We start from the raw sequence: 72,089 nt of genomic DNA on the forward strand, positions 1-72,089 counted from the left end.
TTCCTAAATCATCTACATGTTTAAAAGAGAGTTTAAAATTTGAAATCTTTCCTTATTTGTTGATTAAAGGAGGATTTTAAATTTTAAGAAAACTTTCCTTTTTAACCATGTTCATTATTTAAAAGAGAGTTTAAAAATTAAATATTCTCTTTTATAAGTTTCTACAAGAGATTAAGAAAAGATTTAATATCTTTCCTTATTTGTAGATTAAAAGAGATTTTAATTTTTAGAGATAACTTTCTTTTTATCCACATGTTTAAAAGAAAGATTTTAATTTATAAAATTTCTTTTTTATTAACCAATCATGAAGGGATGAAAATTATTGGAGAATTTTTTTATAAATTTCTAGAGACAAATTAGGAAGTTTTAATTAATTAAAACTCTCCTTGTTTGTAGCTTTAATATGGCCGGCCATATGGATTGATGAGAAGAAAATTATTTTTAATTAAATAAATTTTCTTTTTCAATGGCAAAAGAATTAAGGAAGTTTTTATTAAATTTTCCTTATTTGCTAAGACCAAGGATTATAAAAGAGGGGGTAGAGGAGGCTTCATGAAATAGAACGACTCTATTCTATTTTTCTTCCTCTTTTCCTTGGTGGTGTGGCCGACCCTTCCTTCTTCTCTTCTTCTTCTCTTTGTGGCCGAACCCCTTCATGCTTATGGAGTTTTAATTGGTGGCCTGATCTAGCTTGAGGAAGAAGGAGAGAAAGCCTACATCCCTTGGAGCTTGGTTGGTGGAAAAGATCTTCATCTTTTGGAAGCTTTGTGCTTGGCCGAAATTTGAAGAAAGGAGAAGGTGCTTTGGTGGTTTCTCATCTCGGAAGATCGTTGCCCACACAACGTCCGAGGTTAGAAGAGAAATACGGTAGAAGATTAAGAGGTTTTTCTAAAAGGTATAACTAGTATTTTTTCTTTCCGCATCATACTAGTTATTTTTGGAAATAATACTAAATACAAGAGGCATACGATTCTAGAGTTTCGAATTTGTTTTCAATATAGTGTTCTTTTGTTTTTATTTTCCTTGTGATTTGATTGTTCTTTTCGGTTAACCTAAAGTTATTTTAGGAAATTAAATATTAGCTTTCCATAAAAGGTTTTTGTCTAGTCGGTGGTGGTTGCTCCCATAAAAGGTTTTGTCATGTGCCTCGCCACGTCAGTACTGGGAACCAATTATGGAAATTAATATTTAATGGAATTAATAACTTAAGGTGACTTGGGTCGAACGTGTTATGTTCCGCAGGAGATCCAAGTCAAAACCTAAAAGAACAAATAGATTAAGTTTTGGATCAAACGTGTTAAGTTCCGCAGGCGATCCAAAATTTAATTTAAAAGAATACATGGTAGCTAGGAAAAGGTTCAGACCTTTGTACAAAATTTTTGTACAGTGGAACCTCTAGGTTTTCCGAGTAGCAACCAACATCACCCCCCTCCCCGTCCCACGTGCATCGGTCTTACAAGTGGTATTAGAGCTAGATTTCTTTAAATTGGTGCAACCACCAATCGAGTAGGGGTTTTTTTTAATAATATATATATATATATATATATATATATATATTGTTTTTGAGATTTGTTTGATTTTTTATTTTTTTTTGTTGACCATTAGTCAGAATTAATGCAATCACCTTTTCTAACAAATTTGTCAAAATTGGTGCAACATCATTCAAATTTTTGTTTCTTTTCTTCACCTCCCACACTACTTACCCTAAGATATAGTCTTGGAATTCTCGTAAGTTTTTCTATTTCAGAACCAAATGGCCCAAAGTGAAGTTTATAGCACCGTGTGCCCATCGCTATTCAACGGAGATAATTTTCCCTACTGGAAGAAGAGAATGAAGATTTATCTGAAAACTGACATCGAGCAGTGGTTATACATTTGACAAGGATACATGACTCTAAAGGACAACAACATGATCATCCTTCCTGAAAATTGAAACTCAGAAATGAAAGAGAAAGCACAAATTGATATCAAGGCTTTGAACACTATCTAATGTGGATTGACCAAGGAGGAGTTAAATCGGGTTTGACCGTTTGATATCGTAAAAGAGTTATGGGACAAGCTAATTGAACTACCCAAGGGCACGACTGATTCAAAGGTAACCAAAGAGACTTACTTTTGAATAATTTATTTCACATCAAAATACAAGATGATGAGACAACAAGTCAGCTCCACGTCAGAATAAAAAACATCCTCAGCGGTTTTCACATGATCGAGCATCAACTCGAGAACCAGGATGTGATAAGATACACTCTCAACTTCTTTTCTCGAAATGCACTATGGACATCTATAATAGATGCCTACAAAGTTTCGAAGAATCTTTCAAAATTAGGTACGATGAGTTATTCTGTAAACTAAAACTGCACAAATAAACTAATTGAAAACAAACCGAGAAAGGTATAGTTTTTCTTGTAGGTACTACTAAGGAAGTAAAGCCAAAGACCGGAACTAAACCTGATCCAGAATCCGAGTCTGATTTAGACTTAGATGAAGAAGAGCAAATTGTGAAGATGGTAAGAAAGATATTCACTAGGAAGAAGAAGGAATTCGGCAAGAAGGGCCTTCAGAACATGATCAAACCCAACCCCAATAAGTCAAGTGTTACCTACTTCAGATACAACAAAAATGGGCACTATAAGCACAAGTGCCCAAATCTCAAGGAAGATAAGCCAAAGAAATTCAAAAAGAAGAAAACCCTAAAGGAGACTTAGGACAAATCTTCCTTCGAAAAATCAGACGCCGAAGAACTAAAGCAATCGAACTACCTCGCACTCATGACACCCGGACCTGAGATGAAAAGAGACTCAAAATAAGAGTCTAAATACAAATCAAACCACGAGTTTGTACTCATTTTTGAAGGTTCTAATGAGCTACAAACTATTTTAACTGTTAAATTTTTTAAAATTATTGCATGTCTAAATAAAAGTTAACTAAATCTAAAGAATTAGTTAAATCTCTCCTTAAGGAAAACCAAGATCTTAAGGAACAAATTAACTTAACCTTCACAATTGAACAAATTCAAAATAGAAACCCAAATCAAGTTGCCAAACTTGAAGAAGAGAATTCTATTTTGAAATGTGAAGTTAAGAAATTCAAAAAACTTTTTGAAACATTTACAACGAGATCCAAGTATTTAGATATAATACTTGGATCCCAACAAACTGTGTAAAATAAATTCAGACTCGGATACAAGTCTAGCTTGACAAACAAAATGTTTATATCATTAATAGCTCAAAATAAAAAATCAGCTAAAGCAGGAGTTCCAAAAGCTTATCTAACCAAGCAAATAAGACAAAATCAATTGTATGTACCTAAAAACGAAATTCAGTATATAAAAACAAAACAAGATAATTCCTTAAATAAATCTAAACAATCAAAATAATCAATTAATTCAAACTCAAGCTACAAGTCCAAATCAAGTCAAAAACTTAAATCTCATGAATAAAGTTATAATCAAGTATATTTTAACTACAAAACATATTGATATAAACCTAACCAAAAAACTTAAACATAAGTTCAATAATTCATGGGGAGGCACCAAATTAGTTAACACCTCCAAAACATAGTCTACCAGTTGGGTAATTAGGACTACACTAAAAAGATAATTTGACTCTTGTCCAACCTAGTATCAGGGTGGGGCGAGATGATAATGTTGGATCGAGTTGTACATGAGGGGGGGGGGGGAGGGTGAATCATATGGCTTTGAAAATTTATCTTTTCGGTTTTGAAATCAAAAGTACGCACAACGAAAATTAAGTACAAAAGAGAAAATGAAAATTTGATTTACTTAGTTCAGAGCGTTCGACAACGCCTACTCCAAAACTCAGGTCATGCGGATCTATCGATGGGTAATCCACTAAAATACCTCTTCCGGTACCTCCGAACGAGGAAATTGAGTACAAGGAAAGTTAGAACAAGTGCAACACACTGCACTTGTTCTTTTGCAATAATTAAGTACAAGCAAATAATTATGTTACCAACATTTAGATGTGAGAGAGCTTGTGTGTCGATCTACCGGCCGTGATTGGAAATCCTTGGAGTGATAGTTAGGCCCAGCAACTTCGCAACAGAGTTGCAGTAGGAGCCTGGAGCAGTTGAAAAGTCATTTAGATGTGTAGAAGCTCGTATGAGCATTATATTTGAAGCTTTGGGTGAGCATCCTTAAAAAGAGCTTGGAAGGTGCCTTTCATAGTCATTGAAGGTGCCTCATGTTGGTTGCTATGCGGAATATCATACCGGTTCCCCTGTACAAAAATTTTGTACAAGTCCTGAACCTTTACTAACAACCTATTGTGTTCTTTAGAAATTAAATTAGGAATCGCAAACGGAACTTAACATTATTGATTCCAAATTTAACTTATCTGTTTTTAGTGGTTTAAACTTGGATCACAAACGATGCTTAACATTATTGATCCAAATCCACTCATGTTACAAATTTAATTAAATATTAATTTCTAAAATTAGCTTCCAGGACTGCATGGCGAGGTACTAGACCTTCTTGGGTATGAGATCATCTACCACCGCCTAGACAAAGCCTTTTAAAGAAATTTAATATTTAATTTCCTTATATAACCCTAGGTTTAACCAAAAGGAACAATCGAATCACAAATTAAAAAATTAAAAAAACACAAACTCGAATCACAAATTCGAAACCTAGAATCATATGTCTCTCGTGTTTGGTATTTCAAAATCCATACAAAGAAAATTAGTATGATGCGGAATAGAATTACTAGTTATACCTTTCTTTGTAAACAACAACCTCTTGATCTTCTACCGTATTCCTCTTCTTATCTCGGACGTTATGTGGGCAACAATCTACCGAGATGAGAATCCACCAAGACTCCTTCCTTCTTGCAAGTTTCGGCCACAAACTTCAAGTTCCAAGGGATGCAAGAGCAAAGCCTCCTTTCTCTCCTTCTTCTCCTAGCAAGAACCGGCCACCAACAAGAACTCCAAGAGAGGGATGCACCGGCCACTAAAAAAGAAGAGAAGAGGAGAAGAATAGGGTTGACCACACCAAGGAAAAGAGGAGGGGAATACTAGAAGATATGTTGTGAGATGAGGCACCTCTACCCCCTTTTTTATATTCCTTGGTCTTGGCATATAAGGAAATTTAATTATAATTAAAATTCCCTTATTCTCCTTGGCATTGGTTAATAAGGAAAATTTAATTTAAAATTCCTTTTAACCCTTTACATGGCCGACCACCTCATGTACTCCAAATAAGGCAAGTTTTAAACACAAAATTAAAACTTCCTTATTTGTTTCCGGAAATTTTTAAAATAAAAATTTCTCTAATAATTTTCCCTTCATGATTGGTTATAAAAGGAAATTTTATAAATTAAAATCTCTCTATTAAAACATATGGATGATTTCCAAAAAGGAAAGTTTTCTTTAAAATTAAAATCTTCCTCTCAATCTACAAATAAGGAAAAATATCAAATCTTTTCTTAATCCTTTGTAGAAACTATAATAGGAAAAATTTAATTTTAAAACTCTCTTTTAAATCTTGAAGATGGTTACAAAAAATGAAAGTTTTTTCAAAAATCAAAATCTTCCTTTTAACTACAAATAAGGAAAGATATCAAACCTTTCACTTAATCTTTTGTAGAAAGTTATAAAAGGAAAGATTTAAATTTTTAACTCTCTTTTAAAACCATGCCTTCCATATAAGAAAAGATTTTAAATAAAATCTCTTTTATTTTTATATGGCTGGCCACACCAAGCTTGGGCTCCAAGCTAGGGTCGACCATCTTTACTTGGCTCAACCTTTGGCTTGGCCAGCCCAAGCTTGGACTCTAAGCTTGCTTAGCCGGCCACCTAAGGTTGGGTAAGAAGGTGGGTATAACACTTTATAAATAAGAGACTATGATAGGGACCGAGAGGAGGAATTGGTTTTGGTCTCCTGATGAAATTAAGCTTCCCGTGTTCGCCCCGAACACCCAACTTAATTTCATCAATAATAATTCATACCACTTGATACGGTGCATGATCGTGGGGTCAAGGAGATGACGTGGTTGGAAGTCAAGCCCTTCGGAGGGTCAGAAGTCAAGCTCGTGTGGCGGTCAGAAGTCAAGCTCACGGGGCGGTCAAAAGTCAGGCCTACGTGGTGGTCAAGAGTCTGGCCTACATGGAGGTCAATAATCCGACCTACGTGGAAGATCGAAGGGTCGGGTTATAAGAGGGTCCTGGTCGAGCACAAGTGTTAATCCGAGGTTAGGCATGCGTGTCGAGTAAGAACTCGGAAGCAAGGATACATGTCAGGATTTATGGTCGTACGACTCAAAATACATGGATTAGCGCACACAGGTTGGGATGTACAAACCAAGGATACAGGTAAGGATTTATGGACTTACGACTCAGAACACACGGATCAGCTCACACAGGTCGGGATGTGTAAACCAAGCATACAGGTCAGGATTTATGGTCGTACGACTCAGAACACATGGATCAACTCACACAGGTTGGGATGTGCAAACCAAGAATACAGGTCAGGATTTATGGCCTTACGACTCAAAATACATGGATTAGCGAACACAAGTCGGGATGTGCAAACCAAGGATATAGATAAGGATTTATGGCCTTATGACTCAAAATACATGGATTAGCGCACACAGGTCGAGATGTGCAAACCAAGGATACAGGTCAGGATTTATGGCCTTACGGCTCAAAATACATGGATTAGCGCACACATGTCGGGATGCGCAAACCAAGGATACAGGTAAGGATTTATGGCCTTATGACTCAAAATACATGGATCAAGCGCACAGGTCGGAATGTGTAAACCAAGGATACAGGTCAGGACTTATAGCCTTATGACATAAGATACATGGACCGGGGCGTTCAGGTCGGGACTCAGGATAAGCGGAAGCAGGATGAGGCGTACAAGTCAGGACTCAGGATAAGCGGAAGCATACTGAGACGTACAGGTCGGGACTCAGGATAAGCAGAAGCAGGCTGAGGCGTACAGGTCGGGATTCAGGATAAGCGAAAGTAAGCTGAGATGTACAGATCAGAATTCAGAATAAGCAGAACTAGACGAAGGCTTAAACAGGTCACGACTTACAAGGTAAGGCAGGTCGGGAGTTCACAAAGCAAGACACGCAAGACAGAGAGGGACATACAGGTCTGGAGTTATGAAGCGACAAACGCAGCTCGGGAAAGGTAGGTCCACACCCACAAGTCGAGACTGGCAGATACAAGGATCCAATCCAGGGTTAACAGAGCGGCGTAGGCATACACTATACGACACGCAAGCCAAGGAATCGTAACAACCTGTCAGGGAATAATCTCTACATGTCAGAGAATATGCTAACGGTCTGATGCTCACCGGCCGTTGATTCCTTCCTAAACCTATAAGAGGATGTCATGTGTCATTCACCGCCAGACAAAGCCTGACATCCGACATTCCCTGACACCCGTTAGACTCCAGAAGTATTCATGGCAGTATAAAAAGGATGTTTTGTCCCTTACGCAGGTACGCTCACTCGTGATTTCATTCTCTTCTTTACTTTTAGTCCTTTCTCTGTGTTTCTGGGGAAAAAGTACCTGACTTGAGAGTCGGAGGGCCTGACTTGGGGATTTTTCCCTTGGTTTCTGGTCTCTAACGACTCGTGGGCTCGTCCGAGTGTGCGCAGGATCCTTTCTTCATCATCACCCTTCGTCATCCGCTCGTGTAAGCTTTTCCGGCAGGTGCCAGATCGACCAGGCTTATCAACGACTTCCCATCAACACCAGCAACAGCACGACCCGCCTTCATCCGACTCAGCTTCCGAACGGGATCAAATTTGGCGCCGTCTGTGGGAACACAACTACCTGTTCCGGAACATGACGATGGAGGACTCAGGTAAAATCAACGTGACCATGGCCGTTGGAGAATATGAGCTCTTCAAAGAGGCTAAGAAGCGGGCGACCTCTGAAAACAACAAACTACTGTCTCCCGACCAAAAAAGTTACTTGCGGTTTCTAAGGAACCAGCTCATGCCTCGGATCGAGGCTCTAAAAGAAAACAACCTATGGAGTTTCCCCTGCCTTCTATAGGGAGCTTGGCCAGGGGTATTATCAGCTAGAGCCGGGATATTACAGCCACAAGGAGCAACCTCAAGCTTCTATGGCTGAGAGTTCACTGCCCAAAGATTCGAAGAAGGGGAAGGCTACTGTCCTCCGCGAGGAGCGTCAGATGGAGCCAGAGGAAAAAATGTCTTTCTCTTCTAAAATATTAGAGGAGAGGCTACCCAAAAGGTACCAACCCCTGGCTATTGGGGAATATGATGGCAGGAAAGATCCTGAGAATCATCTCCGCAAGTTTCGAAATGCGGCTCTGCTGCATCAATACAGCGATGCCGTAAAGTGCCGAGTGTTCCTAAACACTCTATCAGGCTCTGCCCAAAAGTGGTTTGATGGGTTGTCACATGGGTCAATCACTTGCTTTTCCGATTTCAAGATTGCATTCCTGCGCCACTTCGCCAGCAGCAGGAAGTATTAAAAGATAGATCACTGCTTATTTGCTCTCAAGCAAGGGTCCGCTGAGCCACTAAGAAGTTATATCAAGCGCTTCAATCAAGTGGCTCAAGATGTTCCCTCTGCCACATCCGAAATACTTATGAGCGTCTTCTCTCATGGGCTGACTAAGGGAGAATTCTTTAGAGAACTCATCAAAAATCCTATAAGGAATTTCGATGAGATGTTGGAAAAAGTGGCCAGCTACATCAACGTAGAGGAGGCGCAGGCGGCTCGAAGGAAGGCAGACAAACCACCTCCCTTTACAAATAGACCGGAGAGAAGAGCACCTCAACTGCCTACTCAGCCTCTCCCTCCATGCGCTCGGGAAGCCAGACCTACCTTCCACCCTGGTCAGGATGTTCGGTCGGGTCCGTGCATAGCTGTAGTTCAGGTCCCCCGACCTGGACCTTGGGGACCGCATTATTGCACATACCATCGGTCCCACACGCACGCCACCAACAATTGCTACCAATTTGCCCATGATTCCCGGCGTGCTGCTGAGCTGTGCCTACCACCTCTAGAGTTGGCGTCTCAAGTCCAAAGAATGATGGAGGAAAGACGCAACACGGCGGGGCCCACCGACAGACCCCGAACAGATCAGGGAGGCCCTAGCATGCCGCAGCAGGGGCATACTGGGGAGCCGGGAGAAGCTCGGGAGGTCGAGAATAGAGGCAACGCGGCCATCCGAGACATTGGCATGATCTCCGGAGGTCCTACCAATAGAGATTCAGGCAGGGCGCGTAAGTCCCATGAGTGCCGTTTGGAGATCCATCTGGTCGGGTGTAGCCGAGAGCAAGCTGTCGGCCCAGTCATCAGCTTTGGTCCGTAAGATCTGGAAGGACTGGAGCTGCCCCATGACGATGCCCTCATCATCAAGGCTATCATAGCCAATAGCCGAGTGGCTCGAGTCTTCATTGATACCGGCAGCTTTGTCAACGTATTATTCATATTTGCTTTTGAAGAAATACAGATTGACGCTAGCGAGCTCCAGCCAGTGGCCACTTCTCTATATGGCTTTACTGGTAATGAAGTAAGGCCCATGGGTTAGATCAAGTTGGCCATATCCTTGGGAAGCGAACCACTAGTACGAACCAGGAGGAGCACTTTCATTGTGGTGGACTCGCCCTCCTCCTATAATGTCATTCTGGGTTGACCAGCCTTACATGAGTTCCGAGCTGCCGTCTCCACCTTCCACCAGAAAATTAAGTTCCCTGTGGGAGACCAGGTGGGAGAAGTTCGAGGGGAGCAAAAGGTCTCTCGACGATGTTACATTGACATGGTCAAGGTGGAAGCTCGCAAGGCTCAGAGGACGCGGGACGGGGCTGTTCACGCTATTTAGGAGGAGCCCATGCCAATAGCGGAGGAGCCGAGCCTATCCCCTGTGAGGAAGTCTAGCTATATTTTGAGCGCCCAGAGACCCTCACTCGCATAGCTGGAGACCTACCGCCCGAGCTGAAAGAAGAGCTGATTCAGTGCTTGATCCGCAACAGGGATGTCTTCGCCTGGTCCACTGAAGACCTGCCCTGGGGTCAATCCTGAAGTGGCGGAGCACAAGCTGCATCTCATGCCAGATGCCCGGCCTGTAAAGCAGAAGAAGAGAAATTTCTCGGCCGACCAGAATAAAATTATCAGAGCTAAAGTGGACTAGCTCAGGAAAGCAGGACATGTCCGAGAAGTACAGTTCCCATCCTGGCTCTCCAATGTAGTTCTCGTAGCGAAGCCCAATAATAAGTGGAGAGTTTGTATAGACTTCCGGGATCTCAATAAAGTCAACTCTAAAGATTGTTATCCCCTGCCCAGAATAGATCAGCTGGTGGACTCAACTGCCGGCTGCGAAAGAATCTGCATGCTTGATGCTTATCAGGGATACTATCAGATCCCCTTGGCTATGGAAGACCAAGAGAAGGTCAGTTTCATTACGGCTGATGGTATTTTCTGTTATACTGTCATACCCTTTGAGCTTAGGAATGCTGGCGCCACATATCAACGGATGATGGACAAAATTTTCCGGGCGCAATGTGGAGGTCTATGTAGACGATATACTCATCAAATCTGCCCTGACTACAAATTTGATAGCTGATGTAGAGGAGACTTACGACACCCTGCGACAATATGGGTTGAAATTAAATCCCTTGAAGTGTTTATTTGGAGCTAAAGGAGGGAAGTTCTTGGACTATCTCGTCACTGAGCAAGGAATTGAAGCTAACCCGGATAAGGTCCAAGCACTCCAGAACATGAAAGCTCCCCAGAACTTGAAGGAGGCTCAAAAGTTGGTCGGCAGGATAATAACCCTGTCTCGATTTATCTCCCGATCGGCAGACAAAGTAGCACCCTTCTTCAAAGTACTCCGAAAAGCTTCCAAATTCTAGTGGGATGAAGAATGCACGCGGGCCTTCGAAGAGTTGAAGAAGTATCTGGAGACTCTGCCTTCTTTGTTCAAGTCTGTCACCGGAGAACCAGTCTGGGTTTACCTATCTGCTACCCCTAAGGCCGTAGAGGCGGTATTAGTAAAAGAGCAAGATAATGTACAGCGGCCAATGTATTTTTTTAGTCATCTATTAAAGGGAGCTGAGTTTCGATACACAGCTCTGAAAAAGTTGGTTTATGGATTGGTGCTCATGGCTTAGTGTTTAAAACCCTATTTCCTGGCTCATCCTATCATAGTTTTGACAAACAACACCATGGGTAAAGCCCTTACCAATGTCGAAGTTGCAGGTCGGCTTATTAAATGGGTGACCGAATTGGGGGAGTACAATATCACTTATCAACCTCGCACAGCTATCCAAGCACAAGCCCTGGCTGATTTCTTGACCGAAGTCCATTAGACTGACTCAGAGGAAACCTAGAGAGTATATGTGGACGGGTTAGCCACACGTCAGGGGAGTGGTGTCAAAATTCTTCTGATATCTCCTCAAGAAGACATCTTGCAACTAGCCGTGCATCTGAACTTCAGGGTCACTAATAACGAAGCAGAATATAAAGCCCTCTTGGCAGGCCTGCAGGTAGCCCGACATGTAGGAGCTGGCCGGGTCATCATTTATTCAGACTCCCAATTAGTAACTCAGCAAGTAACCGGCTACTTTGAGATCAACTGCGACAAGCTGCAAGTATATCGGGAGGCTTATGAGAAGATGAAAGAAGAGTTCAAGGAGGTCACAGTTAGCAAGATTCCTAGAGCAGAGAATGGCCGAGCTGACGAGTTAGCCAAAATGACCAGTTCTCTGACCACCTGGGTACTAGATAGGTCAGTGGCACAGACCTTTCTCATAACCCAAATAGACATGCAGAATAACCAGGATGAGATTATTGATTGGAGGGCGCCGATGATTAGCTATCTTTAACCAGAGAATGGCCGAGCTGACGAGAATAACCAGAGAATGGCCGAGCTGACGAGTTAGCCAAAATGACCAGTTCTCTGACCACCTGGGTACTAGATAGGTCAGTGACACAAACATTTCTCATAACCCAAATAGACCTGTAGAATAACCAGGACGAGATTATTGATTGGAGGGCGCCAATGATTAGCTATCTTCAACAAGGCACCCTGCCAACAGACCTGGAACAGGCGCAACTGGTTAGGAAAAATGCCCATGCCTACACTATGATAGGTGATCAATTTTATAAGCGGGCGTATTCCAGACCTTTACTCAAATGCATAAGCTTAGAAGATGCAGATCAGGTCTTGAGAGAAATGCATTTGGGATGCTGCGGTAGTCATGCCGGAGGTCGAACACTAGCTCGTAAGGTACTGTTGGCCGAATATTTCTGGTCCACTCTACAGAGGGATGCCCAGCAGCTGGTGAATACTTGTCTGTCTTGCTAGAAACATCAAAACTTGACGCATATGCCTACCTCCGTATTAAAAATAACTATAGTTTCCTGCCCTTTTGATTAGTGGGGTATGGATATTGTCAGACCCTTCCCCATGGCGACCGGGCAAAAGTGATTCTTATTGGTGGTCGTGGACTACCTTTCCAAGTGGGTAGAAGCCGAAGCTCTGGCTAGGATCACAGAGAGTGTAGTTATTAAATTTTTATGGAGGAATATTCTATGTAGATTCAGCATACCCCATAAGTTGGTATCAGATAATGGAAGATAGTTTCAAGGTCGGAAGATCCAGGCCTAGCGTCGAGGGTTCGGCATTACTCAAGCATTCACATATGTGGCATACCCACAAAGTAATGGACAGACCGAGGTTATCAACCGAGAAATTGTACGAGAGTTGAAGATTAAGCTAGACCATGTGAGAGAAGACTGGGTAGAAGAGCTACAAAGTATTCTTTGGACGTACCGGACGACGCCCCGAGAAATCACGGGCCTTACTCCGTTTCACCTGGTCTACGTCAGTGAGGCAGTGGTACCCGTGGAGGTCGGAGGACCTTCAACTAGGAGGATGCTATACGACGAAGAGCGACGACTAGCAGAGCTGGATTTCATTGCCGAAACTCGTAAACAAATAGCAGCTCGGCTATTTGCTTATCGACAAAGGATGAGGCAGAATTATGACAAGAAGGTGGTTCCTCGCTTCTTCGGAGAAGGAGACCTGGTTTGGAAACGAGTAAAACCCATGGGAGATGTAGCCAAGCTAGCACCTCAATGGGATGAGCCCTACAAAGTTATTAAAAAGTTATCATCATACGCATACTACTTGCAGGACGACCGAGGTAGGAATTTAGAGTGGCCCTGGAGCGCTAACTACCTTCAGCCTTATCACACCTAGACAACTCTATGGTCGGCAAAACTCGGTTCCTATAAGGACAGGTCAAGAAGATATTAACCAGCCAGTCAAACTGTTTGCCCGGTCAGGACTGTCACATCCTTATCTTTTGTAAACCATTGAAAAAGCAGTGATCAGAGATGAAACATTCATCATAGAATAGTTCAATTCATACAACAATTTATACAAGGCAATGTACAAGTAAAAACTATTTGAAAGCGGAAAAAACTTCATCAGGCATCTCATCCAAAATACGGTGATGATCCAAAAAGTCTGTGGGAGGGGCGGACTTGAGGTATCCTTGTTCATATAGTTGTTGCAGAGCCCCTGCCGCGCCAGAAGATACAGATACCACGAAGCGGTCCCCGACCTAGACGCAACTAGTATATATCCAAAGAACGGAGGTAGGCTTCTCGGCTCTGCCTGCAGCGTTCGTCTTCCCCTGCCTTGTATATATCTAGAGCTGAAGTAACTCCAGAAAGGCCAGAGCGAGCCTGGGACAGTTCAACTTTCAGGGCAACTAGTTTAGCGGCCTGGGATTCCAAGGTTCGATTCTGTTTTTGCAGGAGGGTCTCTTTAGATTTTAGCTCCTGGGTCAGCTGATCTACATTTTTCTTATGGAGATCCTCAGCCTGACTTTTTTCTTCGCGAAGGGTCTGAAGCTCCTGGTTGGTCGTCCGTATAGCTTGGCAATGCTGAATGTTAGCCCTCTTCAAAGCACCTATTTCAGCTCTTTGAGCACGACCCGCCGCTGCAGGATCATTCAACTGTAACTCTAATTCAGCTACCCTATCCGATAACACCTTATTACGATGATAATTAAGGTGGAGCGTTTGATTTATCATCATTGATTCAGCGTGAGCCTGAGCCAAGAAAGAAAGAGTTTAAGAAGGGAAGAAGTTTTGTCGCATGAAGAGATGGAGCTCAGCTGGACATACAATTCAGAAAACCTATACATCCTGTCTGGTACAGATAGATTTTCCATCAGCTGAAAACTCTGCTCCCAGCAGGTGGCTAGTTCACCTCTAAAAGTAAGACGGCTGGTGGGGCATCTGGTTGTCGCCTCAACTCTGTTTCAGAAGGCTTGGTAGAATAATACCGGTGGTAAGAAAGGCTCTGCGGCTGTGAAGCTGAAGCTGTAGGAGGAGGAGAAGCTGGGTGAGAGGGTCCCGATCGTGATTCATCCGGCCGGGGGGGGGGGGGGGGGGGGGGTAGTTGAAGGACCATCCGTGTCACCCGACACTTGTGAATGAGCATCGAAAGGCAGAGAGGAAGAAGTGGGGTGCGAAGAAGATGGGACCTGCTCCCTTACGCGCACAGAAGGAAGGTCTACAATGGTCGCAGGACTGGTGACAGGTATAGAGGGAGCTGGAACGTGTTGGGTCGAAGGGATTGGTTCATCGGATGGACTATTAGCATCCAGGTCTGGCTCAATATACCTTCGACAACGGCGAGACCTGTGAGCCAATGGTTGGTCGTCTAAGTCAGAGCCTTTAGGAGATGATTGTGATCACTGAGCCAAAGGAGGAGGAGCCATTCTAGTGGGATCGGTAGCAATGCGTGCATGCCAAGATACTCGGGAAGCTGCTCGAAATGAAGGATTGGCGGGGGGAATATCAGCTAACCCTAAAGAAGGTCGAGGGGTCGGTCGGAGGGAAGATCCCGGAGCTGTACGAAAAGCAAATTGGGGAGTTGATTGGGAGACTGATTGAGGAGCTGACCAGGGAGTGGAGCTGCAGGTGCTCCCAGCCGAGCAGGAGCAGAATGGGGAAAAAGTCTCTTGTCCAAGATGACCCTGCTTCGTCTCATTATTTCCTGCTCACTAAAAGAGAGAGGCTGGACGTCTGAGGCGCGAAGCAGTGTGTCAGTTGCATGGGGAAATCAGAATTATGGTACTTAAGACGAAAGACAGGATGAGATAATTTTAAGGGCAAGCATAACTCACCCAAGGAGCGAGGCAGCTCGGAAGATGGGATACGACTTAGCCTGAAGAAAAATAATACCTCTTCAGATATTAGTCTCACTAAGTCTAACAACCAGCACCTCAACCGAGCCAAGGCGTCTGTTAAAAGGGGGTCATTACTGTAGTTCCCCAGGTCAGGTATCACGGGAAGGATCCACTACCAGCGAGTGGGCCACTCCACAACGGAAAGGAATTTAAGGAAAAAGTACTTATCCTTCCAAGCCGGATCAGAGGATGGAATGGGACAGAAGAAGGTGGTCCGAGTGCGGCCCTGGAAGCGGAACAAGGCTTCACTGTGCTGGCGGGGAGTGAAGAAGTAATGGAACAGACGGGCAGACTAGGAAAGTTCGTAAACTTCGCATAGAACCACGAAGCCGCACAAAATCCTTATGGAATTGGGGGTCAGTTGACCCAAAGAAATTCGAAAATAATGACTTACGTCAGAGAACAGCGGATGGATAGGGAAGCGAATGTTGGAGCAATCCCGATGGTCCACGGGACCATGTGTTTTGGTGTTTGGGCAAAGGGTTTAAGTTAGGTTCACCCTTGTATTTGATATGTGTATTTGAGTTGTGCAGGTTTGCAGGATACACATGTGACTCAGGTTGATGGCTTCGGGTCCGGTGAAGGATGGAGCATCCGAGGGACCGTGGACAAGACAGCGAGGACAAGAGCCAAGGGAAGCGACTTCGAGGCATACGCGAAGGATGGCATTGGGGACGAGCCGCGGGCTTGAATGCATCCGAGGGACGAGAGCCAAAGAAAGTAGGCTTGAAGGCAAAAGGTCAAAGCTGCAAAGGAAGAATCAAGTGAGTCATAAGGGTAAGGGTACGAGTGCACGAGAGATTGTACTCGGAGTAAAATCCTAGTTTTTAGGGTTTATCAGAAAGATCGCAGCATATCGTAGCGATCGTAGCGCCATCAGTAGCAAGATCGTAGCGCCGATTGCATGTTTTAGCAGTCGATCGTGCAGTCGACCGTGAGCAAATCGGTTAGTGTGGAATCGAGCCGCTGGGATGTAACGCCGAATTTAGAGGGCGCGATCGCATGTTTTAGCAATGATCGGTAGGCGGGTTTTCCAACCTGGCCTATAAAACCAAAGCTTGGGAGCTTGGTTTGAGTTGACGAAATAGAGGTGGTTAATCTCTATTAGTAGTCTACTTGTGCCCTAGCGTCAAAAGAGCTCTTGTGAGGGTTGTGGTGAGGTTTCTCCACCCACAAGGAGGTTTGAGCTAGCCGGAAGTTTTCCGGGGAGTAATCCACCGAAGGATCGAGATCGTCCACCTTACGGACACGCCGTGGAGTAGGAGCTTTATCTCCGAACCACGTAAATGATCGTGTAGCTTGGTTTGAATTCTTTCCTTTAGTATTTAGCTTTCTACTTGTTTTGTTTGCATTTCCGCTTGCGCACTAACGTTGTAGAAAGAAGCGAGTATTTGGGGGCGCCGTCTATCCAACCCCCCTTCAAGCCGGTCGTCCGATCCCCAACAGCAAAGCCCTGCCACGAACTGTTCCTAATAGAAGGTGGCATAGCCTGTCGGAGGAGCAGAAGCTTGGTGCAGTGTAGTGGGAATGATGATATGCATGCCCCGGGAAATCTCGTAGGTAAAGCGACGATCATCCAGATTCATGCCATCAAAAGTGGAAACTCCAGGAGGGTAAATGATGTTGGGGAAGGCCATGGGAAAAACTCAAGTGGAAGCCAGGAGGAAAAACTCAAGTGGAAGCTAGGAACAAGAAGGTGAAGCAAAGAGCAGAAGGCATGAGGAAGCAAGAAAGTGGAAAGAGCAGAGAGCGATAACAGAGGAATCGCAAAGGAAAAAGTTCCATGAAGTGGCGGCGGTGACCTATTTATAACTGAAACCCACAAGGACAAAACGGTCAAAATACCATCCAACAGCTCATAATAAAAGCGCTGTAGAATATCGAAATAAGATGAGCCATTAGATCTTCACAGAAAACGAGGCTGCTGTAGATGGCCCGATGTACGAGGGCCATCATGCATTACCTCGGAAAAAGAATGGTATTGCGTGGTAAAGTGGTAGGAGTTCCTTGCTCGGGAACCAATTTCGTTAAGGAGAAAGTCCAGCTCGGGAACCAATTTCGTTAAGGGAGAAGTCCAGCTCGGGAGCCAATTTCGTTATGGGATGAATCCAGCTCGGGAGCCAGTTCGGGATGCTGAGAGAGCAGAGTTCTAGGGAAGAAGCACTAGTCAAAACGTCATCAAGCTCAGAACAAGTCCCAGATCAGGGAAATAATCATATCACAGGTCGGGGAGTGAGTCGATCGGAGGTCGGGAAATAAACAAATCCCAAGTGGGAAAACAAACAGATCCCAGGACGAGGAACTAGTAGATCTGAGATCAAGGAATACGCAACCGAGAATTCTCAAAACCGAGGGGCTCGATAAAGAATTTCCTAAATTTATGCCAGTTTAGGCAATCATAGAGCGAGGGATTTCAAATTTCAAGCATAAGTTTATGCCAGCTCTAACACCTTCAAGCACACGAGCGGTTCTATCAAATTTCAAATTTATACAGAGGATTACATTAAGGCTGAGGGCCTGGAGGAAGGTCTGAAGGAAGCACATCACTCGGGAGAGGAGTCGGAAGAGTCAAAAAGTCGTTATCTGTGGCGAAGGACGGGAAAGCTTCATTAGGAACTTCTTCCAGTAGATGCTCCCTGTCCAGGAAGTTAATTTGGGGGGAGCGAAGAAGTCCTTGCTCAAATAGTTAGCACAATGCACCCGCGCCCCCGTAGCAGACCATCCGGTCGGCGAAATCTCCTATCTTCTTCTAGAACAAGGGAGACTTAATATAAGAGAGCCTGTAAGCTTCAAGACGCTCGCCTTCGCCTAATCTGTACTTCACCAGCTCCACCCGCACTTCCTCTGTAGAGGCCAGGGTCAGTGCCTTCTCTTTATTCAAGGTGGAAATCTCCGTTTGTGCTTTGTGGAGATCTGCCTGAAGGGATTTAATGGTGGCCTGAGCCTGATCCTGCTGAGCCTTAAAAATCTTTTCCCGGTCAGCGCTAGCGGCCAGGTCTGCTTGGACAACCTTCAGGTCTTTTTGTAGGGCTGTATGGGACTCCTAGAGTGCCTTCAGGTCTACAACAAGAGAAGCCAGCTTGGAATTCTTCTCCTTCAACTCATCCGCCAGCTGACGGCGGCGTTGCCCCTCTGAATTCAGCCTAGAATCGCTGGTCTGCAGGGCCGCTTGTAGTTCTTTTATCTTGTCGGTGGACTCCTAGGCCAGGTTGCAAACAGACTGAGCAGACTCCCCGGCCGCATGCAGATAAGAGTCCAGAGGGTCAAACGGGTCACGAGGAGTCAGCGACAATTCCAACTCTCGGAGGCGAGCCTTCAAGGAATCTATTTCTCAGAGCAGGTCAGCGGCAAAATTGGTCAGGCACAGGCCACTAGAGCAGGCCTGCTCGGTAACAAGAAGAAAATCAGAAATAAGGTCAGAATTAAGTCGAGAAAAAGGGAAGCTCACCAATATAATATGTCGGGCGGCCAGATCCAGACTCTCCCACTAGGAGCCTCCACAAAATTGCTCGGTGGCAGATCGCCAAAGAGCGGCTAGGTCACCATGCAGAGAAATTTTGGCACGAATCGGAGGGACGCCTGCTAGAGTGTATACTAAAAGCCTAGCTTTTGTATAAACATTTATTTAAAAATAAAGAATCACAGTGGTCAATATCTACATTTATTTGTTAAATGTAAATTGTTCAATTAATTTATATAGTAGACAACATGGTGTGTGGTGTCACACACAGAAGATCATGTTGTTGGTTCTTTATAAATTATAAACAGTTGCTCGCGACTAAGATGGAAAGGAACAAACCGTTGAAGTAGTCGTAGTGTAATTAAGTATTAGTTTATCTTAACTAATAAATTACACTGATATACTCCAAGTATATTGAGTAGGACCATTTTAGGTAAGTTCTTTTTGTACTAACTTTATAAAAAAACTAAACCTTAGTTATTATGAAAGTGTGTGCTCTTAATCATAATATAATAACAAGCACATATATTTAATATTTATTTCTTTGACTTATCAAAGGGTGAGGTTTAGCTCGATAAATCAATATGCCCGATAAGTTGGGAAATGATATTACTTATAGTGTGTGATCCTGTCCGAGCGCTGAGTCGACGGGCGCTGGGGACGTGGCACGCTCCGCTGTCTTCGACTGGTGGTGTAGCCCTCCGACGAACCTGCAAGGAAGCCGAGCCGGGAGGGGTTTCCCGGCGACGGCCCTCCGACGCTCAAGTCAGGCAACGAGAGAGGCAGAGTAATGAGGCTACAGTAGAGATGTGTGTATACCTTAGTCGACATCTGGGGAAGCACGGGCACGTTTCCCGATGTATGCACGCTTCCCCAAACATATCTTAACAAGCCTGTGTCAGAAAAGTACCTCTGGCACCATTCCGCAATCGTCCGAGCATATCCCGGATGTGACGGTGGAAGCTTCCACCGTATGATTCTGTGTACGGCTCGACCGCCAACTCTGCTGCTTGTCGGCGGCAGGTGTCTCGAGGATGATGTTATCCCCTGTCTCCTTTGTCCTCTTGCGTTCCTTGTCTGTTCCGGGGCCGAGCGGATCGGTCGCTCGGCAAGCATATTACTTCTGCATCGGTCATATGCTCGGATGAGACTGCTCCTGCCTGTACTACCTTGTGCACTGGACGAACGGACAACCCGCTCGACCCTTGAAACCTTTTTACCTTGAGCATCGGAAACCCGACCCCTAGTCGGGTTGTCTTTCATTCGATTCGGAGGATTCACGGTCGGTCGGCTTGCGGGGCCCTGTCGGTAGGCCTGCTCCGTCCGGTTGGCCGGTCTTCGGGTTGACTATCTTGACCTTTGACCCCCCACGTGCCGTTGATCCCCCGCCGACGAGGGCCCCCCGTCCTTATCACCGGATCAGTGTGTGTTGTTGATTATAGAAGGAATCTGTGTCCTAGTTATCTTGGTTGAGAATGTCCCCAAGAGGAGCTCATAAGGATTGTCATGTTAAACCCTACAGGTGAACTTAGTCCGACATGACAATGAAGTTGAGTGGTACTACTCTTGGAGCTAGATATTAATTACGTGAGTTGTCAGTAACTTACTTAATTAGTGGACATTTGTTATCTTAAACACAGGGAGACTAACACACTCATAATAAGAAGGAGCCCATAATGTAATTTTTGATTGGTGCGGTAGTGCGATAATAACTCTCTAGTGGAATGAGTTATTATCGATGAACTTGAGTTGTGTGTTCGGGGCGAGCACGGGATACTCAAGCTCATCGAAAGGCCAAAACTAATTTCTCCTCTAGGTCCCTGTCGTAGCCTCATTATAGCCTCAAGTCCATCCAAATGTAAGGCTCTTCTTGGTGTCCAAGAAGGGGGCCGGTCCAATGCTTGGTGACCAACCAAGGGCCGACCACATCTTCTTTTATAGGGGCCGACCCTTTGCTTGGTGACCAAGCATGAAGGGGCTGGCCACAATAATTCAAAAAGGGAGGGTTGTTTTGAATTTTTAAAATCTTCTCTTTGTAGAAAACTATAAGTTTTAAAAGAGAGACTTTAATTTTTAAAACTTTCCTTATTTGAATTAGGCCACATGTTTTAATAGAGAGTTTTAAAAGTTTTAAAACTTTCCCTTTTTAACCATCCTCATGGTTTAAGAAAAAAAAGGGAGATAAGTTTTAAAATTAAAATTTTCTATCATCATATTAAAAAAGAAAATTTTATAAGAGAAGCTTTAAATTTAAAACATGGTTTTAATTTTTAGAACTTTCTTTTTTTAACTCCTACTTTAGGAAAGAGAGCTTGTAAAATTTTATAAGAGTTTTTCTTGTAAAATTTTATAAAAATATATATATATATTTCCTTTTTTCTCTTGATGAGGTGCCCGACCACCTTACTTGGTGCCCAAGCAAGAGGCCGACCATAATTAAAATAAATAAAATCATCATCAATTAATTTTGGTGATTGATTCAATCAAGAGGAAAGAAAAGGAAAAATTAAAAGGGAAAAGAAAAAACTCTTGGAAGATTTTAATTTTTGTAAAAATTCTTCCCTTATTTGCCTTGGGCAAGTAATATAAAAGAAGGGGTGAGGAGGCTTCATGAGACACAATTCTTATTCTCTTGCTTGGAGAACCTCAAGTGGCCGACCCCTCTCTCCCTTCTCTTTTCCCTTTTGCTCTCTTCTCCTTGGTGGTGGTGGTGGTCGGATTTTAGAAGAAGAGGAAGAAGCTTTTGGGTGGTGTTCATCTTGAAGGATCGTCGCCCACACGACGTCCAAGGCGAGGTGAGGAATACGGCAGAAGATCTTGAGGTCATTAGCTTACAAAGAGAAGGTATAACTAGTAGTTTTCTTCCGTATCACACTAGTTATTTTCTTTGTAAGAATTCTAAATACAAGAGGCAATTAGATCTAGTTTTTTGAATTTATTTTTTGAGTTTGTGTTTTCTTCTTTTTCGAATTTGTGATTCGATTGTTCTTTTTGGTTAACCTAGAGTTATTTAAGGAAATTAAATATTAGTTTTCCTTAAAAGGCTTTGTCTAGGTGGTGGTGGTTGCTCCCATATCCAAGAAGGCCAAGTGCCTCGCCATGCAGTCCTGGAAGCCAATTTTAGAAATTAATATTTAATGAATTAATAACTTAGGTAGATTTGAATCAATAGTGTTAAGTTCCGCTTGCGATTCAAATCTAAACCATTAGGAACAGATAAGTGTAATTTGGAATAAATGATGTTAAGTTCCGTCTACGATTCCTAATTTAACTTTTAAAGAACACAATAGGTTATTTAAGGAAAGGTTCGACACTTGTACAAAATTTTTTGTACAGTGGAACCGGTACGTTTTCTTAGGACTAACCAACAATGCCTGCCTCCGCAGAAGTCCCCACTGGGTTTGATTCTAATTCGACCACAGAGGGTAGATGCCAAGAGGCTATGAAATCCCTCTCGTTCCTTTGAGGCCGTGCTTGGGTGTGTGCGGTTGAAGGGGATGAGGTGGACGGGAAAGCGGAGGGGATCGCAGAGATCCCGGGCTGGTCTCCGACAGCTCCAGCAGAAAGACCGGCCTACTCAGGAGCTAGGACCTGGACGGGAGTAGGGGCCAGGACTTCTGCCGCTCGAGGAGACTCCTGAGCAGGAATCCTGGGGGTTTGCACTTGAACTTTAGGGAGCTTGGAGGAAGTTGGCTCTTGTAGAGTAAGCGGAGAAGATTGAGCCGAGGAAGTGACTCTCTTGCGCTTGCGCTAGAGTCGCAGGCGTTTGTCTGGAGGCGGAGAGGGAGCCCTCTCTTCCTCGATGGGCTCCAAAGCTGTAGGGATAGCCTCAGAAGGGCTCACCGGCAGAAGCAGCGGGGTGGAGGATGCTGAGGGTTCCTTCGCAGTTTCATGAGAAGAAGTAGCCGAAGAGGCAGCCAGGCCCTTCTCAACCTCATCACCCACAGCCTGCAAAAGATGACTGGGCCGTCGGGATGATCCCTTCGAGTAGGCCCGGAACATAGCAGCCTCTGCAAAGCAAGCAGGAAATACTTCAGTTAGTGAAGACCGACGGAAGGAAGAGCAACATCTTACCAAAAGGGGCTCCTATAACTGCCGGGACCAGGCTGAGTCCGAAGAAGTGCAAAAAACCTTCTCGCAATATAACAGAGAGGAGAAGTTGTACTCCCTGTAGTTTCTCGAACGCGGTATGACAGGTGGGATGATGGGTATGGTCACACAACTTGAAGGGGGAAGGAAGAGCAGAGCGCCATTGGGTCGGCCAGGTTACCAACTCGGGCAGCCAGATAAAGAAAAAACGAGAGTTCCATCCTTTATTGGAGGAAGGCATATCGAAGAAAAATTTGCATCCAATCCTGGACTGCACCATGAAGACGCCAAGCTCGGATCGTTTCAATGAATAAAAATGATGGAAAAGTTCGACAGTTAGGGGAATCTAGTACACCCTACAGAGGATGACCATGCCACAAATGGCACGAATAGCATTCGGTGCGAACTATGAAAGAGGGATCTTAAAGTACTGACTTAAAGAGGAGAAAATAGGATGAAGAGGAAAGCGGAGACCTCCCAAGAGTTGATATTTAAAGAAGGTTACAAAACCCTTGGGAGGGGAAGAAGGGTGCTTAGTCGGTCTCGGAGCACGTAGTTGGTGATCAGTCGTAAGGTGCAGGCTTTCTTGAATCATGGCTAGGTTGCTATCATCTAAATCAGAAATGTAATACGAATACCAGGGTGCTATGTTACCTTCCGTCATTGGAGAATAAAGTAAGGAGGAGGACGAAGACGAAGAGAAGAAGCGTTTGTGGGTAGCAATCAGAGAAGAACTTAAGAGATGGAGCAAGAAGCGACAGAGCCGAAGAGCGATAGCAAGGTGAGAAGGTAATGGCGAACAACCTTTAGGGTTTATAAAGGGAAGCCCCTCAGAAACATCGAAAGAAGAGGGGAAGGCGCAGTAACTTGAGTCGTCGGATTTAGGATTGTGTGCTAAAAGGTGCTGATCAACTACAGTGGTGGTATAGGGTCTGGAGACACATGTCACTTCTCTAGAAAAGGCATTAAAAAGGTCTTAATGATGGATGTGACAAGGAAATCATGAAAAGAGATTTTTGTATGACATCATTCCAGCGCGAGAATACCGTACGTCAACAAGAAAGGCAGCCATGCGGTTACCGCAAGACCATGCGTCATGATTATAAACCCACCTCAGGAAAGAGGAAGGAAAACGAAGGGACACAGGAATTTGAATGTGACGCTCCTTAAGATTCAAAATAAACAAGTGTTGTTCTAATTAAAATTTGCTTGATATATTTGCAAGAAATATCGCAAGTACGCATAGTTGGCCAGACATCTACAATACGTCACCCGGGCAGGAATTTCATAAATGACCTCCAGACCAGTCTACAACTATGCAACTATTAATCAGATTCCTGGACCAGCCAAGAAGAGTTTTCTTATGGCTTCCAGGACGTGTCCCAGACTCTCGCCCTAGTGCGAGTTATAAGTGAGCTATGCTCTCATGCCCAATGACTATCCAGGTCGGTGCCCCAGACTCTCGCCCTAGGGTGAGTTATACTCTCACGCCCAACGACTGTCCAGGTCGATGTCCCAGACTCTCGCCCCAAGACGAGTTATAAGTGAGCTATGCTCTCACGCCCAACGACCGTTCAGTCGGTGTCCCAGACTCTCGCCCTAGTGCGAGTTATAAGTGAGCTATGCTCTCACGCCCAACGACTGCCCAGGTCGGTGTCCCAGACTCTCGCCCCAGTGAGAGTTATAAGTGAGCTATGCTCTCACGCCCAACGACCGCTTAAGTCGGTGTCCCAGACTCTCGCCTCAGTGCGAGTTATAAGTGAGCTATGTTCTCACGCCCAACGACCGCCCAGGTCAGTGTGTCAGACTATTGCCCCAATGTGAGTTATAAGTGAGCTATGCTCTCACACCCAATGACTGCCCAGGTCGGTGTACCAGACTCTCGCCCCAGGACGAGTTATAAGTGAGCTATGCTCTCACACCCAATGACCGCCCAGGTCGGTGTCCCAGACTCTCGCCCCAGTGCGAGTTATAAGTGAGCTATGCTCTCATGCCCAACGACCATCTAGGTCGGTGTCCTAGACTCTTGCCTCAGGGCGAGTTATAAGTGAGCTATGCTCTCACGCCCAACGACCATCCAGGTCGGTGTCTCAAACTCTTGCCCTATTGCGAGTTATAAGTGAGCTATGCTCTCACGCATAACGACCATCCAGGTCGATGTCCCAGACTCTCATCTCAGTGCGAGTTATAAGTGAGCTATGCTCTCACGCCCAACGACCGTCCAGGTTGGTGTCCCAGACTCTCGCTCCAGGGTGAGTTATAAGTGAGCTATGCTCTCACGCCCAACGACCGCCCAGGTCGGTGTCCCAGACTCTTGCCCCAGTGTGAGTTATAAGTGAGCTATGCTCTCACGCCTAACAACCACCCAGGTCGGTGTCCCAGACTCTCGCCCCAGTGAGAGTTATAAGTGAGCTATGCTCTCACGGCCAACGACCACCCAAGTCGGTGTCCCAGACTCTCGTCCCAGTGCGAGTTATAAGTGAGCTATGCTCTTATGCCCAACGACCGCCCAGGTCGGTGTCCCAGACTATTGCCCCAGTGCGAGTTATAAGTGAGCTATGCTCTCACACCCAACGACCGCCTAGGTCGGTGTCCCAGCCTCTCGCCCCAGTGCGAGTTATAAGTGAGCTATGCTCTCACGCCCAACGACCGTCCAGGTCGGTGTCCCAGACTCTCGCCCCAGTATGAGTTATAAGTGAGTCATGCTCTCACGCCCAACGACCGTCCAGGTCGGTGTCCTAGACTCTCGCCTCAGGGGGAGTTATAAGTGAGCTATGCTCTCATGCCCAACGACCGTCCAGGTCGTTGTCCTAGACTCTCACCTCAGGGCGAGTTATAAGTGAGCCTGCCCTCACGATTAGTGACTTTCTCGGTCAGTATCTTTTCCTTTTGCCTCAATATGAATTTGCATGGTCTATTTTTGTGCTCAACAGATCTGCATTTGTACTTCTATGACCAATACGAGGGTACGAACAGGCAAGTCCATGCAAACTACTACTTTCTCACCCTTTTTGGTAAGAAAAGGGTATGGTAAATAGATCATATTTCCTAAGTTTTCTTTTCTAGCAAATTTCCTAGGAGTGGTAGGTCTATGGAACACAGTGCTATAAGAAACAAGGAAATACGGACCCGTAATTTTGAAGGCAAGCACCACAAGGAATATTCTTTAATAAAAAGTTGAAATACAGACCCACAACCTTGAAGATAAAGAGAGACGGAGTATTATTTAAGCAAGGTTGAAGAACACTTGTCAGTTCACATTATCATTACAAGATCTAGATCCCGAGGTGTGATTCCTCTTTGCCAAATGAGCTTGGGCTTGAGCCAATTCTTCCTTAATAAGTTTGATGGTGCTCTTCAGTTGGCTAATCTTTTAGGAGGACGAGAAATTCTGAGGATAGCGGGAAAAGGGTCAGCCAGAGATGCAAAATCCAGGCCAGGTAACAACGGAACAAGGGTCTAGTCAGTCGGACTAGAGCCTCCTTCGACTAGACTTGAGGGGGAGACTTGTGATACGGTGCATGATCGTGGGGTCAGGGAGATGACGTGGTCGGAAGTCAAGCCCTTTGGAGGGTCAGAAGTCAAGCTCACGTGGCGGTCAGAAGTCAAGCTCACGGGGCGATCAAAAGTCAGGCCAACGTGGTGGTCAAGAGTCTGGCCTACATGGAGGTCAATAATCCGGCCTACGTGGAAGATCGAAGGGTCGGGTTATAAGAGGGTCCTGGTCGAGCACAAGTGTTAATTCGAGGTTAGGCCTGCGCGTCGAGTAGGAACTCGGAAGCAAGGATACAGGTCATGATTTATGGCCGTACGACTCAAAATACATGGATTAGCGCACACAGGTCGGGATGTGTAAACCAAGGATACATGTCAGGATTTATGGCCTTACGACTCAGAACACATGGATCAGCTCACACAGGTCGGGATGTGCAAACCAAGAATACAGGTCAGGATTTATGGCCGTACGACTCAAAACACATGGATTAGCGCACATAGGTCGGGATGTGCAAACCAAGGATACAAGTCAGGATTTATGGCCTTACGGCTCAAAATACATGGATTAGCACACACAGGTCGGGATGTGCAAACCAAGGATACATGTCAGGATTTATGTCCTTATGACTCAAAATATATGGATTAGCGCACATAGGTCGGGATGTGCAAACCAAGTGTACAGGTCAGGATTTATAGTCTTACGACTCAAAATACATGGATTAGCGCACACAGGTCGGGATGTGCAAACAAAGGATACAGGTCAGGATTTATGGCCTTATGACTCAAAATACATGGATTAAGCGCACAGGTCGGGATGTGTAAACCAAGGATACATGTCAGGATTTATAGCCTTATGGCATAAGATACATGGACCGGAGCGTACAGGTCGGGACTCAGGATAAGCGGAAGTAGGATGAGGCGTACAAGTCAGGACTCAGGATAAGCGGAAGCATACTGAGACGTACAGGTCGGGACTCAGGATAAGCAGAAGCAGGCTGAGGCGTACAGGTCGGGATTCAGGATAAGCGGAAGTAAGCTGAGATGTACAGATCGGAATTCAGAATAAGCAGAACTAGACGAAGGCTTAAACAGGTCACGACTTACAAGGTAAGGCAGGTCGGGAGTTCACAAAGCAAGACACGCAAGACAGAGAGGGGCATACAGGTCTGGAGTTATGAAGCTGCAAACGCAGCTCGGGAAAGGTTGGTCCGCACCCACAAGTCGAGACTGGCAGATACAAGGATCCAGTCCAGGGTTAACAGAGCGATGTAGGCGTACACTATACGACAAGCAAGCCAAGGAATCGTAACAACCTGTCAGGGAATAATCTATGCATGTCAGAGAATATGCTAACGGTCTGGTGCTCACCGGCCGTTGATTCCTTCCTAAACCTATAAGAGGACGCCACGTGTTATTCACCGTCAGACAAAGTCTGACATCCGATATTCCCTGACACCTGTCAGACTCTAGAAGCATCCATGGTAATATAAAAATGGATGCTTTGTCCCTTACGCAGGTACGCTCACTCGTGATTTCATTCTTGTCTTTACTTTTAGTCCTTTCTCTGTATTTCTGGGGAAAAAGTACCTAACTTGAGCGTCGGAGGGCCTGACTCGGGGACTTTTTCTCTGGTTTCTGGTCTCTAACAACTCTTGGGCTCGTCCGAGTGTGCGTAGGATCCTTTCTTCGTCATCACCCCCGTCATCCGCTCGTGTAAGCTTTTCCAGCAGGTGCCAGGTCAACCAGGCTTATCAGCGACTTCCTGTCAACACCAACAACAGCGCGGCCCGCCTTCATTCGACTCAGCTTCCGGATGGGATCACCACTAAAGAATTATTATTGAACTACCGCACCAATCCCAAATTACATTTTGGGCTCCTTCTTATCATGAGTGTGTTAGTCTCCTTGTGTTTAAGATACAGAATACCCACTAATTAAATGAGTTACTGACAACTCACTTAATTAGTATCCAACTCCAAGAGTAGTACCACTCAACCTTATTGTCATGTCAAACTAAGTCCACCTGCAGGGTTTACATGACAATCCTTATGAGCTCCTCTTGGGGACATCATCAACCTAGATTACTAGGACATAGTTTCTTTCTATAATCAACAACACACACTATAAATAATATCATTTTCCAACTTATCAGACCTCTTGATTTATCGAGCTAAATCTCACCCTTTGATAAATCAAAGAAATAAATACTAAGTACACGTGCTTGTTACTCTATTGGGATTAAGAGCACACACTTCCATAATAACAAAGATCTAGTTATTTTATTAAGTCAGTATAAAAGAACTTACCTTAAATGGTCCATCTCAGTACACTCTGAGTGTACTAGTGTAATTTTATAGTTAAGATAAACTAATACCAAATTACACTACGACTATTCCAATGGTTCATTCCTTTCCATCTTGTCGTGAGCTACTGTTTATAATTTATAAGGAATTGATAACATGATCTTTTGTGTGTGACACCACACACCATGTTATCTACAATATAAATTAATTGAACAACTATATTTAGCATATAAATGTAGACATTTGACCAATGTGATTCTTTATTTCACAATAAAATGTTTACAAAAAGCTAGGCTTTTAGTATACACTCTAACACCTCCAATTTGGGAAATCTGATCCTGAATAGCCCAGGTTCTATCCGCAATGAGGTTTGAATTCTATCCTGCGGAAGCCGCCTTCAAGCCATTGAAGGCGCATTCCATGAACAGTACGAAAGTGCCTTCCATAGCCATTGAAGGCGCCTTCAGGTACTGTTCATTCGAAGGCTTTTTGCTCCTTTTACCCTGCAAGTTGTGTTAGTCCAAAATTAAATATCTAACCTACAAAAAAAGTTAGCATAGTGAAAAATAAGAAGTAGTAATTAGTTCCTGTCATCGCAGGACCAGAATCTAGTTAAGGTCTCGGATTAGTGATCCAAAATGGACCTAACCTAGACCGACGCCTACTATCCCTCAACCGGGATGCGTCCTCACAAAGTCACTCTCCTCTAATGACTTACCTTTACTTATCATCTTGCAGTTGGTTTGACTAGTCTTCTGACCCACCAGGTCTTCATGCTAGTTGTCCAGTCCGTAGACCCAACTAGACTTCTATTGGTTGTCCGGTCCTACGGACTAAACCGAACTTTCTGCTAGATATCCGGTAGGCCCGTTTACCTATCCAGTCCTGCCGACCTAGCTGGATTTTAGCTTGGTGTCCAGTCCGTTGGACTCATCAATTCCTGCACACTCGGTAAATCAATTAGATTACAAAAACACCTAACTTAACTTACTTATTATTCATCAAAACCTGAGTTAGACCGTTAGTGCAAACCACACTAACAGATAATACATTAGGGAAGCTTGGCCTAGGGAGTCAAGTGAAGTAAGGAGTACCCTTCTTGGTCTACTTAACTAAATGGAACTAACCAAAATTACCTCACCGCATCCTAGACTAGTTAGAGCAAGTTTATCAATAGAAAGGCTTAATGCCCAATTTCTTAAAAAGATTTTATCTAGAAGTGGTCATTGTTCCGATAACCAAGAAGACCCCTATGCCTCGCCACAGCCTAGAAACCAATTTTTAAAATGTGCATTTAATTAATTGACAATAAAACATGAATCTAACACAAGGTCAAACTATTTTCAAATCTGATAAATTAATCTCATAAAACTATAGGAATACCTTGACAGGGTGAGATAATTAAGATAAAACTAATTTAAATTAAAAATAAAAAATAAATTAAATTCAAATTAAAACTATTTTAAATTTAAATTTAAATTTAAATTTAATTTTAATTTAATTAAAATTTAAAATTAAATTAAAATTTAAAATTAAATTAAAATTTAAAATTTAATTAAAATTTTAAATTAAATTAAAATTAAATTAAAATTAAATTAAAATTTTAAATTAAATTAAAATTTTAAATTAAACTCAAATTAAAACTAAATTTAAATTTAAATTAAATTAAAATCAAATCTAAAATTAAAAATTAAATTAAAATTGATTTAAATTTAAATTAATATTAAAATAAAATAAAAATAAAAATAAACTTAAATCAACTTAAGGTTAAATTAAATCTAATTAAAGTTAAAATTCAAATTAAATTTAGAGTTAATTAAAATTAAATTTTGACTTTTAAACTTAATTAAAATTTTAAAATAGACTTTAAACTTAATAAACTTTAATCTTAAAAATTTAAACTTAATTAAAATTTATAGTTGATCAAAATTTAAATTCAATTAAAATTTAAAAACTTAACTAAAAAACTTAATTAAAATTTAAACTTAAACTTTAGTTTAAACTTTATCAAAATTTATAAAATTTAAATTTAATTAAAATTTAAAATTTAAAAACTTAATTAAAATTTAAACTTAAACTTTAACCTTAATTAAACTTAAACCTTAATTAAAATTTAAACTTAATTAAAATTTAAAACCTAGTTAAAACTTAATTAACCTCAATTAAAATTATAAATTAACTTAACAAAAAATCCAATGCATCATTTACGAATAAAACACATTGAAATCAAATATCATTTTGTAAGAGACCATATGGCCGGAGGAGATATTGAACTCAACTATGTTGAGTTCAAGCCAAATCTAATTGACATCTTTACTAAACCACTCATAAAATTCGAATTTAGTAATATAAGACAACAATTAGGAATGTGCATAATAGATTAGGACTTATTTGTTTACATTATTATCTATTTACTTTATTTTTCAAAATTTAAATTCTAGGCAACTTCTTTAAATTTTCTAAAAAATCTCATTTTTTTTCGTAGTGTTTAACAAATTTTGTTATGGATTTAGCCTAGGTATTCCCCTTAGTGAACATGTACCTATAGTTTTTAGGCAGCCAACATCTCATAAGCACATTAGGGTTATCTTATTTATGAATTCAAAAATCTAGAATGGTGTGACATTCATAGGATTTTGCTTGAACTTCATATACTTATTTCAGTATATCAATATAAGTCTAGGAGAAAAAATATCAAAATATATTGATCGAGTTAAGTAGTTCTCCATAGTGAATAACTAGCTAGATAAATATACTTAACTTGATTAACCTAGTAAAAACTACTATTTTCTAATAGTTACTTATTAATTAAAAGTTAAACATTTAAGGATAAATTTTTAGATGATTATTTTTAAAAGTAATATCAGATTAAGGGAAGAATCTATTTTTAAAAAATTGAAAAATATTTTGAAAATTACTTTCTAAATATTTTGGAAATTACATTGAAAAATCTCTTGAGAAATACTTTTAAAATCTTTTGCAAAACTCTTAATTTTTGTTTGAAAAATACTTTCAAAATTACTTTAACATTTAAAAAAAAAACACTTTAAAACCTGCTTTGAAAAATATTTTGGAAGTTGCTTTGATAAACTTCATTAAAATACCTTGAAAAATACTTGCAAAATTTCTTACTTTGAAAAATATTTTGAAAGTTGTTTTAGAAAATACTTTGAAAATTCTTTTGAAAATTGGTTGAGATATCTTTTGAAAATTTGCTTGGAAATATATTTTCAAAAATTTACTTCATCAAATCTTTTTTTCAAAGTTTTAAACCATTTGCTTAGAAGTGAATTTTCAAAATTCAAACTTATCAATCATTTTCTAAATTTCCTTACTTAAAAGAAAATTATTTTGACTATTCTTGAAAAAGGTTGCTTTAAAAAAATGTTCAAAATTTACTTTGAAAACTCTTGATATTTACTTTGAAACTCTAAATGTTTAAAACTATCTTTAAATTTTTTAGAAAACCTCTTCCTGAAATAGACCTAAAAACCTTTATTGTTTTATAAGCTTACTTAGTTTATTTACATATTTTATACTTTTGGTGGAACTTATTTACATATCCATTTTTGATGAATGCAAAAAGAACAGGGTAAGGGTTTAACTAAGTAAAAATAAGAATTCTATGGAAATCTTAACCCTAAAATGATCAAGAGAATAAACAAAAAGTTAAACTAATTTTATTCTCTTAAATCGTAATAATATTCTTTATTCTTGTAAATTTTTTTAACTTTAACCTAGGTTGTCATTGCATCAAAAAGGGAAAGATTGTTAGTGCAGTTAACATCAATGGTCAAACTTGGTTTTAATGAATAACAGATAGATTAAATTTAGATGTTATGTTATTTAACCTTTTTACCAAGTGTGCATGAATTGACGAATTTAGAGGACTTGACACTAAGATGAAGACCAATTAGGTATGAGAACTTGATAACTAGCACAAGTCTAGATAAGTCAAGGAGTGACCCAATATCTGACAGCAAGTCTAGCTGGGTCTGTGGAACCTAACAGTGGGATGAAGTTCATTCGAGTCTGCGAACCTGACAACTGGAGGGAAGACCTGGTGGGTCAAAAGACAAGTCAATTGATTGTAAAATGGTAAGTGATGTAAGTCATTGGAGGAGAGAGATCCAGCGAGGACAAGTTCCGGTGGGACACTAGGTGTGGTCCAGCTTAGAGCCATTTGGGAAATCTAAATTGAGACCATGACTAGATCCTGATCTTGAGAAGACATGATCTAATTAATAATACTATCTATGTATTGTGTTAACTTAGTTTTGTAGGTTATACTTTGTTGTGCTTGTTAGAGTGTATACTAAAAGCCTAGCTTTTTGTAAACATTTATATTTGAAATAAAAAATCATATTGGTCAAATGTCTACATTTTTATGTTAAGTGTAGTTGTTTAATTAATTTATATTGTAGATAACATGGTGTGTGGTGTCACACACAGAAGATCATGTTATCAATTCCTTATAAATTATAAACAGTAGCTCACGACTAAGATGGAAAGGAACAAACCATTGGAATAGTCGTAGTGTAATTTGGTATTCGTTTATCTTAACTATTAAATTACACTAGTACACTCTGAGTATATTGAGCATGACCATTTAAGATAAGTTCTTTTTATACTGACTGCATAAAAGAACAAGACCTTTGTTATTATGGAAGTGTGTGCTCTTAATTCTGATATAATAACAAGCACATATATCTAGTATTTATTTCTTTGACTTATCAAAGGGTGCGATTTAGTTCAATAAATCAATAGGCCCGATAAGTTGAAAAATGATATTATTTATAGTGTGTGTTGTTGATTATAGAAGGAAACTGTGTCCTAGTAATCTAGGTTGATGATGTCCCCAAGAGGAGCTCATAAGGATTGTCATGTAAACCCTGATGATAAGGCTGAGTGGTACTACTCTTGGAGCTAGATATTAATTAAGCGAGTTGTCAGTAACTCATTTAATCAGTAGCCATTCTATATCTTAAACACAGGGAGACTAACACACTCATGATAAGAAGGAGCCCAAAATGTAATTTGGGATTGGTGTGGTAGTTCAATAATAATTCTTTAATAATATGAATTATTATTGATGAAATTAAGTTGGGTGTTCGGGGCGAACACGGGAAGCTTAATTTCATCGGGAGACCAAAACCAATTCCTCCTCTCGGTCCCTATCATAGCCTCTTATTTATAAAGTATTATACCCACTCATACCCACCTTCTTACCCACCTTAAAGTGGTCGGCCAAGCCTAGCTTGGAACCTAAGCTAAGGCCGGCCAAACCAAGGTGAGTTGGTTTCATTAGGTGGCCAACCCTAGCTTGAACCCAAGCTTGGTGTGGCCGGCCACAATAAATTAAAAGGTTTTTTATTTTTTTAAAATTTTTCTTATGTGGAAGCCATGATTTTAAAAGAGAGTTTAAAATTTAAAATTTCTCTTTTATAGTTTTCTACAAAAGATTAAGTGAAAGGTTTGATATCTTTCCTTATTTATAGTTAAAAGGAAGATTTTAATTTTTGATAAACTTTTTTTTTTGTAATCATCCTCATGATTTAAAAGAGAGTTTTAAAATTAAATATTTCCTTTTGTAGATTGAAAGGAAGATTTTAATTTTAAAGAAAACTTTCCTTTTTGTAAATCATTCACATGTTTTAATAGAGAGATTTTAATTTATAAAAGTTTCCTTTTATGACTAACCATGAAGGGAATTTTCAAAAGAGAAATTTTTATTTAAAAATTTCCGGAAATAAATTAGGAAGTTTTAATTTTGTGTTTAAAACTTTCCTTGCATGGAGGGATTAAGGTGGCCAGACATATATAGTTTGAAAGGGAAATTTTATTAAACTTTCCTTTCATTGGCAAAGAGAATAAGGAAGTTTTAATAAAACTTTCTTTATTTGCCAAGACCAAGGAATATAAAAGAGAGGGTAGAGGTGTCTTACCTGATAACAATATCTCTTCTATTATTCCTCTCTTCCTTGGTTGGTGGTCGGCCCCTCTCTTCCTCTCCCTCTCCTATTCTTCTTCCTTGGCCGGCGGTATCTTCATCTCAAGGAGCTTGGTTGGTGGCCGGATCTTGTTAAAGTAAGAAGGAGAGATAGGAGGTCTTGTTTCTTAGCATCCCTTGGAGCTTGGTGGTGGCTGAACCTCATCTTCTCTTGAAATTCTTGTGGTGGCCGAAACTTGCTTGGAGAAGAAGGAAGCTTGGGAGGTTCTTGTCTCAGTAGATCGTCACTCACACGACGTTCGAGATAAGAAGAGGAATACAATAGAAGATTAAGAGGTTGTTGCTTACAAAGAAATGTATAACTAGTAATTCTATTGCTCATCATACTAGTTTTCTTTGTATAGATCTTGAAATACCAAACACAAGAGACATATGATTCTAGATTTTGAATTTGTGATTCAAGTTTGTATTTTTTTATTTTTTTTCGATCTTGTGATTCGATTGTTCCTTTTGGTTAAACCTAGGGTTACTATAAGGAAATTAAATATTAAATTTCGTTGAAAGGCTTTGTCTAGGAAGTGGTGGATGCTCCCATACCCAAGAAGGCCTAGTGCCTCGCCATGTTTAACCTGGAAACCAATCTATGAAATTAATATTTAATTGAATTTGTAATATGGGTGAATTTGGATCAATAATGTTAAGTATCGTTTGCGATCCAAGTCTAGACCTCTAAGAACAGATAAGTTAAATTTGAAATCAATAATATTAAGTTTCGTTTGCAATTCCTAATTTAATTTCTAAAGAGCACAATAGGTTGTTAGAAATGGTTCAGGACTTGTACAAAATTTTTATATAGGGGAACCGGTATGATATTCCGAGTATCAACCAACAGTGCTAACCTTGTGATGTATGAAATTAGTTACTGAAAAAGAGTCTCCAAGTGCCCGGGAAGGGTTCGGGGGCCCGAACCTAGTCCAGGCACCTGGAATAGCCCAAAGTCAGGCAGGCGACCAACTAAGGTGGCACACTCGGATTAGTCGGTACACGTCAGAGTCCAAGCGTCTGGACTAGTCCAGGCTCTCAAATCTAGATAAATATTTAGAGATAAAGCTTCGACAAGGCATAGACACATCAGCGGTCCAGGCGCCTGGACTGGGTCCAGGCGCCTGGACTGGGTCCAGGCGCCTAGACATGAATAAATCAGTGATGAAACAAGATCAGATAAACTTCAATCCAGGCACCCAGCGATGGCTATAAAAGGAGCCTCAGAACAACCTCTCTACAAAATTGTTGCATCATTCGACTGTTTAGATTACACACAAACTGCTCTACTATGACGCTACAACATCGACTCCAAGCTTCGACTCCCCTCTACTATGAGTGGGTACATTTTAATTTAAAGTTGTAATTGTCTATTATTTTTATTGAATAGAGGAAGTGTAGGATTGCTACCTTTCCTCTGATCATTTGTACTCAATTTTCTTTTTGACGGTTCTGGAAAAGATTTTTAGTAAATTATCCATCGATATGATTCAAGAGATCGTGGATCTTGAATTGTCCATTTTCAATAACTTTAGAACTCTTATGAAAACTTAACATTCTGGTATCATAAAGTGCGTTCGTTATAATTTGGAGGTGTATACACTTCGAATGATTTTTCATATTTACTTGCTTCTGATGGTACTATTCATCAAATTTCATGTACAAATACTCTTGAACAAAATGGTATGGCTGAATGGAAATATAAGCATCTTGTTGAAACAACCCGTTCATTTTTATTATCGGTCGGTGTTCCTAGTACCTTTTGGGGGGGAAGGAATCCTTACCGCTGCTCACATGATTAATATAATTCCAACCTCACATAATTTAAGCTTGTCACCTTTTGAAAAATTATATGGGCGAGCTACTACCTTTTCCTCTTTGTGTATTTTTGGTTGTACTTACTTCGTTCTTTGTCTACATGTTGAGCATAATAAATTAGCCCCTTGATCTGCTCTGTGTGTCTTTTTGGTTTATGGTGTTGATAAAAAAGGATATCATTACTTTGATCCGATTAATCAAAAATTGTATATCTCTCATCATATTATGTTTTTAAAGCATATTCCACTCTTTTATATTTCAACTAGTTCACATAATATAACAAAGTTAGATCTATTTTACATTGATCCTTTCAATATTGACACTGAGAAACCTTCACTCATAGCCCCTACTGGTAGTTAAACTGAATGTGATACTTTAGCTCCTGAGACATGTGCTTCTCCTTCTGTCACTACCTAATCATCTCCTGAGATTATAAATGATCCTTCTCTCCACCGTCATTAGTCCACTTGTGTTCATAAGTCTACTAAACTACCATATTTTGCTTACTATTATTATTCTCATTTTTTTATTTCATTTTGTTGCATCTGTTCATTGTCTTTTTGAGCATGTATATATAGAGAAGCTGCTCATAACCCACTTTGGCATAATGCTATGATTAACTAACTACGTTGCATCAAATTCGTACATGGGATTTAGTACTGCTGCCACTAGGAAAATACACCATTGGTTCTCATTGGGTATATAAGATCAAAACTAAATCCGATGGATCTATCAAATAATACAAAGCTCATTTTATTGGTAAAGATTATTCTCAGAAGTATTATATGGATTATAAGGAAACATTTATCCCTTTTACAAAAAAGATGATTGTTCATATTCTACTTGTTGTTGTTTATGTTTGTCAATGGAGAATATCTTAGATTGATGTCAAGAATGCATTTCTAAATGATAATATTCATGAAGAAGTTTATATGACACATTCTCTTGGAGTTTCACACCAACCTAGTGAAGTTTACAGACTTCGTAAAATGCTTCATGGTCTCAAACAAACACCTCGTGCTTGGTTTGAGAAATTTTCTTCAGTGATTACTTCACTTGATTTTCATCCTAGTAATAATAATTGAGCATTATTTATTAGATATACGAGTATAGGTCATATTATTTTATCATTATATGTTGATGACATGATTATTATTGTAATTGTTGATACAGTCTGACCTGGCTGTTGTTTTGATGTTGACACCGATTTAAGTTTGTATCAGATGATTAATTGAACTCGGATTGATTACTGATCAAGGTTGATCATGTGGAAGGGAAAAGTCCAAGTTGGAAACTTGGCACGCGAAGTCGGAGAGGGCTCGGTAGCTTGTTCTCCGGACTAGGTCGGAGAGGGCTCGGTAGCTCGTTCTCTGGACCGGACGAAGTCGGAGAGGGCTCGGTAGCTCGTTCTCCGGACTAGGTCAGAGAGGGCTCGGTAGCTCGTTCTCTGGACCTGACGAAGTCGGAGAGGGCTCGGTAGCTCGTTCTCCGGACTAGGTCAGAGAGGGCTCGGTAGCTCGTTCTCTGGACCAGACTAGGTCAGAGAGGGCTCGGGAGATCGTTCTCTGAACCGGACTAGATTAGAGAGGGCTCGGTAGCTCGTTCTCTGGACCAGACTAGGTCAGAGAGGGCTTGGGAGCTCGTTCTCTGGACCAGACTAGGTCAGAGAGGGCTCAGGAGCTCGTTCTCTGGACCAGATTAGGTCAGAGAGGGCTCGGTAGCTCGTTCTCGGACCAATCCTAGTATCACATAGGCGTTGGATCGGTCAACAGACCGATCCAGTGATACTTTGGATGACTGATCGGTCTGCAGACCGATCTAGTAAGACTAAATTCTCTGATCGGTCTGGTGACCGATCGATCAGGAAACACTCAGTAGCACACTGAGTGTAATCTGATCGGTCTGTAGACCGATCAGGAAACACTTAGTAGCACACTGAGTGCAATCTGATCAGTCTGTAGACCGATCAGGAGAAAATGCCGCAGAAGAAAAAGGGTGGTGGATCGGTCTATGAACCGATCCACATCCAATCTGATCGGTCGCCACGACCGATCAGACCATCCTCAGACCGATCAGGCTGTTGTCTGATCGGTCCAAGGATCTGTGATCGGTCTGCTGATCGATCCATAGTTAAGATCATTGTGCATGCGCTTTCTCTGATATTTTCTGATTCGCACTTCTTTTTGCCCATATCTGTTTAACCTTCTGCTGTGAGTCTTTTGGAGATACAGGTTGCAGGTACCATATCAGTGCTTAGTTTCAAATTAAGCCTCATCAAAGGAATGAGACAAAGGATCTTTCCACTACGTTCTCTGCGTCAAATGCATTTGAAGCAGCAACGGCTACAGTTTGCGATTGGCTGTGTTTCTGGCAGTGATCAGGCGGCGATTGGCTTAACTCCTGGTGATTGGTTTGAGCTCAGAGGCACCAGTGAAGACCGTGGTTCTATTGGTGTGAGCTCAGAGAATCAGAAGAGGAAGAGAAGCGATTGGCGACGCCGTAGCTTGCAGCAGGGATTCAGTGCAGGTTGGCAGCGATCCGGTGCAGGCTGATCGAATGCAGAGACATAAGAAGCAGTGTATGCTGGAGAGAAATATAGAACGAGTAGCAAGTAAAAAGATGTGGTTTTCGGTTGAGAGCTTGCTGTGTTCTTGGACTCTGTCTTCATCATCTTCGTGGTTGTGAGCTTACTTCGATTTTCTTTGAGCCATTGTGATCTGTAAGTCTTGTGTGCTTCATTTTAAATCTGTTCGAAGACTTTGTGGAGAGGTTTCTCCACCGAGAAGGAGAGCTTCATTAGCCGGAGTCATCCGGGGTGTGATCTACCGAAGATCAAGGACTCGTCCACCTTACGGACACACCGAGGAGTAGGGGCAAGTTATCCCCGAACCTCGTAAATTAGTGTGTTAGTGTGCTTGTTTCCTCTTTGTTTTAGTTTCCTAATTCCGCTGTGCTAACAAGTTTCTTTGTAGAAATTTGTGTTTAAGTTTTTAAGAGGCTATTCACCCCCCCTATAACCATCTAAGATCCCAACAAGTGGTATCAGAGCCTGGTGCTCTTCATCTGGACTAACATCCTAAGGAGCAAGAAGATGGCCATGAAGGAAGGATTCAGCACCAACAGACCACCCTTCTTCGATGGAGCAGATTTCCAGTATTGGAAGAGCCGCATGGAGTATTACCTCAAGACTGATATCTCCTTGTGGTTCTCGGTCAAGGAAGGATTCACACCACCGAAGGACGAGGAAGGTAAGGAACTCGATTCATCAAGGTGGTCTACTGAACAAACTCGTAAAGGGCAAGCCGATGCCAAGGCGGTAGTCACCTTACAATGTGGGATTACCAAGGACCAACTCGTCAAGGTAGGTCCATTCTCGAGTGCAAAAGATTTATGGAACAAGCTTATCGAGCTCCAAGAAGGAACTCGGGATTCTCGGATAGCCAAGAGGGACCTATTCTTGAATCAACTACAAAATCTCACCATGAAGGAAAACGAAACAGTAAGTGAACTACATGGGAGGTTCAAGGAAATCATCAATGGTCTACATTCCGTAGATGAACGCGTGGAGAATCGCGATCTAGTAAGGTACGCTCTTAAAGCCTTTCCAAGGAATGCCTTGTGGTCATCTATGGTAGATGCCTACAAGGTTTCCAAGGATCTTTCCATTGTTAAATTAGACGAATTCTTTTGTGAAATGGAACTTCATGAACTTGCTAACAAAGGTCAAAGAGAGAAAGGTATTGCCTTAGTTGCAGGACCAAAGAACAAGGATGGAAGAAGAAAGAGGGAAAAGAAGAAGGAGAAAGAGATTTCTTCATCTACATCTTCCTCCGAGTCTGATGATGAAGGCGGATCATCATCAAGTGAGATGGCCAACAACGTGAGGAGAATTATGAGAAGAAGCCGAAGATACAAAGGAAAAGGTATACCTAATGATCAAAATATCGATAAGACTAATGTTACATGTTATGAGTGTAGCAAGAAAGGCCACTACCGGAGTGAGTGTCCAAAACTCAAGAAGGAGGAACGGGCCAAAAAGAAGGAGGAAAGAGCCAAGAAGAAGAAAGCTCTCAAGGCCACTTGGGATGAATCTTCCTCAAGCTCATCGGAGAAGGAAGAGAAGAAGGAGAAGAGTACTCGGCAATTGGCACTCATGGCAAGGGAGGAGTCCGAGTCCGAGAGTGATGACTCAAGCACTTCAGCCGCGGCTTCATCATCTTCGGATGATGAAGAGGTAACCTCTTCTCACTTAGAAAAATACTATAAGACTATTACACATTTGTCTACCTTGCTTAAAAAATCAAAAATAGAAAATAAATCATTAAAAGAAGAAGTAGAAAACTTGAGGGCCCTTAGGGAAGATGAGGTTGATGACCTACATCTAGAGGTCCTTGAGGATGAGAACAAGGCCTTGAAGGGTGAGGTTGAGAAACTCAAGAAAATGCTTGAAAAATTCTCAACTAGCTCTAAGACCCTAGACATGATTCTAAATGCCCAAAGGGCGGTCTACAACAAGGCTGGATTAGGATACCAACCTAAGGAGTCTAGCTTTATTTCTTTAGTGTCAAGAACCCAATTTCATAGATCACATGTTTCTAGGGTTCATGAGACTAGGAAGAAGGTAACAAAGGCATGGGTGCCTAAGTCTTTCATTGTAGATGCATTAGGTCCTAAGATTTGGGTACCTAAAACATCTATCTTTCGTGTCTTGTAGGCATTGGTAAAGGGGGAGCGTCTATCAACTTGGTTTGTTGATAGTGGATGCTCCAAGCACATGACCGGGGACAAGTCACTATTTTCTACCATTCAAAACAAAAATAAAGGTAATGTGTCATTTGGTAACAATGGTAGTCTTAAGGTTATAGGAGTTAGAGACATTCATATATCCGAATATCTCCAAATCAAGAATGTCCTTCTAGTCAAGGGGATGACTTTTAATCTCCTAAGTGTCAGTCAATTGTGTGATACGGGTTACACGATTGAGTTTCATTCAAGTCAATGTCTAGTCAAAAACATTGACACACTTGACACGGTACTAGTAGGCACAAGGGTAGATAACATTTATCAAGTTTCTTTTAAAAGTGCTACTAATGCTCTTGCTAAGTGTTTCATGTCAAAAGAAGAAGAATCGTGGCTTTGGTATAGGAGGTTGGCTCATGTGAACATGAAGAATATCCGGAAGCTGGTCAACAAAGGGTTAGTGCGAGGCTTACCAAGCATCAAGTACCAAAAGACCAAATTGTGTGATGCATGTCAGAAGGGTAAGCAAACTAAAGCGCCTCATAAAGGTAAAAGCGCTGTAAGTACAAATACTGCCTTAGACTTATTACATATGGATTTGTTTGATTGCAGTAGTATTATTTCATTAAATGGAAGTAGATACTGTTTAGTGATTATTGATGACTTTACTAGGTATACATGGACTTTCTTTTTGAAAACTAAGGATCAAACCATAGATATTTTTATTTCCTTTTGTAGAAGAACTGAAAATGAAAAATCAACAACAATTAAAACCATTAGGAGTGATCATGGTGGGGAATTTCAAAATCATAGGTTTTTAGAATTCTGTCAAGAAAAGGGATATAGGCATGAGTTCTCTACTCCAAGGACCCCACAGCAAAATGGGGTTGTGGAGAGAAAGAACCAAGTCTTACAAGAGGCTGCACGAAGTATGCTCAATGAGTACTCACTACCGAGTTACTTATGGGCTGAAGCTGTAAATACAGCTTGCTATGTGCAAAACCGAATCCTGATACATAGGTTTTTAGGAAAGACTCCTCATGAACTTTGGTTTAGAAAACCCCCTACAATTAAACATCTTAGGGTGTTTGGTTGTAAGGTGTTTATCTTGAACACCAAGGACCATCTTGGAAAATTTTCGGCCAAGGCTGATGAAGGGATACTGGTCGGGTACTCGCTCACCAGCAAAGCCTATCGAGTCTACAACAATAGGTCTAAATTGATTGAAGAGTCCTCTGATGTAGCTTTTGAAGAAATCCCTAACTTAAATGATCAATCAAGGGATGTAGGAGATATTCAATTTGAACTTAGAAGGCTAAGTTTGAATGATCGAAACATTGAAAGAGTCGAAGTTGACTCTGATGATGGTGAGCAAAGGCAACAAAGAACTCAATCTGATCCTTTGTCTGATATTGAGTCCTTGCCTGTGCCTAGTGAGACCATTCATGAGGCACCACCAACACCAAGACAATCTAGGATAGCCACTAGTCATCCCCAAGACCAAATTGTGGGAGACATCCAACAAGAGGTTAGGACTAGGTCATTCTTTAGAAATGAGTCTAATGAAGTCACATTGATTTCAGAGATTGAACCAAAATTAGTTGATGAGGCATTGCGCGATCCTGATTGGATCATAGCTATGCAAGATGAGTTAGGTCAATTTGAAAGGAGCCAAGTGTGAGACTTAGTTCCTAGACCTAAGAAGACCACCATTATTGAAACTAAATGGGTCTTCAAAAATAAGTTAAATCAAAAGGGAGAAGTTGTAAGAAACAAGGCAAGACTTGTAGCCAAGGGCTATAGTCAAGTCGAAGGTCTCGATTATGATGAGACTTATGCTCCCGTGGCCCGATTAGAGTCCATTCGTTTGATGCTATCTTTTGCTGCACATAGAGGTTTCAAGCTCTATCAAATGGATGTTAAATCTGCCTTCTTAAATGGCTTTATTAAAGAAGAAGTCTATGTTGAACAACCACCGGGGTTTGTGAATACCGAAGCTCCAAACCATGTGTACAAGCTCAAGAAAGCACTTTATGGGCTTAAACAAGCACCACGAGCTTGGTACGAAAGGTTGCCAACATATTTACTAGAAAAGGGTTTTGTAAGAGGCCAAATAGACCCAACACTATTTCTGCGTAGAGATGGTGAAAATATTTTTGTAGCCCAAGTGTATGTCGATGACATAATTTGTGGCTCAAATAACAAGGGATATTTGAATGAATTTATCACTCACATGGAAAGTGAGTTTGAGATGAGTCTAGTAGGAGAATTGACATTCTTCCTTGGACTTGAAATCAAACAAACTCGAGATGGAATTTATGTCCATCAGACGAAATACACTCAAGAGATGCTCAAAAAATTCAAAATAAGTGACTCTAAGGAAGTATCCACTCCAATGGCGACAAACACTCGTCTTGACAATGATGAGAGTGGGAAACCAGTTGATCTAACGCATTATAGAAGCATGATCGGTAGTCTTCTATATCTCACAGCTAGTCGACCGGACATACTGTTTGCTGTGGGCATGTGCGCTAGATATCAAGTTTGTGCCAAGGAATCTCATTTAACTGCAGTTAAGAGAATTCTAAGATATCTCAAGGGCACAATTAGAGTAGGATTGTGGTACCCTCGTACGGAGTCTTTTGATTTGATAGGCTATACCGATTCCGATTATGCTGGATGCAAATTGGATCGGAAAAGCACTAGTGGGGGTTGCCAATTTTTAGGATCATCATTGGTTAGTTGGTCAAGTCAGAAGCAACATTGTGTTGCTCTCTCCACGACCGAGGCTGAATACATTGCCATGGGAGAGAGTCTATCACAATTGTTGTGGATGATTCACACTCTAGAAGATTATGGACTTTCGTATAAGGGAGTGCAAGTGTTGTGTGACAACATTAGCACAATAAACCTAACGAAAAATCCAGTCCATCATTCTAGGACCAAACACATTGAAGTGCGTCATCACTTCATTAGAGATCACGTAGCTAGGGGAGACATTGCACTCACATATGTTGAGTCAAAGTCAAACCTAGCCGATATTTTCACCAAACCCCTTCCGGAAAATGAATTTAGTCATTTAAGGAGGGAATTGGGAATGCGTTTGGCTCAATAAGTCATTTTGACCACATCATGATCAATAAGGACCATTAAAATGACAAGAGAAATTGGGAAATTAATTTGGACAATTTGGGAACATCTCACACAAACTATAAGGTTTAACAAAATATTTTTGTTTGCTAGAAATGGGGTGAGATGCTAGGATCAACCAAATTATTCAAAATGTATCATGCATCCCTTGAATAATTAGGTTGAAGAGACATAAATTGAGTATGGGGAAGGCCATTACATAATTCATGTGTATTTGGCTCCTAGATCTTACTCATATATTCCAACCAAGGAATCTTGGTTGGACCTGTGTCTAGAAATCATCTAACCTTGTTGATGTGTTGATTGATACCCTTGATTGATACCTTCCTGATTTTGATTGAAAATAGGACAAGTTGGTGAAGAAATTTTGACATATTTTGACAAACTTGTAACTACTCATAGCAAGGATATATTTTGAACCGATAGCCTGAGTCAGATTTATTACCTTGGTTCACTATAGATCATAGTTTCAGCAAACAAACAAAACAAACTTCTCTGATTTTGAAACTTTGAGATTCAACACATTTGTTATGAAGTGTATGAAACTTTCGAGCCCTAAATAATTCCAAATCATTAGAGCTCATCATTAGGAAATATTCTTTGGCATCACTGAATATAATCTGTGGGCTCTTCAGATCGAAGGCTCTGAACTTGGAAGTTTCAGAGCCTTCGATACGAATTTCATAGATTGAAATCACTGATTATCAGACACTGATCGGTCCAGAGACCGATCAGGATGATATCTGATCGGTCACTACGACCGATCAGGAGAGTTCCACCTCCGGCACGTATCACTGATCGACCTCTGATCGGTCCGGGGACTGATCAGGAGGTTCCCTGATCGGTCTCCACGACCGATCAGGAGGCTCTGGCACGCGACCTCTCTGATCCATATCTGATCGGTCTGGGGACCGATCAGGAGGTTCCCTGATCGGTCTCCACGACCGATCAGGACACTCCTTGACCGATCAGGACGTTCCCTGATCGGTCAGGATTTCTCCTGATCGGACAGCCGTCCGATCTTATGACCTGATCACCCTCTTTAACTTCCCCCAATCCTTCGTCCTCTCATTTCACGCCGAAAACCCTAGCCGAACCACTCCTCAGTCCCGACTCTTCTCTCCATCTTCTCCGAAAGCCTCAAATAGCGCCCAGGTAACTTCCTTTCTCCCCGAAATCTGTTCATTTTTGGCATTTTCACTACAAGAAAAAAGCTAAACAACAACGCTTTTTTGGCGTTGTCGTATGTACTTAAAAAGTGATGTTGTAGATGGTGTTGTAGAAAGTCATATCAAAGACAACGCTTTAAAAGCGTTGTGGTTGGTCACAAAGACAACGCTTTTTAAGCGTTGTCTTTTCGTTCTTAAAAAGCGTTGTTATAGATGCTGTTGTAAAAATGCACATATCAAAGACAACGCTTTAAAAGCGTTGTGGTTGGTCACAAAGACAACGCTTTTTAAGCGTTGTCTATTCGTTCTTAAAAAGCGTTGTTAAAGATGCTGTTGTAAAAATGCACATATCAAAGACAACGCTTTAAAAGCGTTGTGGTTGGTCTCAAAGACATTGTTTTTTAAGCGTTGTCTTTTATTACTTAAAAACGTTGTCTTTTAAATAGTGTTTTTTAAGCGTTGTCCAAATACGCAAAATTATAAAAATACTCAAAATTTACATATAATTGAATATCCACAACCACAATCATTTTTATAATAAGACTATTTAACAAATAAATAAAACTTTATATTATACAAACAAAATGTATACATATTGATCCACAAATTAAATTTGTATCATACAAGTTATCCTTAACTTCATGACAATAATTTTTCAAACACACAAGTTTTACAAAACCTCATCATTGACTAACCGCTATTGTTGGTGTCCATCGCATGGAATTGCTTCTTTAAGTCCAGCAATCTCTTCTTCTGAAAGGCTTTCAGCTATCACTCTTAGAGCCATCTTCTTCAACTTGTCATCAGCACACCTGAGGTTGTAGGCAATCAAGAAATTTTGTATGAAAACTTTCATACATGTAAATCTCGTACTAAATAATATGTCAATGTTATATATACATGTAATTCATACCGTAAGTGTGTTTATATCGTAACTGACAAGTTTTCTTTAGGGCCAACTTCTACTCAAGCTCTTTAAACACTGCATCAAAATAAAAAAATTGGCATTAGTTCTGTGCTAAATGAAAATCATATTTAGAGGAAAAAGCGGGAGTGTTGTAGATGGATATATTAACCAAGCATATTAATGTTTGACCTGTCTTTACAAGTTCTAAGCATATATATTAACCAAGCATATAACCTAAGAGGAATAAGTTACAAAATGCTACTTGATGTTTGACTTGTCTTTATTGGATTTTCGGCCCCGGTCTTCTTGTAGCCGAGCACAATGTAATACTTGATGTTGACTCTACCTTTGCAGTTGTTTCGGCTTGAGGAGTGGCAAAGAATGGTGGAGTAGAGGATGGATTTTAGGTATTCATCCGTGCCATCGAGGAAATGACTTATTCCTCTTAGGTTGCCACAGGAACAGGATCTTCCACATCGAAGAAAAATATTACCCCATTTCCTTTTGCATCAGCATCACCTGCTGAACTGAGAAGAGCTAAGACGGCGAATTGAGATTCATCATGGGAACAGCTTACGGCTGTAAAAAAATGGGAACCATCAACAAGACAAAAGATTACAATCTTCTAACTACTCAAAGAGAAAATAGTATAAAGTTAAAGAAATATAAAAAATTCTATAAATATTTCACAAAATGTGAGCTTTGTTTGTAATCATACACCATTCGCAAAGCCACGGTAAGTTTATACTGGTCCAACAATGGACTGGTTCTTGCTGCCTATTTTGGACATTTGCAATTTATTAATATTAGTGCATGTATGCTAGAGACACTTGCAAAATAGAAGCTTTAGGACTCAAGATTGTTGTTGTATGGAACTGTTGACATGAACATCTAAAGTGCCAAAAATGGACTGGTTCTTTTTATTTCATTTTAATTTTCTGGTTCTTTTAGTCTTGGATTTATACTACGATCATTTAAGAGCCAAAAAATGCACACCTTCTGTAACAATCCCGTGAGACCAGTACAATGCCAAATTTGAAGTACTCCAAACTGAAAGTTGTGGCTTTAAACCGTGTGTATAGGACACCAGATATTCTGATTCCCCAACAAATGAAGGCTTTGTAATTGGCTGTACAAGAAAAAGGAAAAAAAAACAGATGTAAGGACATTCACTGCTATTTCGATTTGCCAGATAACAATATAGGCAAAATGATGATTACCGAAAGTGTATCTCCAATCATAGCCACAAGAATATTGGAATCTGGATCCCATAATGTAATTATAGTCTCAGCTGCAATAGCAAGGACTGATCCATCGGCAGAAAAAGCAGCAGCTGTTAATGATTTTCCCCTGTCATCAATTCAAAGAAATTAATTTCATGGGAGTTCCACTGTGCAACAACACTATATGATGGGAAAAGAAATATATGCAAGCAAATAATTTCAAAAAATAGTTTAAAGATTTCACCAATAATTCAATTAAAAAACAAGGCATCCTTTAAATTAAGAAACAGTATCTTTTTTTCATAATTAATGTATATACAAAATTGCAAGTTCCATACGCCCAATCAACTGGTTCAGCTCTGAGTAGCATCAAATACAAGTATTACTTTAAATATCTCTGCTTGATTTGAAAGCTGTCTGCTTCCACAAATTATTTCAATTTCATTCGATACAAATAATTTTTTATGTTAAAATAAATCATAAAAACTAAAAGGCATCAAATGAGCAATGATATTAATATAATAAAGGAAAAAACATTTCATTGGCAGCAAAATTTAATACTTGTATGAACCAACAGATTGGCATCTCCAACCAGTTCTCTGGATTGATTCATTATTTCTGTCGGCATGAGAACCATGAACCCAAACCTGAAAAATAGATTACTCATTTAATCATTATATACAATGGGGCAACAGAAAGAAAAGAGCCTAATAGACACTACCTTAAAATCACCACCATAAGATGATGTGACAGCCATGTTGTGTCCAGGGCGAAATGCAAGAGATGAAACTTGAGCATCACTACATCAGAAAGTAAAGAAAATATAAAAAGGTGGTTTATTTTATCTGTTAGAGTGGAAGGTGTAAAGGGTAAAAGAAGTGCAAAGAAAACATTAGTCAAGTAGTGAAAATCTTATAATTTGTCCTGGAGCTCCGAAGGATAAGATTCATGTAACTGATTCCAAACAGTTGGGACAAACATGGGATGGTAGTAATGATAACGGCAGCAGTAACAAAGAACCAAGAATTATTAAGCAGCAGAGAACAACTTGGCAACCAATCACTCAAAGAAGAGCTAAGCCAGCCCACAACCATATGGATCACTCAAGGATAAGCAACGTCAGCCCATAACCATATAGACCAGAAATGAAGTTTCAATATAAAATTGATCAACATTTAACTAATTCAAGATTGTCAACTTGAAGAATTTCTCTAAAATGAGTAATGGTAACAATCAAACTTATCACTCTTTTCCAACAATCAAAAGGTTCAATATGCTGGAATAAGATATGATCTGATCATTCAAGGATGCTTTTCATATTGCAAAAGAAATGCGTGAATGTGCGGATATAATAACCAAATCATAAGCACCAAAACTATATAGAAATTAAAAACCAATGAAACTTCTGTTACATAAAACTAAAGTATCTAGAAAATTGAAAAGGAAATATGTTTGTCTCACTGATATGAAAGACCACATTGGTGTGCCAAATTAAATACTTCTCCAATTGACATCATAGAAAATTAAAAGATTGATGGTCCCTATTCGCAAAGTTATGAAAGATTTATAGAATAAATAAACAAAAAAATAAAGAACAATAGATGAAGCTCTGTTTGTAGTCTTCTTACCTGTGAGGCTCATATATGACAGTGGATAATAAGTACTCTGCCACTAGGGAACCACGAGTCCAGTATTTTAGACAAACCAAACCCCCTAATTTTTCTTCAGGAATTGTCACATCAATGGTAGCCATTAAGGAGCCATCAAGAGAAATGGCTACAAGAGCCACATATAGCTGCAACCATCGAAGTACAAGTACATCCACGAAGAGTTAGCCAAAAATTCAAAGATCTAATTCATCATCTACAAGAATTATGATAGCTATCTATGTTGTAATGCAAAAGTAATTACATGCTTAAAACAAATTATGACAGCAACCAAGCAGATTTTAAGATTGACTCTCTCAAAATGCATCCCCAAGACATTATTTAAATAGGTGCAAATTTGTGATCTCGCTCTATTGAAACACAAACTACACACCAATCCTAGCATGGTAGTTTAGCATGAATCTCAGAAATTATTGAGCTTTAAACTAAATTAAATCTCTATCTTGTCCCAGACAATCCATGACTGATTACTCCAGCAATAGAAACATGTAATTGAATACCCCACAACTGCCACAAAGAGAGCCTGTGGGAGTTATGACACGTGCATTTCCAGTTTCCAGCAAATAGGAACCAATTGTGGTACTTTCTAGCTTATATCCCTGCCTTCTATGTGGCTGGCTAATCAGAATCAAAATGGATATTTTTGTACCCCATAACTGAGTTGTATCAAATATACTTGTTTCTAGTTAATGGAACCCAACAGTAACAGTGATATTTACAGAGCTAATTCCTGGAAGCAATAATGTCTTAGCAAAAAATGACCCAAAGAATCCATAAAAATGCAACTCCAATCAAGCTGTTTACAGAAATTTGGCAGTTGGTACAAATAATGCATTCTTTCCAAATGTCAAACTACAAATTAGAATTGCTTCTAAACTAACAGCCTACTAATGCATGGACGATTGACTCAAAGAGCTACGGATACAACAGAACAAAAGTTAAGGTAATAGTCATAACAGATACAGCACCGCAAATATATCTTGATTAGTTAATGGCGTACCATAACGTCATCTGCAGGCTGAAAATTTCTTTTGCACACTTGGACCTAAGCAATAAAATAAATATCATGAGAACTTGCTTTTTCTTAAAAGGAAAAAAGAGATGTCAAGCTCTAGATGATAATATCAGAATGCAAAAATAGAGCCATCACCTCTGAAACCTCATGGTTGTCAAACAAGCTATAGAATTGTACACAATAATCTTCAGTGGAAACAGCAACTAATCCAGTTGTCTGCTCAAATGCAACTTGTGTGCAGGATCCTTCATGTTTGAGAGGAAACGAAAAAGGAGGCTGAAGATATACTAGAATATATCAACATACGAAAGTTTATCCAGGAAAGGTTTTCAGTAAAACTAAGCCAACAAAGCATTGATGTCTAAACCATATGGTATGACAAACCTTGATTCCCGATATGGATTTTGAGATATCCATTGTAGGCATTTTTAGCAGATGAATGTGATTATCTGAACAAGATACCTGGAAAAAAATATGAATTAACATTGGCTTCCAAATTTCAATTAAATCAAAACATCAAAAGCAGTACAAAGCAATAAAAAGTAGTGTGACAAGTAGAACTATAGAGGTTTATCAATTCTGTATAGGATCATCAGTTGCCAATAATATGCAAAATGCCTGTAGATTTACTAAACAGGACCTCCTTATTAAACATATAATAAAAAATGGAAAAAAACCTCATTTTCAATGAAAAAAATAATGTAATGATATATAAGAAGTCTCCTTAGTTAAGTTGGACATCCTCTTTTGAGTAGGACTTCCTCTTTGATTCCCACGTGATTGAGAACCAGGAATCCTAATTAAAGTGTTTTGGTATTTTAGTCAGATTGAGCCTCACTTTGACTTCAACAACTCTAAATATATAGTGCCTAGCACAAACTTCATCAGATTATGTACTCATCTATGCAAACCATATTTTTAATCAGTCTTCATCAGATTATGTACTCATCTATGCAAACCATATTTTTAATCAGTCTTCATCAGATTATGTACTCATCGATCCGTGCCATCGAGGAATGACTAAATCATGAGAAAATACAATCAGGGGAGGGGGAAAATTGATGCAGTATGAATCCGGCAAAATGGCTAGTTCGGAAAATAATCAAAAATAAACAAAATCTTATTCTAGAGGGATGGAAGAAATTTTACCTTTCTTTCTTCCGTTCCTCCTACTCTCGAATCTGCTCTGCGAGGAAGGAACTAAGATCGAAGGGTTCAGAGGAGTTGAGGAGCCGTGAGAAGATTAGGAAGGGTAAGCTGACTTTGATTTTTTTTTTTTTTTTTTTTTTTTGAGCAGACGACATTTCAAGAAATAATAATAGCATCGAATGCACATTTCATCTCATCCATGTGCCATAACACCACAGGAAGAAGCCAGAAACTGCACTCGTTTATATAATTAGACCACATGTAACACACTGCCATAAGATCATTAAGTAGGATTTTTTAACATGCTTATACAAACTTCAAACTGTTCATTTGGCATGGAAACAGCTGCTGACTCTGATTCTATTCTTCTTTTTTATCAGATTGTGTAGCAGAATTTTTATGAGGTTCCACAAGAGACTCTGTACCTGCATTTAAACCATCAACATTTTTTGAAGCAGGCTTGTATGGACAAGCAGCTGGCACCCTTGCAGGCTTTCTGTATTCCCAGCCGAAAAGCCTGTAGATCTTACCGACGATGAGATCGAAGAGCAGAGGCAAGGCGTTAACGACGGGGATCAAGAACAAAGGCAACAGGCACGCAATACAGACCATCCTGGCGATTGTTCCGCTCGGCGTCTACACTCCGCTGGATCTGCGTCGAGGGCTCGAGAGATTTGAGAAAGGATAAGCTGACTTTGATTGAGGAGATGGGGAAATGCGAGATTAGGGATCTCGACTTGGAGGAGTTGGGCCGGCGTGAGGAGTTTTGCGTGAGGAGTTTGGGTCGAGATTAGGGTTCAGAGGAGATCACGCGGCAAGGAGAGGAGAAGGCGCTCGTGGAGAGGAGTGGAGAGGAGAAGGCGCTCGTGGAGAGAAGGAGAGGAGAAGGCACTCGTGGAGAGGAGAAGGAGAGGAGAAGGCACTCGTGGAGAGGAGTGGAGAGGAGAACTCGTGGAGAGGAGTGGTGAGGAGAAGGCGCGCGCGCGTTGAGGGTTTAGAGTTTAGCAAAGCGAGGGCTGCGAATTTATTTTAAGTGAGTTTAGGGGAAACATACACAACACTTTAAAAAACGTTTTTTAAAAAAATGTTGTCTTTGACCATAAACAACAACACTAAAGACAACACTTCATTAAAAATCGTTGTCTTTAGTAAAAAGTAAATACCATAGACAACGCTTTTCACTAAAAGCGTTGTAAAACAAAGAACGACAACGTTTTTATTAAAAAGCGTTGTCTATTGGGTGTTGTTGAATGCAAAAATTCTTGTAGTGTTTAGTTTCTTTTCACAGTGTATCTCTGTGTGTTGTCTCGGTTCTCGACTCTGTGGCTCTCGTGGACTCCCATTTGCCCCGACCATGTCCCATTTTTGACCTATTTAGGAAGAAATCAGCCGGTGAGGGTACGTCTAAGTCATCTGCTGAGAAATCCAAGTCCCAGGCACCCTCCCGACCTCAACCTTCCTCTTCTTCGAGATTCCCGAACCGACAGTTTGAACAAGCGTTTCAACATAGGACATTCAAGCTACTCCCATATCGATCTGTGGATCGAAAATACATGGATGAGTTTTGTCCCTCTGTATCTAAAACCCTGGCATATTATAAACTTGACTCATTAGTCTACCTAGAAAGGGACATCAACTGTGACCTAGTATCTGAATTCTACAACAATCTTCATCAGACCAGTGATGGTACTTATAAAACCAGAGTCGCTAAGAGAACTATCGATTTCTCCATCATAGAATTCTTTGGGTATCTAGGTTGCCGAATGTGTTCAGGAGATCCTTTTCCCATTTATCCTAATTTACCAGAACAATTACCTCCTCCACTTGATGTATCACCTGACACTATCTATGAGTATTTCTTTGGACACCCTAGACCGGATGGACTGGATGAGTTGGATGTCGAGTTTCCTACTTTTGCAGCTCTGAGACTATCTCCTCCTGACTATATTCTTTTTAAGATAGTCACAAACTGTCTTCTTCCAATCACATCCAAACCTCTAGCAGAGATCCGACCATACCACTGCCTGATGCTTTATGGTTTGTGTCGCCGTCTCGATTTTGATATCATGTCGAGCATCTATTCTTCGATCATCTCATATACTCAGCCTAGCAGCTCCACTGTTTATATGCCTTATGGGCATATAATCACAGATTGGCTCGAGACCCTTCAGATTGATGTCTCTAAGGGTAGGATAGTGAAGATGGTCAAACAGGATTGGAGACTTGGGAAACGGGCATTTTCCAAGTCCGGTATCTTGGGACAGAATGGGACTGTTCGATGGAAGGATGGGAGGGGTCTGGGAGAGTTACCACGGGCACTTCCTCGACAGGTTGCTGCTCCTCCTCCTACTGCTGATGAGGCCGATCCTGATCTGCGCTGGCAGATCGCTGAGCTAGAGAGCCGCTTCGATCAGCACGATGAGCTGCTGGCTACGATGACTTACGCAGTCAGCAGTTGGTGACGCAGCAGCTGCTTCTGGGCTGGATGGCCAACTACCCACCTCCGCAGCATTTCTCGGGTCATCCACCTTCGAGCTCCAGCATGCCGCCTCAGGGCTACGTGCCTCCCGCAGATGATGATGAGGTTCCTCCTGTTGAGGATATTGATTGATACATTCTGTGTGTCACTTTGCCTGTCTGTGTTTTGGATGTTATTTGTTGGATATCTTTGTCTGACCTGGATACTTATGCTACTCATATATTTTTGCTATTCATTTGTCTATTTCTTGCTTTTTCTTATGCTTCGGTTCATATTAATATGTTGTTCCTATGCCATGATTTAATTGTATCTTATCTCTTTCTTACTGTCATATAATACACTTAGAGGGAACTCTAGGTGCATTAAGAAAAAGACAGTATGAGTTAAGGGGGAGCCTTTTGAGTTTTGTCACCTCATTTGCACCTTTTCGGTGTTTGACAAAGGGGGAGAGGATACCTAAGTTTAGAGATGTATGAAGGCTTGATTTTAGGGGAAAAGATAATGGGAAGGATCTTAATTCCCGTTATTGACTTAGTGGTGTATCCATCTTAGGGGGAGGATCTTGATTCCCCTAAATTTATGAAAATAAGAACATTTCTGATCTAAACTTAAATCGTGTTGTCAAACAACAAAAGGGGGAGATTGTTGATACAGTCTGACCTGGCTGTTGTTTTGATGTTGACACTGATTTAAGTTTGTATCAGATGATTAATTGAACTCGGATTGATTACTAATCAAGGTTGATCATGTGGAAGGGAAAAGTCCAAGTTGGAAACTTGGCATGCGAAGTCGGAGAGGGCTCGGTAGCTCGTTCTCCGGACTAGGTCGGAGAGGGCTCGGTAGCTCGTTCTCTGGACCGGACGAAGTCGGAGAGGGCTCGGTAGCTCGTTCTCCGGACTAGGTCAGAGAGGGCTCGGTAGCTCGTTCTCTGGACCAGACTAGGTCAGAGAGGGCTCGGGAGATCGTTCTCTGGACCAGACTAGGTCAGAGAGGGCTCGGTAGCTCGTTCTCTGGACCAGATTAGGTCAGAGAGGGCTCGGTAGCTCGTTCTCGGACCAATCCTAGTATCACATAGGCGTTGGATCGGTCAACAGACCGATCCAGTGATACTTTGGATGACTGATCGGTCCGCAGACCGATCTAGTAAGACTAAATTCTCTGATCGGTCTGGTGACCGATCAGGAAACACTCAGTAGTACACTGAGTGCAATCTGATCGGTCTGTAGACCGATCAGGAGAAAATGCCGCAGAAGAAAAAGGGTGGTGGATCGGTCTATGAACCGATCCACATCCAATCTGATCGGTCGCCACGACCGATCAGACCATCCTCAGACCGATCAGGCTGTTGTCTGATCGGTCCAAGGATCTGTGATCGGTCTGCTGACCGATCCACAGTTAAGATCATTGTGCATGCGCTTTCTCTGATATTTTCTGATTCGCACTTCTTTTTGCCCATATCTGTTTAACTTTCTGCTGTGAGTCTTTTGGAGATACAGGTTGCAGGTACCATATCAGTGCTTAGTTTCAAATTAAGCCTCATCAAAGGAATGAGACAAAGGATCTTTCCACTGCGTTCTCTGCGTCAAATGCATTTGAAGCAGCAACGGCTACAGGTTGCGATTAGCTGTGTTTCTGGTAGTGATCAGGCGGCGATTGACTTAACTCCTGGTGATTGGTTCGAGCTCAGAGGCACCAGTGAAGACCGTGGTTCTATTGGTGTGAGCTCAGAGAATCAGAAGAGGAAGAGAAGCGATTGGCGACGCCGTAGCTTGCAGCAGGGATTCGGTGCAGGTTGGCAGCGATCCGGTGCAGGCTGATCGAATGCAGAGACATAAGAAGCAGTGTATGCTGGAGAGAAATATAGAACGAGTAGCAAGTAAAAAGCTGTGGTTTTCAGTTGAGAGCTTGCTGTGTTCTTGGACTCTGTCTTCATCATCTTCGTGGCTGTGAGCTTACTTCGATTTTCTTTGAGCCACTGTGATCTGTAAGTCTTGTGTGCTTCATTTTAAATCTGTTCGAAGACTTTGTGGAGAGGTTTCTCCACCGAGAAGGAGAGCTTCATTAGCCGGAGTCATCCGGGGTGTGATCTACCGAAGATCAAGGACTCGTCCACCTTACGGACACGCCGAGGAGTAGGGGCAAGTTATCCCCGAACCTCGTAAATCCGTGTGTTAGTGTGCTTGTTTCCTCTTTGTTTTAGTTTCCTAATTCTGCTGTGCTAACAAGTTTCTTTGTAGAAATTTGTGTTTAAGTTTTTAAGAGGCTATTCACCCCCCCTCTAGCCATCTAAGATCCCAACAGTAATGACTCTGATGAAATTACTTCCTTGAAATATGAGTTGACTAGTTGTTTTGCTATGAACGACTTAGGTATACTATGCAACTTTTTGGGCATTAAGATCATTTATTCCCCAAAAGGTTATCTTTTATCTAAGTCAAAGTATATATCTGATCCATTTATGCATGTAAGTCTCACTGATAATAGAATTGCTAATACTGCTACTCAGACTAATGCTCAATATTTTCCATCTGATGACCCACCTTTGTCTCCTAGTTTGTACCAACTATTGTTGAGAGCTTGGTTTATCTAACTGTGACTTGTCTAGATATTGTACATGTTGTTCATGTGGTTAGTCAGTTTGTTACTGCACCAACTACAGTTCATTAGACTGCTATTCTTCGTATTCTCAGGTATTTTCGAGGCACTCAATTTCAAAGCCTTTTATTTTTTCCTACTTTATCTATAGAGCCGTGTGCATACTCTGATACTGATTGGGCTAGTGATCCTACATATCACAAATATATCACTAGCTTTTGTATTTTTCTTGATGATTTCCTTATTTTTTGGAAAAGTAAGAAACAATATGTTATTTCTAGATCTTCCACAAAAGTTGAGTACCATGTCATAGCCTTAATTACTTGTGAGATAGTTTAGTTGCATTGATTATTTACGGATGAGTATCTCTCTTCATCAATCTACTCTGTTATATTGTGATAATCAGAATGTCATTCAAATTGCGTGCAATTCAGTTTTTTATGAGCAGACGAAACATATTGAAATTGATTATCACATTACTCATCATCATCTTCAGCTTGGCACCATCACATTGTTATTCGTTCATTTAAATCTATAGATTGGTGAAATATTTACCAAGGCATATTCCACTTCACACTTTCGTTTCTTGTCTGACAAACTTTCAATGTTTCTAGTTGTAGCATCGTGAGTTTGAGAGAGTAGGGGCGTTAGATTATATTTATTTATTTATAGCTTTTATGGCAATTTAGTATTTTTTTTTCCCTTTTTCTGTTAGGGTTTAGGATTTCTTAACTTAGCTATATAAGGCTTTGTACTCTGTATTTCTCATATACTCTTTGATTCAATAATACGGCTAATTTTTTCCTCTTCTCAATTTCTACACCTATGTCATGTCATCATGATGCACTTGTGTGCCCCAATCACGAGTTAGCCACATCATCATGCTTAGTCAATCTATTGATTATGAAGGGGCTGAAATGTTGAGTTGGTGTGTGCTTGAGTGGACTATGCTCCAGAGTGCATGAGTGGCAGAGTGTCCGAGTGGGTGAGGACCTGAGTGGTCAAGCACCCACAAAGCTAAAGACTCGATGGTCGAGCCTAAATGGGGTGTGCACCCAAGAGTTGATCGTCGAGCACTGAACTTGCAAACAGTCAATGTTGAACTACCTGAGCGATCGGAAACCTGAGTCCAAATGCTTAGCCACTCAAGTGCCTAGAAAGTAGAACTTGAGAATTTAGGAGCTTAAGCCCAAATACACTCAAGAGCCAGAGACTTTAAGAGCCTGAACTCGAGTACGCAATGGATAAATATTGAAGTGGGTATAACAATCATCTCCATTATGGCATGATAGTTATAATTACTATGAAATGGAGGTATTTGTTATAAAAGAGATGCACCCAATGCAATTTTTAATCGCTTTCCTCTCTATATAAGGCAATGGTATCAACATCGGAGAGGTAAATAATTCTATGTTATTTCACCTATTTGTAATTCTTTTATATAAGTCTTTGAAGGCTGATTTGAATGTTGATGAGTCTCATCAACGCCTATCTCGACGTCTTTAATTTAATTCTATTATTTTGAGCACATGACATCAATAATCCGAAGGTCATTGTAATCCCAGTTCGATAGTCAATCTCTTCCTCGCCATCGACTCGTCATTCCACGAGTGTCGTTGATTTATCTGAGCTCTCTGCCCATCACTTGTCTATCGCCTGATCATAATTGAATCTTAGACGATATTATTCATCTAGAGGCTAAGAGCATTCATATCAAATTCTCTATCCATAATTTTAAATTTAAGATATAAAATTTATTTTATTAAATTTGAATATTTACTTTTCACTACACAATATAGCAGCTTCCCTATAATTTACCATATATATATATTTTTATTATTATTTTCTCTCTCCTTTATACTTTTTTTATTATTATCTATGAAATGACAAATACGAAAGTGGAAAGTGAGAATGAGAGGAAATAATATTTTAATGTTAGTAAATAAATTTTATTCTCTAAATTTTATAAAATTTAAATTGAGGAAATGAGTAGAGTAGTTGATGCAAAGTTTTTTATATAAAATATAAAATTTTTATTTAGGAAATCCGATGTGGATACTTTAAGAAGACTAATAGATATATGTTATTTTTACAGTATACTATTAATTATATTTATTCTAACCAAATGACAATAGAAATTAGATAGCAAAAACTCGATGGTTAATACATGACTCTCACTATAAAGGTTTAACACAAATGATTTATACAACGTTGTTATAGGTAAATTTAGGATTGATTCCTAGCAAGTGCAAAAGATCTACAAATTATCTCATCTCTAGTATGTGCTATTGTTGTTAGGTAAAATCCTTATAATTTATCTATTTATATCTAATCGAAAAATTGATGATATTAGGCTACCTAGATTAGCATAATCATTTTTTACCACGGTCAATGCAATAAATGACCCCTAAATTATACAATAAAATAGATTAAAATTCAATGATAAATTAGTTTTAAATCCCCATGCAAACTTAAACATTTGCATTCGGTCCCTGTGTCAGTATATATTTGTTTCCGGTACATGACCAAATCACTTTATTTGTTTCAACTCCCTAACCCTGGTGAAATTATTATATTGTCCTTTGGATTTAAAACGCTCAACTGAATGCATTCTCTCCCAACGTTTGACGCATCACTTCGCGACTCCAAACCTCGGCGACACACTTTGCCTCCGCGACTCCAAACCATCGGCGACGCACTCTCTGGCTTTGTCCTTAAACCATCTCCATCGACGTTGGAAAAATCATAGAGGCGGTAGAACCTAACTAAACCCTCTTAAACCCTTGAATCATCGGTAAGTAAAATTTGTATGTCCTAGATTTCGACTAATTTGTCATTCCTCTGTGAAAAATTGAAGCTTTAGTTCATGGGTGTTTTCGATTTTGTGAGGTTGAGGTTAAATATAATTAGGTTTAGGTGTCTGTATTGTGATTTTATGAATGAATTTGTATTGCATCTTCTTCAATTCAAGGAATGTAAGATTGTGCAAATTTTGTAGTGATTATCAATAAACTGAGTAATATAGTCAATTTAAGTACTTTGATGCCTAAAATCTATAGGGTTGTACTTTAGGACTATGAATGGGTAAAATGTTATAATTATTAGTGTTGTCCATTCTGCTGACTTGAATAAAATTAGTTTTGATGTTCGAATTGTAGTTTTATAAGTGTGTTTGTGTTTATGTTTTATCTTCTTCAATTGAAGAATTGAAAGATATATGTTAGTTTTGGATATTCATTATTAATAAATTAAATAATATACTCAATTTATGCGCTTTGATGCCCAAAATATTTAGGATTTGTACTTTAGGGCTTGAATGGATAAATAGTTTAAATTTTTAATGTTATCCAATCGGCTAGATAGAATAAAATTAGTTTTGATGTTCGAATTATAATTTTATGACTGTGCTTGTATTTTATCTTCTTCAATTGAAAAATTAAAAAATGTATGTTACTTTTGTATATTGATTAGCAAAAAACCAAATAATATACTCAATTTAAGGGCTTTGATATTCATATTTTCCATGACTTGTACTTTATGGTATGAATTATAAATTGTTCTTGTTGTTTGAGTGTGGTTGATTTTGTTAGTTTGAATAAAAATGAGTTTTGAATTTCTAATTGCAACCTGTTTTATGATTGTGTTTGTGCTTTATCTTCTTCAATTGAATGATTGAATGAGATATGTAATTGTTGTGTAGTGATTATCAATAAACTAAATAATATACTCACTTTGATGCCCATACTTTCCATAGATTATAGTTTATGGTAGGAGAATTGTTAAGTAATTAATTTTTATGCAGAAATGGGAAAGAAAACTAGAGTTATAAAATTAAAGGAGATTAAGGGGAAATATGTGGAGAAGAACAAGAGCAAGAGCAGTAAACAATCATGTTCACATTGTTCATCGACATATTTCAAAGCAGTGTTGGATGAAGTTGTAACGCCCTGCCCTTCCCCGCCCCTCGGGAAGGGGGGCGAAGGGACGGGGGTTACTTAAAAACATACATACATGGCAGCAGAAGTAAATAATGTTTTTTTTTAAACAAATTAAACTAACTTAAGCATACAATCATGTTGTCATAGAAACACGCTCATTATCATAGGATCATATATCCAATATATCATGTTAACATTCATAACTTGATCTAACATCTACTACTTACTACATAATGCATAGCATTTTACTTGAACTAAGCATATTATCAGAGATCATCAAAACATAAGTTCATAGTGAGTAGACATCAATAAATATCATCCATCATATGTAAAGTTTTAGAACATAGAAACATTAAGCAGATTTATTCCACTATGTCACTGCCACACACATTCTTGCCCTTCCTGCTGCTCCCTTTTAATTCAACCATTCCTTTCCTTTGTCTGCAGTACAAGGGAAATTAATCTATAAGCACATAGGCTTAGTAAGATTCTTTCCTACTCACAAAGCATGAATCATGCATCTAAACATAAAGTGGTAACATGCTCATTTAACCAACATCTAGATATAAATCTGCATACTAGCATAAAGTGTAGTCATACTCATGTAAGTGAATCATAACATAGCATGTGAGAGTTCATACACAAAGTAATAACATGATCATCTAGGCATTATAAACTTTTTTTTTTTCAGAAAGGAACATCTTACTAAAACATAAAGGAAAACATTTAGAGTGAATAAGCATATGCAAGATGTCCTTTGAAAACATGCATCATGAATGAGTATATGCAAGATGTCCTTTGAAAACATATATATATCTTATAAATACTTAAACATAATCTCATCATGAGGGTTCGGCTTTGTACCACATACATACATAAATGTGCGCATCCTAAGTAGATCCAAGGTAGCAAATCTTGAACCTACTAGGATCTAGGCCCGTTTCATAGACCATCGGCCTAGGGGCAACTTAGGAGCCCATCCCTTTTACTAGGCCCGTTTCATAGACAATCGACCTAGGGGCAACTTAGGAGCTCATCCCTGGTACAAGTCATACAAAGTAAAATAACATATCATAATTCATATCATATCATATCATAGCATATCATGTTCTTGTCTTATCATGGCATATCATATTCTTGTCATATCATGAAGAGTGCTCTTAGTCCCAACTTAAGGGAAGCATCTCTTAGGCTTTTCATTATACATGAGCCTTGCATAACATAGTAGCATAAAGTGCACATAACACATAGCATTTCTTAGAGAAAACATACATGATGACGTAAGTGCACATAACAAATAGCATGATGGCATAAAATCCATATCACATCATAAGAAATCATTAGCATATATGATTGGGGTTTTTGATTTTCCTATAACCCTAAATCTTAACCTAACCGAAACCTAGAGGTAGGATTCTAGGTTTTCTTCTTTTTTTTTTTATTTATTTTAACCCCACATGAAGCATGGAAAACTTAAACTAACCATATATATCAAGAATCATACATCATGAGAAAACATAAACATGCATAGTTAGGTTCAAAACTTTTCCCTAAACCTTCCATTTAATCTTGGCCGAACCCTAAAGGTAAGGATCTTAGTTTTATTTATACAACATGTAGCATGAAAACTTACTAACAACATATAATAGATCATACATCATGAAGGAGCATAAACAAGCATGATTAGATTTCAAAACCTTGCTCTAAGCCTTATGTTCATCCTTGGTCGAAACCTAAGGTAAGGTTGTAGGTTTTGTTTATACAACATGTAGCATGAAAACTTAACTAACAACATATAATAGATCATACATCATGAAGGAACATAAACAAACATGATTAGATTTCAAAACCTTGCTCTAAGCCTTATGTTCATCCTTGGCCGAAACCTAAGGTAAGGTTGTAGGTTTTGTTTAGCATGAAAACTTAACTAACAACATATAATAGATCATACATCATGAAGGAACACAAACAAACATGATTAGATTTCAAAACCTTGCTCTAAGCCTTATGTTCATCCTTGGCCGAAACCTAAGGTAAGGTTCTAGGTTTTGTTTATACAACATGTAGCATGAAAACTTAACTAACAACATATAATAGATCATACATCATGAAGGAAAACAAACAAATATGATTAGATTTCAAAACCTTGCTCTAAGCCTTATGTTCATCCTTGGCCGAAACCTAAGGTAAGGTTCTAGGTTTTGTTTATACAACATGTAGCATGAAAACTTAACTAACAACATATAATAGATCATACATCATGAAGGAGCATAAACAAGCATGATTATGTCTTAAAATTTTACTCTAAGCCTGGTATTCTATCTTGGCCTAAACCTCAAGAGTGAGGTTCTAGACTTTTTGTTACAACAAGAAGCATAAATTGTAAACTTGACAACCATAAGTGACCACAACTCCTCATCTTGGCCGAAACTGCCTAAGTTTTTCAAACAACTTTTAAACATAAAGCGTACGAGAACTATTGTACTGTAGGTGAGGAAATACTTACTTCCTCTCGCTTAATTCACTAAGAGAATACCCTTTGCTTCTTGAAACTTTTTCCTAGAAGAACTTCTTTGGCTTGGTTTCGGCAATGGTGAGGGTGAGGTTTTTGGTTTTTCGGTGGAGAGAAGAAGGAAGGAAGAAAAGAGAAGAAAAATGAAGTTATCTTTCCCTTTTTCTTATTTATGTTGAATGAAGGAAGAAGGCAATTCATCTTTTTTCCATTAGGGAGGAAGAAGGCAACTCCAACTTTTCCTTCTAAGTCTCCTTCTAAATGAAAGACCTTCACCTTAACTACAATTCCCCTTCTTTTCCTAACAACACACCCCTGCTGGGGCTACTGGTTATCACATACATGCATCTAACACAAGGTCTAAGGTTCAAACCTTGGTCATGCCTCTTTTTTGTTCTATTTTTCTTTTATTTTGGAAAAAAATCCACATAAGGCCTATTTTAATCATGGTAAAATTCATAAAATTGCTAAGGATCCTATGGGTGCTACAGAAGTATTACCCAATTTGGGTAATAAGCAAAAAGAGAGGATCAAAAGCACTCCACTTGCTCCATGGTTCAAGATTCCTGAGATGCCAATTAGTAGTACCAGAATAGATTTAGTATTAAACAGATTCCAGCAGTCTTCGCGTTCTTTCTTATTTAGTGACAACATTGTAGTTCCATTCACATCGACCAAGTTTTGCATCATCCTTGGTTTGACCCATGTGGGACAACCTATTGATTTGGATGTCGGCATAGAGTCTAAATTTGTGGCTCGGTTATTTAGAGGAAAAGTCGACAATGTAAATAGGACTACAATTCATGATAAAATACTTATATTAGCTGGATCAGAGACTGATTCTGAAGTGGATGATTTTGTTAGCCTGTTTATTTATCTTCTATTTAACGATGTTATTTTTCATATTGATAAGTATTCCACTCCTTGATTTATTATGTCCTACACTGATAACCTGACGAGGTTCTTTGATTACTCATGGTGAGATGCAGTGTATAGATTTGTGTGTCACCAACTTATTTTACATACCGCTAGTAAAGGCAATAGGCTGGAAGAAAGCAAAAAGTATGTAGATGGTTGTTCTATTGGCCTAATTGTAAGTTTTTAATTTTTGAAGTGCGATTGTGATATATTTTTTATTATAATAATAATATCTTTGTGTATTCATGCCTGGTTATATGAAAGAATACCTTCATTTGGACATGCATTATCTTTATGGTGTTTACCCCGGTTGTTTCATTGGAAAAGGAGTAAGATTTCCATCCAACGTGATGCTGCCAAGAGATTATTTACCGACATTGATTTTAGTAGGGTAAGTTGCTATGTTTTTAGTATGTTTTTTTTCTAAATATGATTATAGAAGTGATGTTTTGTTGTTTATAATTATGAAAAGGTGTTGGATATAGTATTATTTCTGGATGAGGAGATTCTATTAAGTGGAAAACAAGGAAGTTCTTTGGTAAATATAGAAATAATGATAATATTTATGTTAAATAATAATGATAAGATATTTTTTGACTACATTACTCCTATTTGATGGTAAAAGCATTGTGTGAGATGTCATGGATTAATTAATAAGAAGATAATGACTGAACCAAATAGTGAAGAAAAGAGTAATGATGATGTGGAGGAAGAACCAATTAGTGAAAAAATAGGTGGTGAGAAAGAACATTTTAATTTTGAAGAGAATAAAAATGTTGAAGTCCAAGTCGGTGGTGAGACTGAACTTGCCAGGTTATTTGAGTTGAATGTGGAAGTGGATGAAGATCTAACTTCTAACTTGGATGATAATGTTGATTTGATGGTAAAAGATGTTATTTCTCAATTGAATAAAGAAAACACTGGATTGGAAGTAGAAAAGAATAGTTGTTCAAGTGAAGAGCATGTTTTTGGCAATGACGTTGCTACTTCAAAAATAGAGAAGATCAGTCTTTTTCAATCTTCTATTGTGGATACTATGAGGAATAAGGCTGATCGTGTGGCAAAAAGAAAGGCGTCAATGTTTGTAACTCCCCCTAGCTCAACACCAAAATGTAGGAGAAAGGGAAAAAACAAGTAGATGGAGCATAACCTAGAATGGTTATTTTGAAGTCTACTAGTTTTTATGTGTTATTATATATTGTTGCTAAACATGTATGGATTTTAACTTATATTACTAAATATGTTGCCACATAGATAAAATCCATCGTAGATATTGAGAAGGATGGCAGGAGTCCTGCCAAGAATAAAATGGATGCATATAAAGACAGAGGTGATTTCTGTGGTCATGAAGAAGGATCAGAAGAAGAGAGAAAGGTGTTGATAGAATTTTTGTCTAGGGATGAATTGGAGTAAGTTTAATTTGATTATGTTAAATTTTGTCTTAACATTTCTTTCTCAATATTTGTAATGGAAATAATATTTCTCTCCATCTTATGTTGTCATTTGGCAAGATAACTTCCTAAACTTGATTGGACCTGTATTCTGTCCTTTTTTATTTGGTAAGTCAGTTGATAGTCAAATCATAAACGTTTATATGAGGATTATGAAAAAACAGAGTCCAACTTATGAGTTTGAGATATATTGTATAAACACTACTGTGCATGTTTATGGCACAATTGATATTTGATTGTACTTCTTATTAGATTAAGATGGATTAAGATAACATTTGTACTCTTATTTTAAATATCTAGCAAGAAGTGTTGCTGCATTTGGAGGTATATGGCAAATACAGACAGTTACAAAACATGGAATACGAACCTTTTCTTGCCAGGTTGACATTGACCACTATGAGAAGACTACAAGATCTAAATAAAGATATATTTACAAGATGTAGATATATAATTTCCCCTATTAATGACAGGTGGCATTGTTATTTATTGGTTTTTGAAGTATTTGAAGGAAAATTCAGACTATGGAATTCAAACCATGATTCCTTTTCAACTGAGACAGCTAGAGTATATGTGAGTTTGACAATATTCTACTACATTAAGTCTTAAGACCGAGTATTAAAGCATTTCCTATTTTATAGGCATGGTTTTTGGCTGGTTGCATTGCTCATTTTTCAGGTTTCGCTATAGGCAGTCAGGAGGTAATTAGAGTAGATTGTCGTCATCAAGGTGTCACTCTTGATTGTGGTATATATGTCTGCATGTGGGTTGAGTGTCTATCCCGTGACACTGATGATTTCTGGAGGTTTGCCAATAACGTGAAGATGAACAATTATCGGACACATGTTGCATCAATGATATTATCAGATGATAATGGATTGTTGAAAAAAAACAATTGGCTAATTTTTCGTATCCTCTGAGTTGTTTATGGAAAAATAGATGTGATGCTAATTCTTCTCATACTATTGGTTTTTGTGTTGTAATGATGACAGATATATGATTTTTATTCTATAGAAATTATGTTGAGTGATGACAACCTGAGCACATAATTTATAAGTACAAAAGGTCAAAAATTAGGTATACCACCTCCAAAATTTAGAATAATTTATACTAAAATCTAGTATATTTTGTAGCCAATTAAGCACTATCAACAATAGGTCGATAATAACCTGCTCAAAATATTATTAAGAGAGATCATTGATCATAATTGTACATAATGGTCAATGATGAAACTATTAATTAGGTACGAAATATAGGTACAAAAAGTCCAAAATTAAGTATACTTCCTTCTAAATCCAGCCCAATGTTTACTAAATCTAGTATAATTCCTATCAAATTAAGCACTATCTACAATAGGACTATCTAAATTTGTTAGAGTCATGTGATAAAATTTAGGTATAAAAAGTCCAAAATTAGGTATACTTCCCTCTAAATACAGCACAATGTTTACTAAATCTAGTATAATTCCTATCAAATTGAGTACTATCTACAATAGGGCTATCTAAATTTGTTAGAGCCATGTGACAAAATTTAGGTACAAAAAGTCTAAAATTAGGTATATTCCCTCTAAATGCAGTATAATGTTTACTAGATCTAGTATAATTCCTATCAAATTGAGCATTATTTACAATAAGACTATCAAAACTTGTTAGAGCCATGTGACAAAATATAGGTACAAAAGTCCAAAATCAAGTATACTTCTAAATTTAGCCCAATGTTTGCTAAATCTAATATAATTTCTATCAAATTGAGCACTATCTACAATAAAACTATCAAAATTCGTTAGAGCTATATGACAAAATATAAGTACAAAAAGTTCAAAATTAGGTATATTTCCTTCTAAATTTAGCCCAATGTTTGCTAAATCTAGTATAATTCCTATCAAATTGAGTACTATCTACAATAAGACTATCAAAACTTGTTAGAACTATGCGACGAAATATAGGTACAAAAAGTTCAAAATTAGGTATACTTCTTTCTAAATTTAACCCAATGTTTGCTAAATCTAGTATAATTCCTATCAAATTGAGCACTATATATAATAAGACGAACCAATATGAGAGTCCATAAGTATTGAAAGATAATAATGTATTGGATATTCACATTATATGATATACACCCACAACCAAATTTTAGAAGAGGTTAATGTTTGTGAATTGTTTTGACCATATCACCTTGTGTACATACTTGATCATCTAATATGATTCAACTTATTTCTTGTAGAAATTCATGTATAAATCCACTTTGTTAGTATAAGATATGTATAAATCCACAAAATATCCACATGATGGACGAACCAATATGAGAGTAAATATTAATATAAATAGAAGAGGAAAATGAATGAGATATTCACATGATATATATACACCTATAACCAAATTTTAGAAGAGATTAATGTTTGTGAGTTGTTTTGGTCATATCACCTTGTGTACACACTTGATTATATATTATGGATTCAACTTATTTCTTGTAGAAATTCATGTATAAATCCATTTTATTAGTATAAGGTACGTATAAATCCACAAAATGTCCAAATTCATGTATAAATTTAGTATAAGGTATATAATCCACTTTATTAGGTACAATTTAACCAAAATAAAGTATATATGTACACAATTTTAGTACAATTTGTGAAGCATCGGTTACAATTGGACACAATATAGGTATTAATTAGGATGTTGTAGGATCTACTACTTCACATTTAGTGTGGTCAATAGCATCGCTAGTGATGATTATTTCCATTAGTAGGGTAAAAGTTATATTAACATAAGTAGAAGAGGAAAATGTATAGGATATTCACATGATGTGATATACACCCACAACCAAATTCTAGAAGAGGTTAATGACACTATTGCTCCACTTTATTAGGTATAAATTTTCTAAAATTATTAGGTATAAATTTTCTAAAATTAAGTATAATTGTATGTTAATTTGGTATAATTAAATGCCCAAATTTATATGTCATTGATCATATAAATGTAGTTTAATTAGGTACAAAAAGTTCAAAAGGAGGTATAATTCCACATTAATTCAGCATAATTTAAATTAAATCAAGTATATTTTCTATTCAATTGAGCACTATCTACAATATGTCGATCAATCATCAATATGTACAAATTAGGTACAGTTAATTAGATATAAATTATCCTAAATAAAGTATAAATGTAGTTTAATTGAGTATAAATATAGTTTAATTGAGTATAATTATACAAGATTTGAGTATTCAGGTACAAAGCCCCCTCATCTGAAATATGTCCCTACCAAGCTGTTAAAACAAAATACTTAACAGTTGTTGTGTATGTGATCCTCGCGCGGGTGGGTAAAAATTTTTAAAAGCCAAAGCAGAGGCGGTAAAATCCTACCAAACCCTAATCTCTCATCCCCACCCAACTCCTTAAAAGTGATCCTCTCCCTCCCAACTCCTTCTCGTAAACTTCGATCTGTATCCTAAAAACGGTGACAACAAGATAGGCGACGACGACAAGAGATATTTGAGTGCTAAAATGGTGAGCCCTAAGATTTTATTTCAACATACTATTTTAAAAGGAATTTATAGTTGAAATGTTTATTTATTGTAAATATAGGAGAAAACATATGTTGTTTTTGTTTGAAGAAAACCCAATATTTATGTCAGTTGGGAAGAAACTCATTCTCAAGTTAACAAATATAGCGATGCATTGCACAAATCGTATCTGAGTAAAGAGGAAGCATTGACAATTTTTAATTCATACAAGGAGAGACAATGTGCTTCCTTCACCCCTACTTCCAAAAGTGTTCGAGCTCAACTTCAGCGTCAACTTCAATTGCCTCTTCAAGTTTTAGTCAAATAAAGAAGCAAACTAAAGAACTATATATCAAAGTTAATCAATATTCAGCTAGAGTTAGCTGATGAGTACCGTAAAAATGCATCTAAGATCGCTGACATATATGAAGAGTTAATAAACAAATTAGATTCTCTGCATGTTAAGTGATTAATTAATAGACTTGTTTAAATTAGATGAATGTATCTCTTATAAAAAACACTTGGATGAATGCACCCATAACTGTTTTCTGCATGAACTTGTTTCTTTATCCTTTCTTGCTTGTGGGAGCTAAATATGACCATCTCATTTGCTTATGGAGATTTTGTCATACTTTGTAAGTTCATTTAAAATTCATTATCCAAAAAAATTAGGTACAATTGACTCCAATTTAGGTATATATATATTTACACAATATAAGTATAATCTGCAAACTATCGAGTATATTTAGACGAAGGTTTGACACTCTTGTGGCACCCTACTAAAAACACTACTTGATTCGGTATAATATATCCAAATTTAAGTTGATTGAGAGATTGTGCATTGTATATCACACGTTCTTGGATATTTATTGAGGGAACATCATTACATATCATATATCCAATTTGTTAATAGCAAACATGCCTACGGTACCATATTTCAGTTAATTGGTCATTATTATATACCTAATTTCTCAATATTTGTACTCATCTTGCATATCATATACCCATTTTATCAACATTTGTACTCAAATTTCTGTCGAAATTGGACATGGTCATTCATAATCCCAACACTTGAACCAAAGTATACAAAATAGCTTATATCAAATATCAAAACACACACACATATTATTCATGTTCCTAACATCATCCACAAACACAACAATAATTATTATATGATACAAAGTAAACATAAACCACAAACACAACTCATACATGTTTACATATAAAAACATAATAGATCATAGTATACTACATAAACAGGCAAACCAAGTCTTGCATAAGATTTTCAAAAACAGAACCATTATACAATGCGTAAATCACCAATGCTACTACTCAGTGTAGGCTTTATAGTATGCAAGATCATGCTTGATTCCCCTTCTAACAATCTCTTTTTCCTGCATAAGTGTAAAAAAAATATTAGTCAGACTACCCACAAATAAACTAAGTGTCATATATTTACTAACAAATGACAAATCAAACACTTAAACATCATTTTAATGAAACAATAACTAGTTTATAGCTTCTTTGCAACTGCGTCTGTTGTGGCATTTCTAATGACAACGATTACACTTTGACACACGTGTTTCAACTTGAGATAGTATCCTCTTAGTCCTCCTACGACCTGGCTAACTGCCCACATCAAGTGCATTTATTACATTTCCTTCATCAAGATTTGACTCATTAATGCCAAAAGTTGGGATTAGATTAATAATTCTTTTGTATGCTTGACGATACATTCCAATCTTGAAATACTTGTCATAAAAATCATACAATGACAATGACCTCGACTCAATAGTGGCGCAAGCGTACTTGCATGGAAGCTTATTGATCTGCCAAGCTTTGCATGAACAATTCTTATCCATTAAATCAATAACAAAGGATTTTTCACCATCGACTACCTCAAACTTCTAATTACATGACCAATGCACTTAAATTTTGGGATTCAAGATATACTCTAGCAATAAACTTCTCCTTTCTCGGACTTAATTCCTTAACCATCGCTAATGTTGATTCACGTCGCCGGTGCATTATGTTTATGATCTGCAAACGTATGTGGTCCACCATAGCCACAATAGGGAGATAACAAGCTGGTTTAACCCAATTATTCCAACACTCGACTATGTTATTATTCATAACACCCCATCTATCACCAAGAAATAAAGCATTTGCCCAACTTTGAGGATGAGAATGTACAATAAACCCTCTGGCAAGTAGCATGGAGTCGATGATATTATTTATATATTGTTCATGCTCTTGCAAAGATGGAGCATACACAACTTTCTTGAATACCAAAGACCAGTGCTTTTTGTTATGTTTTGGATAACTTCACAACACCTAGAATGAGGCAAATAAATTATTTCAGATTCAAAACATGTATCTGGACAAAAGTAAGTAATTAATTACTTACTCACTTCACAAAATTATCTACTAAATGCCTCAAACAATAGGAATGGTGACTACCCATCTTCATAATCCCAGGATGTCTGTCCGAGAAAAAAGTGAACTTGTTGAACGAAATGCTTTGACACGAAATTAGGGCACTTCTCAAATGATAACAAAATCATTCCCAATTAGCATCATTCTCCGCATCCACTACAGAATAACCAATTGTGAAAAGATTATCGTTGGCATCTTTCGACACAACAACTAGGATACAACCTTTATACTTATTCTTTATATGAGTCTCATCCAAACAAAAATCAACAGCCTACAACCAGTAAGAAAATCAACTACACATCCATGGAAACAAATGAATAACTGTTTGAATTCAAATGTTACGGGATCAATCTCGCATTCAGCAACGCTGCTAGGATTTGTTTCTCGAATAGCACGACAATACCATCTTAGCCTATCATAGCATCCCTTCTCTGTGCCATGAATATCATGTATCGCTAACTCCTTGACTTTCCACACTTTGTGGTAGTCTAACTCTACCCCATAATCTTTTTGCAAATCTTTTTGAATTGTACAAGGGCGACAAGAGGGCTCTCCTCTCAATTTTTCTTTCACCACATTAGCAATCCAAGTTACATTGACTTTAGAATGCCCTCTACTATGTAGATTGTTCTCACCACATGTATGCCACAGGTTGCATTTTCGAATCCCAAATATACTATTTGCTTTATATTTTGAAGCATAAATTCTCCCTCCACAACTCCTTTCACTACAAATAGCAATTACCTTCTCGTGATCATTTTTTCTATACAAAAATGAACGTCTTGTAGCAATAACATAGTTTTTTTACAAATATTCTAAAATCAGTAGCATCCTTGAAATTTTGCCCTTTGCCCTAGATG

The 72,089-nt window shown here is 39.2% G+C and overlaps 1 protein-coding gene across 1 annotated transcript; it reads right to left on the reverse strand.

Moving 5' to 3' along the window:
- Nucleotides 1-22,434: 22,434 nt before the first annotated feature.
- Nucleotides 22,435-50,717, reverse strand: LOC122013818 (WD repeat-containing protein 75-like). The gene is made up of 13 exons (XM_042570043.1): nt 50,637-50,717; nt 50,388-50,528; nt 50,238-50,282; nt 49,199-49,365; nt 48,292-48,370; nt 48,132-48,217; nt 47,568-47,697; nt 47,344-47,476; nt 46,841-46,926; nt 27,483-27,581; nt 27,224-27,304; nt 22,759-22,852; nt 22,435-22,694 (listed from the first exon to the last, which is right to left on the reverse strand). The coding sequence occupies exons 1-13, from the start codon at nt 50,676-50,678 to the stop codon at nt 22,435-22,437; spliced, it is 1,443 nt and encodes a 480-aa protein (XP_042425977.1). The 5' UTR covers nt 50,679-50,717.
- Nucleotides 50,718-72,089: the final 21,372 nt, after the last annotated feature.

The sequence above is a fragment of the Zingiber officinale genome, chromosome 8B (genome assembly GCF_018446385.1).
Source record: "Zingiber officinale cultivar Zhangliang chromosome 8B, Zo_v1.1, whole genome shotgun sequence".
Taxonomy (NCBI): domain Eukaryota; kingdom Viridiplantae; phylum Streptophyta; class Magnoliopsida; order Zingiberales; family Zingiberaceae; genus Zingiber; species Zingiber officinale.

What these genes read in the sequence shown, in the direction of transcription:
- LOC122013818 (XM_042570043.1), bottom strand. Translation starts at nt 50,678, where the DNA reads ATGCCTACAATGGATATCTCAAAATCCATATCGGGAATCAAG. An exon ending in AATCCATATCGGGAATCAAG is followed by an intron (nt 50,529 to 50,636) that starts GTTTGTCATACC and finishes GTATATCTTCAG; the next exon opens with CCTCCTTTTTCGTTTCCTCT. An exon ending in TCACGGGATTGTTACAGAAG is followed by an intron (nt 46,927 to 47,343) that starts GTGTGCATTTTT and finishes ATTTTTTTACAG; the next exon opens with CCGTAAGCTGTTCCCATGAT.